Genomic DNA, 72,089 nt, shown 5'->3' with positions numbered 1-72,089 from the left:
AGGGTGCAAACCCTTGGAAATTAGGGTTTCATCAAACAGCGCAGACTCGCCGAGTCCCTAATATGGACTCGTCGAGTCGCCATCTTATCCGCGCCCCAGAGTCTCGTCTCTACTCGGCGAGTCGTCCCTCCAATTCGCCGAGTCCACGGCCAAAAACACAAATACTTAAGTCAAAACTCACGTACCAGGAACCAGGTGTTACAAATCTCACCCACTTATTTTAGACTTCGTCCTCGAAGTCTGCAACTCGATCCCGAAACAGCTCGGGGTAATGCTCCATCATCTCTTCTACCGGCTCCCAAGTCCACTCCGAACCCTTGCGGTGCTGCCATTGCACCTTCACTAGTTCCACCCTCTTGTTCCTCAAATCCTTCGACTTCCTATCGAGGATTGCGACTGGGCGCTCAATGTAATTCAGGCTGTCATCAACCTGAATATCCTCCAACGACACTACTGCTGAATCATCCACTAAGCACTTCCGCAGCTGAGAGACATGGAAAGTGCTGTGGATCTGGCTGAGCTCGACCGGCAGATCTAATCTGTACGCCACCTTGCCCACCCGGGCTACCACCCTGAACGGTCCGATAAATCTCGGGCCCAACTTGCCCCGCTTCCTGAATCGAATGACGCCTTTCCAAGGCGACACCTTCAGGAGAACCATATCCCCAACTTGGAACTCCAATTCGAATCGACGCTTGTTGGCGTAACTTTTCTACCGACTCTGAGCAGTCTAAAGCATGCTCCGAACTTGTTGGATCCTCTCGGTCGTCTCGAGCACCACCTCGGTGCTTCCCATGACCCTTTGGCCAACTTCACCCCAACATATCGGGGTCCTACACCTCCGTCCGTACAACATCTCGAATGGGGGACGGTCAATACTCGTGTGGTAGCTGTTGTTGTACGAGAGCTCAGCCAAGGGAAGATAGGTATCCCAGCTACCACCGAAATCTAACACACATGCCCGCAACATATCCTCCAAAGTCTGGATGGTCCGCACGCTCTGACCATCCGTCTGCGGGTGAAAGGCGGTGCTAAAATGCAAACGAGTGACCAACTAGTCATGAAACTTCTTCCAAAATTTGAAAGTGAATCGCACATCTCGGTCTGATATCACTAACACCGGCACCCCGTGCCGCGCTACTATCTCCCAGATGTAGATATCCTCCAACTTTTCGGCCGAGATGCTCTCCTGGATCGGAATAAAATGGTGCTCTTGGTCAATCGATCCACGATGACCCAAATCGAATCTACTTCGCGCGCAGTCCTAGGAAGCTTTGTGATAAAATCCATCGGGATGTCTTCCCATTTCCACAACGGGATGTCCGACGGCTGCATCTTCCCATGCGGTCTCTGATGTTCGACCTTGACCTTCCTGCAGGTCAAGCACCGCTCGACGTACCATGCCACATCTCGCTTCATGCAGGGCCACCAATAATCTAGACGAAGATCCCTATACATCTTCGTCGCCCCGGGATGAATAGAGAATCGGGACTTGTGCGCCTCCTCCATCATGATCTGGCGCACGCCTCTGTGATACGGCACCTACACCCTACGGTGTAGTGTCATTAGTCCTCGACTATCATAATCGAAGGAGGAAACCTGACCCACCACACGCTCTCTCTTCCGATGTTCCTCCTTGATAGCCTCCTGTTGAGCCTCCCGAATCTGCTCCAACAGGGGAGTCACCACAGTCATCCTCATGCAAATATCCCTGATCGGCGCCACCTTGCGGCTAAGCGCATCAGCCACCACGTTGGCCTTTCCCGGGTGGTAAAGGATCTCACAATCATAATCCTTCACCACGTCCAACCATCGATGTTGCGTCATGTTCAGATTCGGCTGATCCATGAGGTACCTCAAAATCTTGTGGTCCGTGTAAATGCTACACCGAACCCCGTAGAGGTAATGCCGCCAAATCTTGAGGGCGAAAACCACCGCCCCCAACTCCAAATCATGTGTCGGGTAGTTCGCCTCGTGAGGCTTGAGCTGCCTCGAAGCGTAGGCAATGACATGCCCCCTCTGCATCAATACCGTGCCCAACCCTGAAATAGACGTGTCACAATAAACCACAAAATCCTCTACGCCCTCTGGCAGGGCTAAGATCGGCGCCTCGCACAATCTCTGTCTCAGTGTCTCAAACGCTGCCTGCTGCTCGGGTCCCCACCAAAAGACCATGGTTTTCTTCGTCAATCGTGTCAGGGGTACAACTATCTTGGAGAAATCCTGAATGAACCTCCGATAATAGCCTGCCAATCCTAGGAAACTCCAAATCTCAGATGGAGACTTCGGAACCTCCCATCTCATCACGGCCTCGACCTTGGCCGGATCGACCAGAATCCCGTTCTGGTTGACAAGGTGTCTGAGAAATTGCACCTCGCGCAACCAAAACTCACACTTGGAGAACATGGCATACAAGCTCTCCTTCCTTAGGGTCTCCAATACCTCTCTCAGATGCTCCTCATGCTCTTCCTGTGTCTTGGAATAAACCAAGATGTCATCGATAAAGACTATCACAGACCGATCCAGCATCGGTCTGCATACGCGGTTCATGAGGTCCATGAACGCGGCAGGAGCATTGGTGAGCCCAAACGGCATCACCACGAACTAATAGTGGCCATAGCGCATCCGAAACGCGGTCTTCTGCGCATCCTCCTCCCTGACCCTCATATGATGATAACCCGAACGCAAATCAATCTTGGAGAACCAAGATGCTCCCTGAAGCTGGTCAAAGAGATCATCAATCCTCAGGAGTGGGTAACGGTTATTCACTGTTACCTTGTTCAACTCCCGATAATCTATACACATCCAGTGCGACCCGTCCTTCTTCTTCACAAACAGAATCGGAGCTCCCCAGGGTGAACTGCTCGGTCTAATGAATCCCTTGTCTAGCAGCTCCTACAGCTGCGTAGACAACTCCTGCATCTCAGGAGGAGCCAGCCGATATGTGCCTTGGCTATCGGAGCCGCACCAGGAAGGAGGTCAATCCTAAACTCCACCTGTCGTTCCGGAGGTATCCCAGGAAGCTCCTCTGGGAAAGCATCCGCGGAATCTCGCACCACTGGAACCACGCTCACTGACGCCTTACCCGCCTCCCAGGTATCCATCACGTACGCAACATAACCTGCGCATCCCTGCTGAAGGTATCGTCTAGCCCTCGCTGCTGAACAAATTGAGGGTCCACACTGTGGCCTCTCACCATGAATCACTAACTCTCCCCCACCTTGGGTCCGGACTGGCACTAGCTGTTGTGCGCAATCTATCACTGCCCCATTAGGGCTCAACCAATCCATGCCTATAATCACCTTGTTCCCACGCAACGGAATGGGAACCAAGTCTACCAAGTAGCGCTCCTCGAACAAACGCAAGACTCAGTCCCGAAACACCATCGATGCTCACACAGATTGATCATCAGCGATTTCTACCTCCAAAGGGCAATCCAACATACCTGAAGACTCAGGAAACTTCTTGCTAAGCGCAAGGGACACAAACGATCGGGATGCACCCGAGTCGAATAACACCTGAACTGGGATACCATTCACATGGAACGATCCTAACACATACACATATACCGAGCACATATCAATATCATAACATCATATAAATAAATGAGAGGGAAAGAATCATACTCGTCACCACATCGGGTGCTGCACGTGCCTCCTCGGTGGTCAGCTGAAATTCCCGGCTCCTCACCACTGGAGCCTCTGCCTTGCCCTGCCGGCCATCCGTGATCCGCAGGGTCGCTAGAGTTGGCGCCTTCACCGGTGCTGAAGCTGTCAACTGGGGACAATTGGCCTTCTTGTGGCCTCTCTGGTTGCAGAGGAAACACAGCAACTCTGATGTCTGAATAACTGCTGCCGGAGCAGTGCAATCCCTGCTATAGTGCCCAGTCTTGCCGCACTTGTAGCAGCCTGACGATCCCATCCTGCACGCCCCCTCGTGCAGCCTGCCGCATTTCCTGCAGCGGCTCAGTCTTGACTGGACCTTCGGCCAACCATCTGATCCCTTGGGCTTCTTCCCCGAAGCCCCTCCTGTCTGTCCCTCCTCTAACTTCCGTTTCCAGATGTGCTCCAAATCTATCTCCCTCTTCCTCGCCCTGGCAATCATGGAGTCCAGGGTGGGGTAGGCTGAAAAACTAACGTGCTCCTGGATATCAGCCCGGAGCATGTCATGGTAGCGGGTCCTCCTCATGTCCTCATCGCCCGTATACTGGGGCACCAACAGTGCCTTCTCCCGGAACTTGGCGGTGATCTCCGCCACAGTCTCAGTCGTCTGTCTCATGTCCAAAAAATCCCTGACCAACTGCTGAAGCTCGATAGCCGGTACAAACTCTGCCCTGAACCTGGTCACAAAGTCCGACCAGGTTATAGCCTCAATAGCTGAGGCTCCCAAAGAGTCACCCACTGACTCCCACCAATCTCGAGCTCGGTCTCGTAAACACCCTGCTGCAAACCTCACCTTCGACCCCTCGGGGCAGAAGCTAGTCAACTGTGCAGAGTCGATGTCTGCTATCCATCGCCTGACAACAATGGGGTCCATTACCCCGTGGAAATCCGGCGCACCACTGCCCCTGAAGTCCTTAAAGGATAGCGTGCGAGATCCCAACTGGCCAAATGCCATGTCACTCCTGAATTCCTGGAGGCGATCCTCCATCATCTCCAATATCCCCTCCTTGATCAACCCGAAGATAATGGGGGTCGACTCAAGGAAACCTCTGGTGATCTCTGACGCGATGAAGTCGCGTAGCCTCTCATCTACTGGCTCGGAACCTGATCTCAAACCCGATCCCTCTCCTGAACTGCCAACTGTTGGCCTCGGACGTAGTACCACCATTCTGAAATGCAAGAAAGAACAACTGTTAGCGATACTGATACCCCTGGAGGGATCCTACCCACTACAAGTTCCCTAGTCGTATCTTGGCCTTCCTCGGTTCGGGTACGGATCCTCTGCTTTCAGTAGTACGGGGCCATACTACCTTCCACATCTATCCGTACCTTCCCCAAGGACCGCCTTGACTCAACCAGGTCCCTTCCCCTACCGCTGATCACTGCTACTCTTTATCCTAGGCTTACCCTAGGAAACCTCTGACTCCACCCAACCCAGTCCTCAGCTGCTGAAGGCCTCTTGGTGATGCCAATTAACTATTACCTGAATACAATCACATGTGCTGAGGCTTGGATAATCCTTCAAGTAAGGGACTCATCTCTACAACGGTTAAGACTCAAACAAGAGCTACTCAATAGATTCAAATCCAACACTCTGAGATTATTCAATCCTGATCACATGTGACTTTAACGTATTCACCTAACAGTTAACTCCCATCACTTCAAGGCCCACATAGCACAAAGCAAACAACATTTGGACGTAAGAAAAACAATCTCAAGCAACTCTATCCTCGAAGAGAGAACTGAACAGCATACAATGCTAAACTCGTACTATCAGGAATAACCTAAACAGGCTACCCTACTGCTGTCTACTCAACTCTAGCATGCAATTTTTTTATATACTGAAGCACATAAAGCAGGCACATGAGGCATCACTCCTAGATCCTTAGTCCTATTCTAGTATGCTGTTCTACAAGAACAGATAAATATAAATAAACTTGTATGGGTACATTGGGGAATACTTACTTGAGCTTGGCCGGTCGCGCACATCACACACATTTTTCTTTCTTAAAACCCTTTACTTAACCTTTTAGAAAACATTTTCCTCTTTCCAAAATCTTTTAATCCCTCGATTTGAGTTCAAACACCCCCGAAGGTGTGTCCGAATCCCTCAAACCAGGGCTCTGATACCAACTTGTAACGACCCAATTTTCACATCCAAAATTTTTGTTTTTAAAACATTACTTTAGAAAACGTTAATAAATAAAAACATTGTTTAATCAAACTACATCACAACATAAACCATGTTCAAAAGTCAAGTCATACAACCAATCGAAACATCAGAGTATAAATCCCGGAGAAATCTAATGGATACAGAAAGCAGTGTGTGTGCATGATGTGCCGCTACCGTGCTAGCTCCTTCCCCTTCGATGAAGAGGTACCTGAAACCAAAATTGTAAACTATAAGCACAAAGCTTAGTGAGTTCCCCCATCATACCACATACCATACAATACATAACATACATACTGCCAGGCTATTATGGGGTGCCTAACTACCCGATACGACTATTCTAGGGTGCCGACTACCCGTACGGCCATTCTGGGGTGCCGTCCTACCCGTGTCAAGCCATTCTGGGGCGCTGACCTACCCATGTCGAGCTATTCTGGGGTGCTGACTACCCTTCAGACCTAACAACCGAACCTCGGGGACTATTTCACCCCCTACTACTACCATCACATATATCATAACACAAACATAATATTAGACGTATCTGGGGTGTTTGACTACCCCTTGGTCCTAACAACCGAACTTTACTACTATCACATACAACATATCATGCCAACATACAACATATCGGTAGTAGAAAACCTAGATGATATCAAAAAGACAATCATCTAACATACAACTCCTACTGGTGGGCCGACATTGTGGCCTTAGACCCACCGCTACTGAAACATAACTCACCTCAGAGTAGCTGCTAATCTGTGTGGGAATAGTCGGACTGCTGCTGCTGCTGCTCCGGAAATCCTCCGGCTCAAGGAAATCACTAAGATGCTTGGATTCCTTCCCTTCCTCTTGATCTACTCCACTTCCTTCACAAAATCTTCAAGAATACACCCTAAGATGCCTCAAACTCACAAGAACAAGAGCTAGGACGTATGGAGAGGTTCTGGGGGTGAATAGGGGCAGAGTTGGGGCGCAAATGGATGTTTAAATAGGGTGCAAACCCTTGGAAATTAGGGTTTCATCAAACAGCGCAGACTCGCCGAGTCCCTAATATGGACTCGTTGAGTCGCCATCTTATCCGTGCCCCAGAGTCTCGTCTCTACTCGACGAGTTGGGCCTCTAACTCGCCGAGTCCACGGCCAAAAACACAAATACTTAAGGCAAAACTCACGTACCAGGAACTAGGTGCTACATGTATGAATAGCAGGAGTAGGGCCCATACAATCCTTGCTGAAGTGCCCAGTCTTTCCACACTTTTAGCAGCTTGAGCCCCCTGCTCTACAAACTCCCTCATGTGACCTTCCACATTTCCCACATCGACTTCGGCCATGCTGGCCCTTCAACCTCATGTCGAATCCCTTGGGTTTCATTGCTGAAACCCCAACCACCAGACCAGGCTCTGCCTTCCTCTTCCCAATGTGCTCCATATCAATCTCTTGCTGTCGTTCCCTAGCAATCATATCATTTAGAGTCGGGCACGCTGAATAACTAACAAACTCCCTGATTTTTGCTCTTAACATGTCATGATACTGGGTTTTTCTCATCTCCTCATTATTTTCATACTAAGGCACCAAAAAGTCCCTCTCCCTGAACTTGGCTGTAATCTCCATCACAGTCTCTTTCATTTGTCTCATGTCCAAAAACTCTCTGGCCAGCTATTATATCTCTAATGCTGGTGCGAACTCTGCTCGGAACCTGGTCACAAAATCCAGCCAGGTCATGGCTTCAATGGCCAGACCTCCCAAAGCATAACCAACATCCTCCCACCATCCCCTACCCCACTCCCTCAAACAACCCACATCAAATATGACCTTCGACCCCTCAGGGCAGAAGCTAGTCAGCTGAGAAGACTTGATGTCTGCTTTCCACCGTCTAGCTGCAATGGGGTCCTTCACCCCGAAGAAGTCTAGTGCTCCACATCCCCTGAAATCCTTAAAGGAGAGTGTACGAGTCCCAGACTGGCTAGGTGCCATATCACTCCTAAAAGACCTAATGTGATCCTCTATCAACTCGATAATGCCTTCCTTGATTGACCTGAAAATCACCGGCGTCACATCTCGGACGTGTCTAGTAATCTAGGATGCAATGAACTCCTGCAAACCATCATCAATCGGCTCGGAACCCGTACCCAACCCAGACCTAGATCTAGAACCTCATGCTCCCTGATGTATCATCACCATTCTGAAACAAACCATACAACTATCAGGATCATAAATACAAATCATGAAATTTCACATTCTACAAGCCCCTTAGTTTCCTCGTGGCTCTCCCTGAATTGAGTACGAATCCTCTACTTTTAGTAATACGGGCCCATACTACCTTCCACATCTATCCGTACTTTCCATGAGGATTTCTTTGAATCTTCCAAGTCATTTTCTACCCAAACATACAATTGAAACTAAATAAGGCTACTGGCACTAATCTCTTCCTAGACATCCTTTAGGACACAACTCACCACACTCACTGCACTCATTTGCCGAAAGGACTTCCATGAACTTTTCTAACTAGCTCACGAATACTATTACATATTATTAAAACCAGATAATTCTTCGAATGTGAGGTCTTACTTTACAACGGTTGGACTCAAACAAGAGCTACATAGTAGAGCCAAACCTAACCTTTTAAAATTATTTGGTTCGCATAACATGTAACTTGGCGTATTCGCTCACTAGTTAACTGAAGTTAGTTAGAACTCTGAGAAGCACAAAGCAAGCAACAATCGGCCTTTGGGTAACAAGAAGCAAACATACCCTAATTAGGTCATCCTATCACTGAAAGATCGGTACTAGCATGCAAGTACACAAGCTCATACATTAGCCATTTAATACATCTCTCCTAGCACTCTATCATGCAAAATTTGAGCAGATCCCTAGCTCTAACTGTTGGAATAGTGTCTAAGACTGCAACTATATTAGGCAAGTATTTGATCCGGTTGTGCATGGTCCTTTTGGGTTGCCTTCACCATAGCAACTTGATGGATGATTTGTTAAGAGAGAGTAAATATTATAAGGAATAATATATGGTTATTTGATTAATATAAGTCATAGATTAATTGGAATTAATTTGGTGACTTAAAGAGATTAATTAAATAAGAGGGTATAAACTGTCAGTTGTTTGATAGTTACACTTTAGACTATAAATCCTTATTCAAGATAGGATGGACGATTTCTAGGGCTTGGATAAGCCAAAATCGTCCATAGGGTTATCAAGGAAAGGATATGGATCAACTTAAAGTCTAAGTTATCCAATTAGGGTTAAAGCTGTAATCCTTAAGGAGTCTACAAGTATAAATAGACCCTAGGGGTGAGGGAATTCGGCACATCATCTAAAGTAGAGATACTCTGGCTGAATTCCTCCCCTCTCCTCTCTCTTAAATCATCCTTCTTGCTATTGGTGTTTGTAAGCCATTAGAGGAGTGACATTTGTGACTCTAGAAGCTCCAAGACATCAAGATCAACAAGGAATCCAAAGGTATGGTTCTTGATCTATTTCAATGTTGTAATTTATTCTAATTAGCCATTAGAAGTCTTGGATTCAAAGCATGTTTAATTAGAAAGCCTAGATCTGAGCGTTAGGGTTTTGCATGCGCACATAGGAAAGTTCTTATGGCTAAAACCCATCAGTGGTATCAGAGCCTAGCTTGGTTTTCTTTAAATTGTTGCTTGATTAACTGAAACAAACCTGCAAAATTCGATTTTTGGGTTTCTGAGTCATGGACTCGACGACTTCCAAAGTGGACTCGGCAAGTAGGCCTGACTCGGCGAGTCCCTTTGCGTACTCGGCGAGTCCGGGCGTCAGGATTAGGCAAAACCGGGATTTTTTCATGTTTATCTTATGGAAACTTACCTTAATCATGTTAGATCAACCCTAATCCGATTTTTTGATATATATGACTATAATCTTGATCTACTTAAAGATATTTATCATCTAATAAAATATTTAATTTCCTTATATGATAAATGATTAATTATTTTGATAATTATCTTAAAAGAAATCTTGGATAAATCAAATAAAGATAATTAGGATATTGATTGTTAATTGGAATTATTTGTTATTTGATCCTCCATGTTTTAAATGTTTAAAACTTGCCCTCAAGTTTTGAAATTTATATTTGTGATTAAAAGGTTTTTAATTTAGACAACTTAAATTTCAAACCCTACGTTTTAAAAGGTTTAAAACACAACCTTATACTAATATGATATTACTAGAATAATATATATATGTATAACTAAATGCTAGTCTTACCGTTAGTAGGCCTCATTCACGAAGCCGATCTATAAGGTGGGTATAAGGTTGCGGCCTATAAAATGGCGCTTAATGGGTGTACACTCACACCCACCGCTTGCTTGATTGGTGGAGGGTCGTTAGCCGAACGGGTAGGATAGGGCAACCTCATCCTCTCATTAAAAGTATAATAAGAAATACAAAGTAACCACACGTTTTAAAAATTTCCCAATCTTAGTTACTTTAGGAAAAGTGAATTGATGCAATCCCATGAAATTACACTTTTCACCCTTTCTAAGAAGTTAGTGGAGCGTGTGTGGTTTACCGGCACACTAATTGGTTCTAAGCAAAGGTGGAAAAGGGTGATTCATTGTTTTTCATAGTTCGATGGAGCGTGTGTGGTTTACCGGCACATCAAATAGGTGATCGTTACAATGAAGGCACCATGTGAATTTGCATGGTAATTCACACCCGCTTTGTGATCCTCGGCATCCCAGTCACAAACAAGAGGGGCATATCGAGATTTAAACATGCCATTGAATAGTTCAATGAATCTCATCCGAACCTAGGAATTCTCAATACACCTAGGACTAATAGTCTAGGTTTTTGTGATGGAGAATTAGTGAATCGTCATTCACTTACCTTCAATTTATTTTCATGTTAGATTACGACATCCCTTTTCTAATATGTAAATGTTATTGTTGGATCCTAACCCTAATTTTTCTTATTGGGTGATAATTAGGGATTCTTATTCTAATCTATCTTTGTCCTTTCTATAGATGTCGAACACAAACAACACTGCTGCTAGTTCTTTCACGTTGATGAGCCTTTGCCAAAAGGTCACCTTCGATGGAACGAACTTTAGCGAATGGATAAGATACATTCGTACCATTGCTCGCTATGAGGATAAGGAGTATGTCCTCGATGAAAAGCTTGAGAAAATCAACCCCGAAATCGCTACTCCGGCTGAAATCACCGCTTTTGAGACTCATGAGCGAGATGCAACGAAGGTACACTGCATCATGATTGCCACCATGAACTCCGAATTCCAAAATTCCTACGAGGACATGTATCCATACGAGATGCATCAAGACTTGTTGGAGAGATGCCACCAAAACGCGAGACAAGAGCGTTATGAGATTTTCACTAACATGATCTCAGCTAAGATGGGTCATGGAGAATCTCTTACCGTGCACCTGCAAAAGATGCAAAGGTATGTCGATCGCCTTCGCAAGTTAAATGTTGACTTTGGGGAAGACTTGGCGATCAACATGGTGCTTCACTCTTTGCCTCCGATGTACAACCAATTTAGGATGACCTACCACATGAACAAAGAGGAGGTCACCCTAAGCAAACTCCAAGGTCTTTTGAGAGTCGCTGAGAGCAACTTCAAAGACAAGTCTGTTGCACCTACTCCCAATCCGTCTGCTGCTCCTGTCTTGGCAATTGGTCAACGAAAGGGAAAGAAGAGGAAGGCTTCATCAAAGAACTATCGCAAGGTTAAAGCCCGAGATGGTGCCTCTTCTAGTGGAACCAAAGTTGATCCCTCTAAGCCCTATCCTAACCCGAAGGAGGCAGAGTGCCACCACTGCCACAAGATAGGACATTGGAAGAGAAGCTGCCCAGAATACCTGCAAGCAATCAAAGAAGGAAAGATCAAGCCATCTTTCGCAGGTATATACACAATTAAATCTAACGATTCTAATCATGCTATTTATTGGGTTCTTGACACCGGGTGTGGTTATCACATTTGTTCAAATGTGCAGGAACTAAGAAGAAGTAGGGATGTGGAGCAAGGAAGGATCAATCTACTCATGGGGAACAGAAGAACGTCGCCTGTTACCAAGATTGGAGTGTATTCTTTAGTGCTTAGGAATAATTTATGTTTAGATTTGAACAATTGTTGCTATTCGCCAGAAATGGCTAGAAACATCATTTCATTTCATGGTTTATATAGACAAGGATTTAGATTTTCTTTTAATAATGAGAATGGTTCTATTTTGGCTTATCTAAATAGTGTCTTTTACTTTGAAGCTATACCATGTAATGGAATATATGAAACTGTTATGATTGTTGATAACTTAGGAAATGATGTTTTGAATATTGATTCTTCCACTAGTTTGGATAAAGCATCCTTGTGGCATTGCCGTCTTGGACATGTCAACAAGAAACGCATAGCCCAACTCCAAAAGGATGGAGTGTTGGAGTCATTCGACCTTAGGGAAGATGACACATGCGAGTCTTGTTTACTTGGAAAGATGACTAAGTCACCCTTCACGAATACTTGTGAAAGGGGTGAGGGGCTATTGGACCTAATACATACCGATGTATGTGGACCCTTTAGATCAACCATGAAGGATGGGAACCGCTTCTATGTGAATTTTACCGATGATTATAGTAGATATGGGTATATCTATTTAATCAAGCAAAAGTCAGAAACCTTTGAAAAGTTCAAAGAGTTCAAGAATGAAGTGGAGAATCAATTGGGAAGGAAAATCAAGATGCTTCGATTTGATCGAGGAGGAGAGTACCTAAGTCTTGAATTCCACGATTATCTCAAGGAGTGTGGAATAGTTTCGCAATTGACGCCTCCTAGGACACAGCAGTTGAATGGTGTGGCAGAAAGGCATAATCGAACCTTATTGGATATGGTTCGCTCTATGATGAGTCGTGCTTCACTACCTATCTTCTTTTGGGGGTATGCCTTAGAGACTGCCGCCCATATCCTTAACCGAGTCCCTAATAAGAAGGTTGCCAAAACACCTCACGAGATGTAGACGGGGAAAGCTCCCTCGTTGGCACATATCAAGGTTTGGGGTTGCGAGGCTTTCATAAGATGAGATACTCACAAAAAGCTTGAACCTCGAAGTGAGCGACGTATTTTCATCGGCTACCCGCAGACATCCTTTGGATATCTCTTCTATAGACCGAAGGACAATGTTGTCTTTGTTGCGAGGAGAGGTGTTTTCCGAGAGCGAGAACTCATAAGCCAAGGAGACAGTGGGAGGCAAATCGAACTTGAAGAGATTCAAGAGTCGATAGATGAAGGAACCTCTACCGCTGGCATTCAACCCGAGGAGGAAACTCTAGTTGAACCGATTGATGAATCCTTACCTCTTAGACGTTCCGATAGAGTTAGAGTTTATCCCCAGTTTTATGGTTTTCATATTACTACCGAAGGGGACACGTATATTAGTGATGGTACACTAGTAAATCTTGATGAACCTAATAGCTATAAGGAAGCCATGGCAGGCCCGGAGTCTGCGAAATGGAAAGAGGCAATGGATAGCGAAATCCAATCCATGTACGATAACCAAGTTTGGAATTTGGTTGATTATGTGCCCGGACGTAAGACCGTTGGGTGCAAGTGGATCTTCAAGAAGAAGACCGACGTAGATGGGAACGTACACACGTATAAAGCGCGATTGGTTGCGAAGGGCTTCACTTAAACTCCAGGGGTTGACTATGATGAAACCTTCTCACCAGTTGCGAAGATTAAATCTATTAGAGTGATGCTAGCAATTGCCGCATTTCATGATTATGAAATTTGGCAAATGGATGTCAAGACCGCCTTCCATAACGGAAAGTTGGCTGAGGATGTTTACATGGCTCAGCCAGAGGGGTTTGTGAATCCAAAGCATCCAAATAGAGTGTGTAATCTTGAGAAGTCGATTTATGGACTTAAGCAAGCGTCTCGCAGATGGAATCTTTGCTTTGATGAGAAAGTCAAAGAGTTTGGATTTGTACGAAGCGAAGACGAATCTTGTGTATATGTCAAAGCCAGTGGGAGTATAGTAAGCTTCCTCGTTCTATATGTCGATGACATATTACTCATAGGAAACAACGTCCCGACTCTGCAGGAAGTCAAGTCCTGGCTCGGGAAGTGTTTCGCTATGAAGGACCTCAGAGAGGCTTCTTACATTTTAGGAATAAGGATAGTAAGAGAAAGAAGTAAGAGACTAATTGGACTTAGTCAGAACACTTACTTAGAGAAGGTACTAAAACGTTTTAGTATGGAAAACTCAAAGAAGGGAAAACTACCGATACAAGGAAATGCCAAGTTGAGTAAGACTCAAAGTCCGAGTACTGAAGCTGAAATAGCAGAAATGAGCCGAATATCGTACGCTTCCGCAGTTGGCTCAATCATGTACGCTATGACTTGTACTCGCCCTGATGTAGCCTTCGCTTTGAGCATGGTTAGCAGATATCAAGGGAACCCTGGTAAAGCACATTGGATTGCGGTAAAGAACATCCTTAAGTACCTTCGGAGGACGAAAGAATGGTTCTTAGTCCTTGGAGGGAGTTTTGACTTGAAGGTGCGAGGGTATGATGATGCCAATTTTCAGACCGATAGGGACAACTACCGTTCGCAGTCGGGCTGGGTCTTTACCCTAAACGGAGGAGCAGTAACTTGGAAGAGTTCCAAGCAAGGAACCGTAGCTGATTCAACGTGCGAATCAGAGTACATCGCAGCGAGCGAAGCGTCGAAGGAGGCAATATGGCTAAAGAACTTCATTGGTGATCTTGGAGTTGTGCCTGCCATAAAGGAGCCCATGGAGATTTTCTATGATAACGAAGGTGCGGTTGCCTTGACCAAGGAACCGAGGGATCATGGTAGATCTCGACATATCGACAGAAAATATCACTTCATTAGACATCGTGTAGAAGAAGGACAACTCATAGTTAAGAGGATATCATCAGATGATAACCCAGCAGATCCGCTTACGAAGGGACTGAGTAGGGTTAAGCACTTGCAGCATGCTAGGAGTATTGGGCTGAAGGATGATATTAGTATAGATTAGATAGTATTAGAAACGTATAATAGATAAATGTAATTAACATTTGATGATTAAATAAAGGAGTTTTATTTATAAGTAAAGTTACTGTCATATGTTAATTGTTTAACTATTGTTTCACTTTGCATGTTTTGACTTCCAGAATAATTGAATTTATTAGGAATAATCGAATTATTCAAATTGTCCACAATCGTTCATATGTTGGAAGTAGATATGAATGAAGATTGTCATGAATTGGTGTGTAGATTGTCTAAATGGTGTTAGACATAGCAAGGGTTGTTGCAACGTTCATGAGTGCTTATAAACTGGTTTTGAGCATTGGAACAAACCTGCGCTTGCTAGAATCACTTTATGGAATACGATATAAAAGGTGATCGCAAGACGATAATATCATATAGTCTTAAAACCTAGATATATGGTTTATTATTTGTTAATTGATTGTACATTGATAATGCAAAAACGCATCAGTAACTTGGGGTTATAAAACGCCTTGTTGTGTATAGTTGGTTAATGAATAAGTAAATGCATATAAGTTGAAGTTTATCTGTAAATTTTATCCTAAGAGGGTAGAAGAGATATCTTGGCCACTCGATGATTTGATTTGACTTATGTGTCGGGCCCGGTCAGAACTGAATTGATGTGTTTGATTAAGTTCTATGTCGAATAAATCGGAGATCGAGAAATCTAATGCTAGACTAACCATTCCATAGGATTGTCAGCATGATATCTAACAGAGGACTGTACGATCCCTTATCTAAAGGACAAAATTGATTAGATCAGAGTTTGATAGTGTCTTTGAGAGCTACGATTGCAAACCGAATTGTACTTGTATAGTTACTAGACTTATCCAAGTGGGAGACTGTTGGAATAGTGTCTAAGGCTGCAACTATATTAGGCAAGTATTTGATCCGGTTGGGCATGGTCCTTTTGGGTTGCCTTCACCATAGCAATTTTATGGATGATTTGTTAAGAGAGAGTAAATATTATAAGGAATAATATATTGTTATTTGATTAATATAAGTCATAGATTAATTGGAATTAATTTGGTGACTTAAAGAGATTAATTAAATAAGAGGGTATAAACTGTCAATTGTTTGATAGTTACACTTTAGACTATAAATCCTTATCCAAGATAGGATGGACAATTTCTAGGGCTTGGATAAGCCAAAATTGTCCATAGGGTTATCAAGGAAAGGATATGGATCAACTTAAAGTCTAAGTTATCCAATTAGGATTAAAGTTGTAATCCTTAAGGAGTCTACAAGTATAAATAGACCCTAGGGGTGAGGGAATTCGACACATCATCTAAAGTAGAGATACTCTGGCTGAATTCCTCCCTTCTCCTCTCTCTTAAATCATCCTTCTTGGTATTGGTGTTTGTAAGCCATTAGAGGAGTGACATTTGTGACTCTAGAAGCTCCAAGACATCAAGATCAACAAGGAATCCAAAGGTATGGTTCTTGATCTATTTCAATGTTGTAATTTATTCTAATTAGCCATTAGAAGTCTTGGATTCAAAGCATGTTTAATTAGAAAGCCTAGATCCGAGCATTAGGGTTTTGCATGCGCACATAGGAAAGTTCTTATGGCTAAAACCCATCAATAATCTCTTAAAATAGGGTGCAAACCCTAAAAATTAGGGTTTGCTTCTGGACAAACTATGCCCAACGTACGCAGGGACTTCCCTCGATTCGTGCCTCACTTGTGTACGTCGTACATACACTGTGTACGACCAATGTATGACCTTTTCCTATAAAACAATATATATATATATATATATATATATATATATATATATATATTGAATAAGCTGCAAAAGAAAATACCTGACAACTTGGGCAACAGAAATATTAAATTCATTTAAATGCTTGTATAAGAACCTTATTGGATCATATTTACTTTTCAATGAGTTTGACCTACTGTACTCATTCTGTATGCTGAAACGGTGCTTCATAAAAGGATGCAAAAGTCTGTTCGGTGGCAAACAACAAAGATCCCGCTAGAGATCCCGTCTCCACTCGTGTCCGACATATATCAAGTTTTTTATTTTTAAAAAACTTGTGTTGTTGATTTGAACTATCATCATGTTCATGTGGGAAATGGCACAGTTTAGGTATAGCTTTCGGTCATGCTATTGCGGCATCACATAATACTCGAACATCCATGAATACCTGATATGGTTTAGATATATTACCAGGCTGATGTGTTTCGAAATGCCTACCAGACACAAACCATACACCCTCTTCCCCCCCCCCCCCCCCCCATCAGAATGGGAAATACAAGAACCCTTGATTCAAGTTTTATTGTCAATGTAATTACAATTAATTATGTTTGTAATTCATTTGCAGTGTGTAATAAAAAATATTATTATTTCCCTAATATTTGTTACAAATTACAAAGATACAAAAAACATAATTTACAAGTATGTCACACCCCCGAACCGGACGACGGAAACGTCCGAGGGCTATCGTGACTCATTGAATACCATCACAATGCATATACATGAAACATAACATTATACATCACCTACATTTGGAATGATACAACTGGTAGCGTTTACATTCATTACATTGTTCAAAACATTACATTCTCAAAAAAAATAACTGTTTGATACTACTTAAACCACAGCAAAATGTCATAGAGTACAAATCATCCTTCACCTTATCTGTTACCTGAGAATACAAGTATTTTGAAAAACGTCAACATATGAAATGTTGGTGAGTTCATAAGTAGTGTTTGAAATCCAATGTATTGCTTGAAAACCATCAGAAAATCCGATATTTTCTAAAAATAGAATAGTGTAAAAATATGCAAAGATCCATGAGTATGCTTGTTTGAATTCTATAGATGTAAGCGTAAGAGTTGTGAAATTCGACCGGTAATTCATAATTGTACTTGTTGAAAACCCTAGGAAAACCTGACGTTTTCCTATTACTTTGCTTTACTTAGTTTGTATACTGTTGTTTCGTTGCGTTAGAGGTAATCGTTGAGATCCGGAGGCATTGCGAGTACAGTGGGTGGTGAAGTGTTGTGACGTGCGTTAATGAAAACGTCCCATCGACAACCTTACAAGCGATCCCTTAGGCGTCACTCGTAATTATTCACACAACTCAATCCTCCCGGACTTGTGTAGTCCCACGACCGGAGGGAAGGAGAGAAGGTGCGAAACCCTCGGTATTTCCCCGCATCATTCAAGACTATTGCAATTGCAAAGGGCCTGAAGCCCAATCCCGCAATCGTGAGTTCCCGACTTTACTAGCAGCACTGAAGGACCCTTGGGGACCAGTAGCTTGTTTGCCATTGAAAGTCCTTTTACGTTATGTCGGATCGGTAAAACCCAACACTTCGTAAGAGAGAGAGGTCTTCAGGCCTTAAGATCAGGTCATTGGGCTAGCTAGGCTCAACAAACAAGATTTTACACTTTTGGGGCCCAAAGGTGGTGCGTAGACGTCTGTGCACACTCGCAGGTATAGTGACTTCCCAATCGTTATTAGTTATGAATCGTAATGTCGTAATGGCATAGTGTCGTCGTGTTAGTAGTTTCGGATTTTTATTGGTTCGAGACCGAACCAATTCGTTTGACAACGACTTTTGGTGTTGTAATGTATTGTATTTCGTCGATAGTCGTGGTACCATCATTTGATCAAATTGCATGTATTAAACTAGTCTTGAGAATTTTTCTGTTTTCAGCCCCACATTATTTGTAAAAATTTACTTTTTCAATCCTTTATTTAAAACTTTCCGGTTTGGTCCTTAAATCGATTTTCTTGACATTTTAATACCAAAAATTATTGAAATTAATATTTTTCAGCATATTTTTCATTGAAGACAGTTTGAGTCCTTGAAATTTCAGTTTTCTCGGTTGTAACCCATCTTTTCGCAAGTTTGACAATTTTGGCCCAATTTGAAATTTTTTTTGCAACTTTAGTCCCCTTTAAATTTAAAAAGCATTCTAAACCTTTGAAAAGGACTTGGATCACTTATAGTCCACTGTTTTACAGAAAAATGTAGTTTTGGCCCTCCAAAACAGAAAATTTCGCATATTGGGCCTCATTGGGCCGAAAATGTCATCTTTAGCCCATTAAGCTTGGAATTTATGTTTTTAACCCTCCAAATAGTATATTTTCAGAAAATACATTATGTAAACTATTTTGACTCATCTCACCCATCAGATTTCGAAATAATTCATTTTAGGCCCTTCAACTTTGTATTTTCAACATTTTATGTCAAAAAAATGAGTTTTTAGCCCAAATTAAGTGTTGTCAAGCCATTTGGCTATTTTTCTTAGTATACTTTGCATGTAGTAGTATATTTTATGCTATAATAAAATACATATCTCGGTTTTTAGCATTTCATAACTAGATCTAGCATCAAAATCATACAAAACATACATATAAGCATAGAAATCAACCACAACATACACATAATGATGGATCTACACCTTTGCTTGTATTCTCCCCCACAAAAACTTATGAAAACTGAAAATAAGGGGGTATGAAACTCACCTTGGGTGTTGATTCGGTTTTTGAAGAAAGAATGGAAGAAATGAAGTGATTTTTGGCCTTTGCACTCCTTGATGAAGTTTTCGAGTTTATGGAGTTTTCTAGAGTGCAAGATCACGATTTTTGCATGGATTAGGAAGGGATTTTGATAAAACAAGGAATACAAGTCATATATCCAAGCAAAACCTTACCTTAGATGATGATTTTTGTGGAAGAACTTCCTTGAATTCTCCCTAAATCTCGAGATTTTGGATGGAGAAGAAGAAAGAAGCCTTGAGTGATCTAGAGAGTGTTTGTGAGAGATGTGTGTGTGTGTGTGTGGGTGTTGCTCGGCTAAGAGTGAGAGAGAGAGAGGAAGAAGAAATGATGTTTGAGGTGAGGTTTGCATGGAGACATGAGTCTCTTGCATGGAAGTCCAAAAGATAAAAGTGATGTGGCATGAGAAAGTCAAACCCTTCTCTTGGGCTTGCTTTGGGCCGAGAACCTGGAAGGAGGAAGGAAAAATTTGGGCTTTTTGCTCCTAAGCCCAATATTAGAGTTAGTCTTAGGTATTTATTGGCCTTATAAAATAAAATTGTGATTTTTATGTTTTAATAAGCTAGATTGGGTTAATCATGGATCAAAGCTTTCAATTTATTTCATTTTAGGCCCAATATGGCCCATAATATTGAAATAAATGAATGTGGGTCCAATTAGAGCCCAATTAGGGTTCTAAACCCATGATAGTCCAATTGGAAGCTTATTGGTCCATTTGGATCCAATAAGGAAGTTCTAGTCCAAAATGGACTTAACAAGAACTTCTAGGGTTTTCCAATTGCTTGATGTAGTGAATTGGGGTTTAGTTTTCCATTGAGTAAGCATCATACATGCTTTTGAGTTTTTGATTTCAACATTTACTTGAGTATAGTGATTACAAGACATAAAATTTCTAGTTGTGACAAAGTACCATAGTAATACTAACAAACAAACAAACATTACATGTTAAAGAGATTAATTAGCATTACAGAAGGGAAACTTAGTTGATTTACAGATATGTATGTCGGGCGGGCCCCGTTATATTTATTGGCGGGGCCCGTTATGCGATTGTGGGTGGGGCCCGTTGATTTACAGATCTATATGTCAGGCGGGGCCCGATGGCAGGTGCGAACCAGTACGTGATTGTTTATGTATGATATGTGGTATGTCGGGGAACTCACTAAGCTTTGTGCTTACGATTTTTAGTCTATATTTCAAGTACTTCCGGTTTCAACATGAAGAGCTCGGGATGCTTGTAGGGCACACATAATCGATTCCGCATTGTGTGATTTACTTTGATAATGATGATGTAATGATAGGATTTGATTACCTTGGTTTTACAATAACGATATGTTTTACTGTTTTATCGATTTAAAGATGGAAATTTTCGGGTCTTAATATTGCGACGTTACATTCTGGAATGGCTCTTTCGGACACTTGTTCCAGACATTGCTTTTCGACCTTAAAATGCACCATGCATGAATCCTCAATATTTAATTGAAATTGGAATGATTTCATCTCACAATGATGTTTGGCATTGTGAAGAAGAAGATTGTATTGTTTGTTTAGAAAATAACCCTCCGATCCTACAACTCGGGTGGACCCTCTGGTCCTAACTCAGTAATCTCAGAATAATACACAGCATAAATCACAAAGACATAATGCAGGATATCACAATACTCAATAAAGCATACAAGACCCTCCTGTCACACAAAAATTACCACTCTAGGTAAGTATAGTGAGAAGACTCACCTCGTAAGTAAGTAAATAAATCTCGTACACGAATAACCAGTCTAGCCTCTACCTAACGGATACGATAATTACCTCTAATTAATAAACGACCCTCGAAGAAGCTAGGTTAAACCCTCTACATACTCACAGAAGGATAAAAGACCATTTTACCCTTCCATGGCCTCTATAGTCCATAATTTGACCAAACCCTAAAAGTCAACAAAAGTCAACTGAAGCGCGTATGATGGGCGTACAACCCCTTTATGTTGGGCGTAGTACCTCGCCAAGCATGCATCGGGGATCCTCTACCCTATGTTGTGCATAATGGGATTACGCTCGGCATATGTCTTAGATTTGTTCTTGCTACTCTCTCTGTCTTAATCCGTTAAGACCATAGCTCTAATCTCAGATCTGGACTCCCTAAAGGCTCCTACTCCACAAAGTTTGTGACTTTAAGCCTTTGCATGGCTGAGAAAGTCCCAAACCTAAAAACTATCACTCTTTTCTCCCATAAATGCTCATATCTCATGCATGGGGTGGTTTTGACGTCCAAGACTCCATTTTTATGAATCCACTCCATTAAAAACACTCAAAGGGACAGATATGAGGCTTTGTAGTTCAAAAACTCATAAAGCTTCAAGCATTGGGACCAAAAACCTAAAATAGACCATATTATGCACAAATCAAAAGGATGAGAAAGTTTTGAGCTTTGTACCTTCAACTGATGCTCCAACCATAGAAAAGCTCAGAACCAAAGCATGGACTGAAACTCTATTATCTTCAATGCTCCTTCTTCACTCCAAGGATACTTAAAGAACACTTAGAAGCTCACAAATAGAAACTAAAGCTTAAGGGGCGAAAATTAGGGTTTTGAGAGGGTTAAGGACTAGAAATGGTGGCCAGAAATGAGGCCATCATGTTCCTTAAATAGGGACATACCCCATAATTAGGGTTTTCACTCTGAGCCTAGTATGCCCAATGTACCCTCTGGTACGACTAGCATACTAGGTGGCTTCCGCGTCCAAATCACGCACATGAGTACGCTAAGCGTATACACGTGTACGCCCTGCGTACTCATTTTAGCACCTTTTTCTCAAATAAAGGGCCAAACTTGACAATTACAATAGAACAAGGGTTAATAAGGTATACTTGGTCTTGGGATGTTACGATTTTACAATTCACCCCCACTAGAATCAGACTTCGCCCTCGAAGTCATCTCCTGGAAATAACTCTAGGTACTGCTCGCGCATCTCGGACTATGGCTCCTAAGTCTACTCGGATCCCTTCCGATGTTGCCATTGGACTTGGACCAGGGACACCTCTTTATTCCTCAAGACCTTTAGCTTCCTATCCAAAATTTCTACCGACCTCTCAATATATTCCAGGCTTGTATCAACCTGAATGTCCTCTAATGGTATCACTGCCATCTTATCGGCTATACACTTCCTCAACCGGGACACGTGGAAGGTGTTATGAATCTGGCTCAATTCTATATGTAGCTCCAACTGGTAAGCTACCTTACCCACTTGGGTGATCACCTTGAATGGACCAATGTATCTAGGGCCCAACTTGCCCCGTTTCCTGAATCGAATCACCCCTTTCCACAGGGATACTTTCATGTGGACAAAATCTTCGACCTGGAACTCTAGCTTGGATCGTCGCCGGTCTGCGTAACTCTTCTGGTGACTTTGGGCCGTCAGTAACCTCTTTTTGAGCTACTAAATCTGCTAAGTTGTCTTGAGCACTATCTCAGTGCCACCCATCACTCTCGACCCTACTTCTCCCCAACATATGGGAGTGTGACACCTCCTCCCATATAATAGCTCAAAAGGAGGCATACCAATACTGGAATGGTGGCTGTTGTTGTACGAAAACTCAGCCAAGGGAAAATAAGAGTCCCAACTTCCACCGAAGTCCATAACACATGCACGTAGCATGTCCTTAAGCGTCTGAATCGTCCGTTCACTCTGCCCGTCTGTTTGTGGGTGGTATGCGGTACTGAAGTGCAATCGAGTACCCAACTCCTCATGAAACTTTTTCCAGAACCTGGAAGTAAAGCGCACATCTTGATCTGACACTATTGATGTTAGCACTGCATGTTGTGCCACCACCTATTGCTTGTAGATCTCGGCTAACCTTTCTATAGAATATCTCTCACTGATAGCAAGGAAGTGAGCACTCTTCGCCAATCGGTGTACAATCACCCATATTGCATCGACACCTCGCACAATCCTTGGTAATTTGGTGATAAAATCCATGGAAATCTGTTCCCACTTCCACTGGGGAATCTCTAGAGGCTGCAACAGGTCATGTGGATGCTGGTGCTCCGCCGTAACCTGGCTACACGGCAAGCACCTCTCAACTACCCATGCCATATCCCTCTTCATACACGACCACCATTAATCTCTCTTCAGATCAAAAGACATGTTAGTGCCCCCTGGGTGGATCAAGAATCCTGATCTATGTGTTTCCTCCAGCAGTATGCGCCAAGCTCCACCCGTATATGGCACCCATATCCACCCACAAAAAGTCATAATTCACCGACTATCTATCTCAAACTTAGAAACCTGTCCGATCACCTTCCTTTTACGGTTCTCCGGTCTCGCGGCCTCCACCTGGGCCTCTCGGATGGTATCTAAGACTGTAGTCATCACTTTCATCGTCATACCAACATATTGGATCGGAGCACTCGCTGCTCTACGGCTCAAGGCATCGGCTACCACATTAGGCTTGCCCAGATGATACAAGATCTCGCAGACATAGTCTTTCATTACATCCAACCACCTCATCTATCTCATATTCAGGTTGGGATGATCCATGAGGTACTTTAGGCTCTTATGGTCTGTATATATGGTACACCGGACTCCATACAGGTAATGGCGCCAGATCTTGAGAGCGAACACCACCGCCCCCAATTCCAAATCATGGGTGGGATACCTCGTCTCATGAGGCTTCAACTACCTCGACACATATGTTATCGTGTTCCTAATTTGCATCAATACCACACCCGTCCCTGATATAGATGCATCACACTAAACTACGAAGTCCTCCACTCCTTCAGGAAGGGATAACAATGGAGCTTTGCACAATCTCTGGCGAAGAGTCTCAAATGAGGTCTGCTGCTCAGCCCCCCAAGCAAAAGTAACACCCTTTGGGGTCAATCTGGTGAGAGGAACAACAATCTTGGGGAAATCTCTGATAAACCTCTGATAGTAGTCGACCAAACCTAGAAAACTCCTGATCTCAAATAGGGATCTCGACACCTCCCATCTCATAACTACCTTAACCTTGGCTGGGTCGACCAATATCCCATTATGATTAACGAGGTGTCCCAGGAACTGGACCTCTCGTAATGAGAAGTCTCACTTGGAGAATTTGGCGTAAAGCCTCTCTGCCCTCAAAACTCCAAGAATCTCCCAAAGATGCTCGTCGCGCTTCTCTCTGGACCTCGAATACACCATAATATCATCGATGAACACGATCACCAATCGATCCAACATGGGCCTGCACACCCGGTTCATGAGATCCATGAACACTGCCGGTGCGTTGGTGAGTCCGAAAGGCATCACCACAAACTCGTACTGCCCATAATGAGTTCTGAAGGTCGTCTTGTGGATATCCTCCTTTCAAACTCCCATCTGATGATATCCAGATCTCAAATAATATTGGAAAACCCAGATGCCCCCTGCAACTGATCGAATACATCGTCGATCCTCGGTAGTGGTTAACGGTTCTTGACAGTCAGCTTGTTTAACTCCTGGTAATAATACACATCTGGTGTGAACCATCCTTTTTCTTGACAAAAAGGATCTATGTTGCCCATGGTTAGCTACTCAGTCTAATAAAACCCTTCCCCAGTAGCTCCTAGAGCTGTGAGGATAACTTTTACATCTCAAGCAACGCAAGACGATAAACTGCCTTGGCAAAGGGGCCGCACCCAGAACCAAATCAATCCGGAACTCCACCTGCCTCTCGGCAGGCACACCTAGCAACTTGTAACAACGTAATTTTTCAAAACAAAATTTCATTTTCCATCACAATAAAACTCATATAATATTCTCAAATCTCATGTTATCAATGTCATCACAAATAAACATATCCCAGAATCTCAAAAAACATAATATTTTGCCAGTGTGTACAAATCATGTTGGCGCCTTACCGCTATCCTCGCTAGTACCTGAAACACATATCACATAACACGGTAAGCATAAATGCTTAGTGAGTTCCCTAAACTACCACATACAGCACATAAGCCACTTGAGGCTATAACTCGGTATGACCCTTCGGTCAATGTGTCTCAACGGGACCCTCTAGTCCCATAGCTCTTTGGACCCTTCGATCCGGTCTGTATCGTTGGACCCTCCGGTCCGGTCTATATCGTTGGACCCTCCGGTCCAGTCTATATCGTTGGACCCTTCGGTTCAGTCTATATAAGTCATAGTATATATATATATATATATATATATATATATATATATATATATATATATATATATATATATATATATATATATATATATATAACGCAATCCACATAAATCTCAAACATACATATACATATAAGACCCTCCGGTTTGCACATAGATACTACTCAAGGTAATGTATAGTGAGAAGACTCGCCTCGTATGATGTCGAGTATACTCTCATTCTCGATATCCCTGATCTAGCCTCCTCCTATCAAAATGTTAATATCTCTAATTAATACTCTCTTTATGTTCTCATCTCTTAAGAATGGGTAGAAGACCATTATACCACTCAATGGCCTCTCTTGAATCAGTTTGTCCCAAAACCCTAAGTTCAACGGAAGTCAACTCCAGTCAATAGTCCAACTTTGACCAGACTCATCGAGTGCACTCGGGTGACTCAGCAAGTCCATGTGTGTCCTCTGAATCCTCCTAAGGCCTCACTCGACTTGTCGAGTTAACCTTTCACACGACAGGGTACCAATAGTCATGAATCGCAGGGCAACCCGATCCGACTTGTCGAGTCCTCTCATGGACTCGGCGAGTTTCCTCCATGGAAAAACTCATTTGACCTTTTGAGGTCAGATCTTTTTCTCTAACTTATAGATCTGACGTTCTAGCACCCAAAAGTCATGTAAAGGTTCATTCTTTATGTCCATGCACCAAACATCTAGCTCTATTTGATGAAATAACCCTTATAATGGTGTCTTAGGCTCAATACTCTTATGTGACTGCATAAAGCTGGGATCATGGGACTCTTTGGACCTCTCAAGGTCTAGATCTGATGTCTATGACTCAAGAGGACTTCACTTTCATCATAACATAACTTAAAAGAGGGTAAAGAAACCGTAAATTCATAAGATCTACTAACTATACGAAAATAGATAGAGATTTATACCTTAACCAACAGCTTTGAATAGAATCATAGAAGATCTAAGCCCCTCTAACAATTTAGAATGCACAATCTCCTTCTTCCTTGCAAGAATGCACCCAAAATGATGAAAATTAGCTCACTCTTTCGCTCTATGCTCTCTGGATCAATTAAGGTCTCTTAAGGGAAGTGTGGCCGCAATTGAAGGCCATAAGGACCTTTAAATAGGTCACAAACCCGGGCAATTAGGGTTTTCCTCAGTAGCGCTGACTCGGCAAGTCAGATACCCCTCGTCGAGTCCATTCATTAAACACGTCACCAAAACATGACGAGTTAAGGCACCAACTCGTCGAGTCACTCTTCATATCTCGAAATGAATACTCAAAATATTATCCATGGAAATCCGGGTGTTACACAACTCCTCGGGGAAAACGTCTGGAAACTCGCACACTGCCAGAAACTCGAAGATAGAACGAGGCCTGTCTGTAGCAAGTCGTGTATCCATCACGTACGCCAAAAATCCTATACAACCCTGCTGTAGACTCTGTCTCGCCCTTGCATCGGAGCAGAAAGCTGATCCAGATCTGGTACCTTCACCATACATTGTAAGCACTCCCCCACTAGGGTCTCGTATGGTCACCATCTAATGCTCACAGTCGATCACAACTCCAAACCGACTCAACCAATCCATGCCCGCTATGACACAAACATCACCCATCATGATCGGTACCAGGTCTATCGGGAACTCAACACCAATTAATCCTTCACATCAATAACTATGTCATTTTCAATAGGAGGAGAAGGAGGAGGAAGAGGAGGAGGTTGAGCATAGACATCATCAGTATGGTTAGTTTTTAACTGTGATATGCTTTCTGTTGTTGCTTGTTTGTCATTGTGATTTAAGGATTTGATTGTGTTGGTTATCATTACTTACCTATTTTGTTGTTGAGATGGGATCTTCAACAGATTCCGAAATGAAATCAGAACGTGGGTGGTTATTTCAGTGAAAGATGGCCTGAGCATAGGGTTCGGTGTCCAACACAATCCTGCTCCATTAGTCTTCTCCATTCCCCATCATAATCCCTTGGAATAGAAGAGTTAATTTGTTTGTTTGTTTGGTATGATGGAATGAAAAAACTATTTAGTGTATTTAAATCATTCCTTATCAAGAATTTCATGATTTCTATTAAATTATATATTGTATTCTCTATAAGTAACTAACCACAAGTCTACTAGTATATGATTTTTAAATAGAAGAGTGTCAAAACTATACCTTGATTTTACATTCCATTCCTAAACATTAAACAACTAAACATGATCATGGGATGTAATGATTTGTTTCTTTCCATCCAACAATAGTAATAATCTATATATCTATCATATTTTAATACTAACTAACTAGATTCCTTTTAAATATAAAGTCCCAAATAAATCTCAAAATATTTGATAATCCCCACTTATTGTTGCACCATAGTGCATGTTTTCATAGGGCTCCTCACCAGCCAGGATCTCCGCTAACACACTTCCAAAAGAGAGCACATCAACCTGTTTGTTAAATGTTAATTGTTACTTTTTATGTTACCAAAAACACAAAATAGTATATGGTGATAGAATGAAACAATAATTGTTCTGATTGCCTTCTCAGATACTTTATTGCTGCTACCATTTAGCAGCTCAGGAGCCATCCATGGCAGGGTGCCCCTAACTCCACTTGAAACCAAAGTGTTGCGCTTCATCTTTGATAGTCCAAAATCACCTACCTGAAATATATATATATATATATATATATATATATATATATTTATTTATTTATTTATTTATTTATAATAAGAAAAAGAAAAACTACATAGATAGGTAAATAGATAAGGTTGTTTTACCTTGCATATAGGCCGTGATGGATTTTTCATATTGACAAGAAAGTTGTCACATTTGAGATCAAATGAACAATTTTATTGGAATGTAAATAGTCCATCCCAAAGGCTGCATCCATTGCAATTATAAGCTTCTTGCGATGCTCCAGATGCCTATACATAATGTTTTTAAAAATTAAAAAATGAAAAGGTATAATAGATTGATTGATTGAGTTGAAGACCTATCTTTGCTAAGTAAGACACGCCTTAAGGAACCCTCAACCATGAACTCTGTGACTGTAGCTAATGTCCCTACTGGACCATCTTCTACTATACCATAAAATGCCACAACATTTGGATGGTGAATCTTTGACAGAATCTCAACTTCTTGTCAGAACTCTATCATTGTTTATAATAATAATACTAATAATAATAATTGGTGATTTTGATTAGTAAATAAATACTAAATAAATAAATAAATAAATAGAGTGAGTACCAATCTTTCCTGTTGAGATGATGGGCCTGCTACAGTGGTAGAGGGTGACAACCACCACCTCACGAAGGTGGTGGTGGTTCACTTCCGCTTTTTGATCATGCATGACACATCCATTTGTTGCTCGGGAAATGAGCAAAATCACCCACCTTACAGCAGCAAATAGCGGCAGTGACTTGGAGTGGTTGCAGCGGCAACAATCGACAATATCAACTCATCATCAGTAGCAGCCTCCATGGTCGGCTGCCATGGTGGTTCTTCAGGACTCCCACTGGACAGAAAACCACACTCACACATGCAACCTCATCACAACCACAAACCACCACCGTCTCCATGGTTGTCGGTGTTTGGTCCCTTTGACTAAACACGATAGGTGGTGGCAGGATTCGTAGAAGAAGGCCACTGTAGCGGGGAAGGGAGAATGTGCCTTTACTTCGAAAACTACGTGAATGTATAGGCAACGTGGAAGACCTTACATTCATATATGATAGGGCTCCATCCATAGCGAGGCCAATTACAAATATATTTCCTCACACCTATCATGGAATATGTGGTATCCATTTGTATTTCAACATTTCAGCAAAACTTAGAAGCAGCGATACAATACATACATTATTTTGGGAGACATGCAAAGCCTATACTATTAAAAAATTCGATAATGGGATGAAAAAAATAAGAAAAGGTAGATGATCATGTATAGGAATACCTACAAAACATCAATCCAAAAAGATGGGTCATGTCACATTTTCCTGGGAATCGGTATTTTTTTATGACATCAAATAGTGTGGAGTCGATAAATTCAATGTCAAGATTTCCAAGAAAAATGCCAATATTGATGTTGATTGAGTATTTTCGTGCAACAATGCAACAATGGAGTTTTCAGAAACGTAATGTTGCAGGTACTAATATTTTACATATAATAGTATTTGAAATGTTATTTTACTACTCATAAGATATTATGATATTATGCCTATTTTTTTAGCTGAAGCAAAAAGAACACTCACCCCATGGGCTGAAACGATTATACAAGCAAATAAGAATGCTTGTAATAATTGGATGGTGTACCCTATCTCAAATAGTAGATTTGTAGTGAAAAGTTTTACTCATAAAAGTGTTGTTGTTGATTTCCAACAAAGAACCTGTACATGTAGCCGGTGGCAAATAGATGGCTTACCTTGTGGCCATGTCATAAAAGTGCTCACAATGAGCCGTTACAAAGACTGTTCGGAATTTGATTTCAAAGCATACTTTATAGAGACACTGAGGAAAAATTACGAGGAGTCTGTGAACCCTTTACCAAGTCCATTGGAGTCTAAGATCCCCGGTGATTTGATGATTGTGAAGCCACCCATGATGGAGATGCGTCAGCCGGGTAGGCCAAGAAACATTGACCGTATTCTGTCGCAAGGTGAGCGTCCCATATGGCAAGAATGTTCTACATGCGGTAAATTTAGACAAACGAGGAGCGATTGTACGAGTAGGGGATCGAGGAGCGGAATATCACAAGCTACCGTACACATTCAACGATAGCGTGCCCATCCATAACTCACCAAGTACCAAATGATGTAGGTTGATGCATATTGAAAAATAAACATGTTTTAACACACAACCGTTGCAATTAATTAGAACGTTTAATTAGTGTAATATGACAAATTAATTGAATATATATATAATATTTTTACTCACACAATCAACTTCTAGCCAAGATTTACATCCATCCAATGGGTCAATCGGATTTCCCATTGCACTTCCTCCCCACTAGAGCATCTCAATGCACCGAAATAACGATGACATGATTGTCCATCGATCATCGTTTGGTCTCCGCTCATTCAAAAGCCTTACCTATATGTCAACATGTTGTAGTTAAATTTAATTTAAACATAAGTAGATTATAAATTATTTAAAATTTATATATAAAGAAATGTTTTCATACCGATTCATCTAAAAATCCCAAGTCAGTTGCACAAAACAGCAGATCCCAAAGCTTTGCTTCCATTTTTTCATTGTATAACTGATGTTTCATAAAAACAGCCGGTTTGTTTTCCATGTATAGAGAAAGGGCGTTACAACCCTGCATCACATATGACTCCAATAAAAGTGTCGGGGGATCGCTAACAGATATGGGGGGAGTGGGGGGGGAGGGGGGGAGGTGGTTCGTTGCGTATTACCCCACCAGTACTATATCGGTGGACATTTTGAACCTACATTATATACGTAGTCAATAACTATCCATATAGTAATAAAATTTTAGTAAATATAGTTTTTAACATACTTACCGAAACGTATGGAGAGCTAAGGTATTGAGAATGTTTCAATACTCTACTCGGACGACTTGGTTTTACAATAGGAGGCTCGAGTATATGATTTTTCGCATCCACAATGTCGCTAGCAACAACCTTCTTTTTCTTCTTTTTCTACAAAAAACATATTAATTTTTTTAATATACTTTCAGAAAATAAAAAATTTAATATACAAAAAAATTATAACCTCCTTCACGATTTGTTTTTGTTTTCTACAATCAAACTCTGGTTGATTATCAACATCATCATCCTCATTTACTCGATTTGATTTCCGTGAATTACCGAATTGTTGGCCCACCTGGCTTAGCATCCAATAATTACCATCTACATTCTCACTTCTCTACATTTAAAGAAAAAATAATTAATAAAAAATCAAAGCAAATTTAACAATTAATTATTTTACCTCAAAAGCTTCGTTAAAAATTGATAGTAAATTTCTAAAATTAATTATTTTACCTCAAAAGTTTCGTTAAAAATTTCTTCCAATTCATCCTCTTCTCGAAATCCCCCTTTATTTTTCATTCATCGGATTTCTTACTCCAAAGATTGAAGTCTTGCTAGTATTTCTCGGACTGTTCTTTTGTTAATTCCCACCGTATGAGTTTGTTCGGTGGACTAGGTAGATTGGTTGTTTCCACATGATGGATCAGACGAAGATTCCCTGACATAAATTATTTGATATATCAATAATAGTTGAAAAATATTAATATACTAGATTATACTTTTACCATTTTACTTACATCTTTTCTAAAGTTATAACGTACGAAAGAAGGGTCCAAACCCTAAAAATTAGGGTTTGAGTTTTTGCCACGTACACCCAGCGTACTAAGCGTACGCCCAACATATGTGATAAATTCCGAATTTTCACTTAAATGTCATTTGTGACCAATTTGCAAACAATTTTCAAACTCAAGGTCAAAATGTAAACACCTAGAAATCGAGGTGTTACATGTTCATATGAAAATCCGAATTTTCACTTAGATGTCATTTGTGACCAATTTGCAAACAATTTTCATACTCATCGTCAAAATGTAAACACCTAGAAATCGAGGTGTTACATGTTCATATGAACCAAATGTGTTTGCTTTTCTTATTTTTTTCCTACTCATAACTATTGTTTTTTGTTAATATAATTTAAACTTCCTTTTTTTATTTCGAATTTTCACTTATATGTCATTTGTGACCAATTTGCAAACAATTTTCATACTCAGGGTCAAAATGTAAACACCTAGAAATCGAGGTGTTACATGTTCATATGAACCAAATGTGTTTGCTTTTCTTATTTTTTTCCTACTCATAACTATTGTTTTTTGTTAATATAATTTAAACTTCCTTTTGTTATTCTTGGGACGAACATTAGTAGTGATCTATATCGAAATGACCCATAATCCAACACATATGTTCTAACCAAGTAGTAATACACTAGCAACCAGAGCAAAGGTGCGATGGAGCCAAGACACACTTGAGTCCAAAGTTACATTGAGGCAAAGAAGGCATCCTGTCTTATTTGAATTAAGGATAACATACCACTCACGATCACCTACAAAAACATATATGACAAAAGTAACAATTCACCCCCAAATTCTTTCAACACTACAAATACCTCTTCCATATAAGTATCACCAAGTAAGAATTCACTCCCAAATTCTTTCTAATATTCTAATACAATCTCTCGAGTAATACACTTTAACTTTGACATTATAACATAATCCGAAGTTGCGGCCAGATTACGGCTGGCCATAGTTCTTCCTTTATGATCAATAAGTATCAGAGCATCCAAATGAAGTAAGAAGACTCTAGTTTATAATTAGTCTCACCTCAAGCCTTTACCTCGAGGACTTGGTTGTATAAACATTATGTTTTAACAAGGAAAATGATACATATAGTCGTGTAGGATGCGGTTAGAGTAGTGTTGTTTTGTGGCATCAATATTGAGGATGGTGATTTTTGGCTATCATACGTGTTTTTATGCGGATGATACCATATTTTTGGTGAGTGGAATCGAGATAACATCCTTAACTTAATTGATACTCGCTCCGTCCCACAATTATGGTCCATCTTTCCTTTTTGGTTTGTCCCAAAATAATAGTCCACTTCTAAAAATAAATAATATTTTTACCAAAATACCCCTTCATTATTACTTAACTAACTAAACATTTAATTGAACATTAAATGCAAAGTAAGGAAAAAACTATCATTTTGTTGTATAAGGTTAGTAATAATTAATGTTTTTTTTTTTTTTTTTTTTTTTTTTTTTTTTTTTTGAATGTCGCAAAATTTTATTAAGTCGATTGAGAAGTTGAGATAAGGTTTTTTCTAAGGAGGAGGGGTTTGAAAGAAAACTTTATTAGGTCAAATGGGATGCATATGTTATATCAAAAACTAATTTAAATCAACCGGTATTTAAATGAATCTAGGTTATTTTTTGTTACTTAATTTTTGGTTTTGTGCTTATTTAGTCATTTAACTCTTTTTAAGTTTTAAAAAGTCATCAAACTTTTGGCTTTGTGCTTATTTTAATCACTTAACTTTTTGATTGGTCACATTTAGTCACCTAACTTTTAAAATTATGCTAATTTAGTTACTAAACTTTTAATTTTTTTTTAAAGGTTTAGTGATTAAATAAGCATAATTTTAAAAGTTAGGTGATTAAATGAGTACAAATCTAAAAGTTAAATGATCAAAACAAAAGTTTAGTAATTAAATTAATACAAAGTCAAAAGTTTGATGATATTTCAAAACTTAAAAAAAGTTAAGTGATCAAATTAGTACAAAACCAAAAATTGAATAACAAAAAATGACCTAAACCCTATTTAAATTGTATGTTTTCAAATATAGAACCAATATAATGTTTCTTTAGTAACGTACTAACACAATGTTGTAATTTTAGTTTTAAAATTATTCATAACATAAATTATTTTACAAAATTAATTAATTAACTTTAATATTATTTATTTAGACATTATACAATTAAATTGCAAGGTGTAATATATTGATAAATTTATTATAATATTAAAATATATTTTCAATGTTAACCGTAAACTTTTATTGTTGGAAAAAAAAGTGTAAAATTTACTTCGAATATTGATTTAAGTGTTAAGGCTTATTGGTCTTTTTTTTTATATCATAAAAAAAAAATAAAGAAAAAACCAAAGTTTTAGTAAAAAGAATCGCCTCCATTTATCATATATTAGTTTATATAATCTGTGGTAACCACGGTTACAAAATTAATTAAAATTTTATAGTAAAAACTATAAATTATTCATTAATTATTTTAAATAAATTATTAATTAAGATTTTTTTTAACTATATAAATTTTAATTTTAAAAAAATATATAAAATTATAGCATTTTAAAATTTATATTAATTTTATTTTAATTTTTATTCTAATGTTATTAATTTAATGTAATTAGAATGAAAAATTTGAAATTTAAAATTTGAAATGGAGTTAACAAATAACACTTTTAATTAGGAGAAATAATAAAATGACACATGACAAAATGAGAAATAATAAAATGACACATGACAAAATGAGATCTCCCTATACTAATAAAAGAATAATTATTTTGTCATGTGTCACTATATTAGATCTTTTAATTAATGTGTTGTCACTTGTCAATCTATTAGTTCTCTATTTTAAATTTATTAGATCCTCTCATTAATGTGATGTTATTTTCAATGTATTTATTCTCTATTTTAAATTAAATTTTAAATTTTATATTATTGTTTTCATTAATTCACAAAAAAAATCTAATATATATTAAAATTATTTTTATATATTTATTTGAATCAATAATTATAATTTCACATAACTAATAAAAATATCTCTTAACTAGTAATTTATTTAAAATAATTGATTAATAATTTTAATTTTTTTATTATAAAAATTTAATTATTTTTATAACCGTGATTCCCATAAATTATAAACTAGTTAAAATCATTAGGAGTCCATATAAATTTTATATGAGAATAAAACTATTTTCTTTTAATTAGAATAGAGAATTCGCCCGATTCGCCTTATTAGCAGCTGAAGCCCAAACGCACAGTCGATTGGATTCACAGCTTATGTTTAATTCAGCCCAACAACCGCCGATCGCCCTCCCGCACCCTCCGGAGCTCCGACTCCGTGGCCATATTTTGGTCCACGAAAGATGTTCTCACTTTAGCATTTGTTCCAAGGTTTATACCAGACGACGAAGCAGAAATTCCTCAATCGATTCTAATCGCTCTTTTAAGGTTTGGCTTCTCTTTGTTCTCTATTATCTAATTGACGTATTTACTCCTGTTGCCTTTTGATTTTCAATCTTTGCTGAATTTGCACAAGAACAACCTCCATTTTTTGTTTTCGCCTCCTTGTTTCCTTTAAAATCCGACATTTAGCGGATTATGTAGGTGTATAATCGAGCTTTTGGATGCTGAAGATCTAACTAATTTCAATTTCTTTTTGGTGTTTGAGTTTAAACTCGAATTAGTAATCCCAAATGTATTTGTATATATGTATATGTATCATTCCCAATGCGCCAAAAAACTTGGTATAAAAACATCAGATTTAGGGTATATAGAGTTCCTTCAAAGAAAATCGATTGCTAATATAAACCTAAAACTGCTAAATTGTGATTTGTGCTTCTCAATTCACTTTGTAATTGGAGATCCAAACACCCCCATGAACTGTTATGCTTGTTAATGGAGATTCATTAGCTGCAAGTTGATCTTAACAAATCTTTACTCATTTTACACAATCCAATGATGTCTATTTTATTGGTATACAGGGAACATTTCAAAAAAAGGTGAAAGTATTGATTATTAAAGAGAAGATGCAATGGGAAGTTCAAGGGCACAAAAGTTATCTGGTATTCAGAAGCAAGTTCTTTCCCTATACAGATGTTTTCTCAGAACAACACGTTCTAAACCAATTGAAAATCGGGCCCACATGGAATCGATTATATCAGGTGAATTTCGTAAGAATTCAAAACTTATAGATCGCAAAGATTTCCTACATATTGAGTACTTGCTTCGTAGGGGTAAAAAGCAACTTGATCAGCTTAAAACTGTTGATTCTGTTACCTTATCTTCATCTAATCTAGACTCTACAAAATCATAATCACTTCCACCTCTTCTTTGTATCTGAAATAAATTTAAAGAAAGTATAGCATACAGTTATGTTTCTGATTGGGTTAAGCTTGATTTTCTATTGAATGAGTATGTATAAGACATGGGTTCATGTGTTACATTGAGTTTAGAGCTTATTATGAGGTTTTAACATTTATCACTTATCAGTTATCAAACTACTTAATTTGGTTTAAGGGTGTAACTGTTATTAAAATGTATTTGAGGCTTCTTATTCCTCCATTTTTGTTTCTGTGTGATTTGTCTAAAGTGGATTTCTGTAGCATTCAATAAGCATTATCTGTGAAAATTTACAAGAGTTTTATATATAGTTAAGTTGTTATTTTGGTAGGGAACATTAGGTGTTTGATAAAATGCCAAAACAAAGCAATGCTACCAGTTGGAAAGATGGTTTGTTTTTAGTGTTTTCTGTGTAGCATTCACCAGAAAAAAAATGTGAATTTCTTAGAATCTTCGAATTTAACAAATGTATGTGAACTTGTTTAATAATATGTTTAGTTATTATGCTCATTTAAACTATTAATCGTGATGTGGTCAAATACATTTCGGATTTGTTTTGGACTAGTGTTATGTTATATCAAAATACTTTTTTCTGACCAAAAAATTCATTTTGGATTTTGGACCAAGTATTTCGGATAGGAAAAGAAAAGTATTCCAAAATTTCAAGAACATGTTTGAAATCCGAAAAACAAGTGTGATATGTTGAGAAAATGCTTAGTTTTTGCTATTGATTTCTAAAAAAAGTGAAAGAAATATAGCGAAAACGAGTAGATTACGATACAAATAAATAAACAATGCCATTTAGTTGAAAAAAGTCACAAACGGTGAAATCAGAGAAATTTTTTGAAAAGTGTTTGGTGGAAATGAGAAAAAAAAATGAATGTTATATAGGTCATTTACTTACATCTTTCATCTTGTTATATTCCATAACAAGAAGTCGTTTTTGTTATTATCCTAAATACAATTCTAGTTTAAGAAAATTATTTGGGGTATACCTGACCATTTAGTATTTTATTTATATTATATATAGAACCGAATTAAAAAAAAGAAAATAAAAAAGAAACGTTTCTTTAGTAATGTTTGGGTTACCTGTTACGGTATATATAAACACGGGTGAAGATTGTGTATCCATCTTTAGAAACGAATACACAATCTTTAGCTTTGAACAATCGATTTTTATTAAAGATTGTTAAATCTTAGATGCTCCTTTAATGCTTAACGAGATTCTCGAATGGCATGAATTGCGTCATTTTGGTAAATTGATTTTAGTTTTTGACAGATTTTGCTTATACGTTTAAAATGACAAAAAAATAAACATCTTACATAATATTGACTTTGTAGTTTCTTTAAATCAAGGGTAAAAGTGTAATTTAGTTTCTATCCCTAATAGAAGACTCTAATACGTTAAAACAACACAATTGGTAAAAAATGCTTATTATGAAAATCAACTTTTTTTTTTTTTTTTTTTTTTTTTAACCCAAACACTTAAAACGTTTTGTGCATATTGTTGATGCCAAACCATAATACACTAATAAACACTTTAAATAAACAGTCTCAAACACCCTATAATGCATGTCTCATATGTGATGAGACAACTTATCGGTAAAACATGTTTATTAATTAATAAATGTGGGCTTATTAAGCCGAGTATTTAGGCCACGCGGAGTGGGCTTGACATTGCATCAGTAGGAGCTGTGTCAGCTTGGCAAACATCGTAGCCTCAGCTCGGCATGCCGAGGTCGATAGTCCAACTCGGTAACAGTCTATCATGTCTTTGTCCTCTCTTGCTACACTGTATATCTTCCCATTCTCTCTTCTTCCGCAACACTGCAAAACTCACCATTTCCTTACTGAGTTAAGGTGGAGTCCGACATGTCCGACACCATTCCTCTCAGCCTTATAGACATCTAAGCCTAAAGTGTAAAAGAAAAGTGATAAACTAATAATAACGCTATACAAACACTAACACCAAGGGAAGTAATACAAAAGAAAGTATTGTATACCAATATTGCCTTATTATACATGTAACGACCACCTATATAAAATGAAAAACACAAGCAAACAAAAGTTAATCAATTTTTTTGCAATCCTTTGGAATAATGCCCAAAAATATGACTAGTGATTTAAAAGCTTGTGTTGAATAACACGTAATTGGGTCAAAAAACGACGTAGCATCAACATCTTGTAAAAGAGTCATCAACTAGACAACCACAACTTCATGGTGGACCAAGATTTTGGCTCTTGGCTGGGGTGAAGCTTCTATTCTTGTACTACATGTACTTAAAATTTACAAGCTTTTGTACTACGACTTATTTCCCTTCACCAACCCAAATATTCTCTCTTTAAAGATATTTGTTAATTATTAATCATTATTGTCATTAATGGTATGAAGTAATTATAAAAACATGTTTGTGACTTACAATTAATATTATATCTTTGAATATGTGGTTAGAAGTAACAAGATATAGTGACAATTTATGAAGTCTGCCCATCTTAGTAGAAGTAGTATTTCGTTGTCTAGCACATGTGATGGAAATTAATATCTTTCCACTAAACATGGCTCAAATTTCGCTGACAATTGAGTTCATATATAATGTTAATTTACCAAGTTTGATTCATTCATAGTCATGTAATTATTATTTTATGAAATACAAATTGTTATAACAATAGTAATTTATATAGGAATTTTTGTTATGTAATTACACGGCTGCATCCACTACTAGAGAAATATATTTCGTGTTATAAAGGGTACATATGACATACAAATATCTGTCATTAAAGTCTCAGTTGTAAATAAAGGATAATGCGCCCCCATTGACATAGATGCACAAGTATTTCATGTCGGGAGAACGATTTGTCTTTTATAAAAATATTCTTAAACATGTTTGTTTTGTGTAATTTCATGTGACATAATCAAATAATTAATGATAGGTTTAAACTGATGTGACATAAGCAAATTATTAATGATAGGTTTAAACTGATTCGTACGGTATCCATCAAATCTTTTGTGAAAAAAGCGTAAGGTATTTTTGACATATTGACATTTTGGCATAGAAAACACGTTTAATTTACATGTCACAAAGAATATAATACATTTTCATGCATGCATGGAAAGTAACTTAACCCGATACCTAAACATCTAAGTCCATCGATAGCACACGATTTCAAAAATGGCCTCCTAATGATTTCTTTTAACGAGTTATTAATTAATTTGTTGTCCATTTCATAATTTAACAAGACTTGTAGTATCGGTAAGAATAGGTCGAATATTATTTCAATCTAAGTATATGATGTGAACATGTATTTTGTAATGATATTTACAAAAGTATATAAAAAATGTAACATTTTTAAGTGACCAAGAATCTACATAGAGAAACAAGCACTGCTGGCGGCGGTGATGGTGGTGGGGGAAGCTTTAACCGGTGGAGCAACTCTTGACAGATCGTCACCAATTTCCTCCCATCTCCGCCTGTGATATGGCCGTGGAAGATCTTCCGGCACAATTGTCTCCAATGAATTCAACTGCCATGCCGGACATATTCTCTTACCACTCCACCGCTTCTCTTTTATCTTGGACGCCACCACCTTTGGCTCAATGGCAACCGCGTAGTCATGGTTATTTACAACTATGCCCTCCACTTGTAATCCAATTATCACACATGCCATTCCGACTACGCATTGATTCCTCCAAGAAACCTCCTTCTTTGGTCTACACAAACACAACCCAAAAAAGTCAACACAAAAACAACTTTAAGTCTAGCAGGCGTATGTTAGAAGAGATGCGTGTCGTGTGCTAACGTGCACAGATTTGGGAGGGTGGGTTTTATAAAGACACGTGTTCTTATAGTTGGATCAACGGCGGCTGATGCGTCGACGGAGGTAGGTTAATTTGACATACCTGACGGATGACGGTGGTTGACTGATGGATGTGGTGGCCGGAGGAACTGTGGGTGGCCGTGGGTTGATACAGCAGCTGGTTGTCATCATCACCATCTTTCTCTCCAAAAGTTTAATGGAGATGTGATCATGTCTATAAAGCCTTTTATTAGGATTTTTTAGGAGTATGTGATCTCATAGTTCGCCCAGGTGGGTTGGACCCACTTAACGATTGACCCACAAATGTGAAAATGTTTTTTGTAACAAGTTTAAACTCTAAACAATTAGATATTTATTTTTCTTAATCATAAAAACATATTATATTTTTGTAGTTTAAATTAAATTAATTAATATAAATAATCAGTTTAATATAAAAGAAGAAGTAAGTACTGCAATATTGATAAAAGAAAATAATAATAGTAATATTTAAACCTATAGTCGTAACAAAAAACGTTACTTGCGGTATTTCAACACTTTTATTTTCCATGGCGTGTGGGTTTATTCGATGGTGACCACGGGAACAGGCTTGCACGTATCCTTTTAAAATGGAGCAATGATGTGTATAAAAAATATATAGACGAATCAATATATCTATTTTTTACGATGGTTACTTATCTTCCATAAAAATGACAAAAGATTATGAGTATTTATATTAAAGTTATTGTGATCGTGATTGCTGGGTTTTGTTCATATTTTTTTATTTATCTTTTTTGGAATTTGGTGGGTTTTCATCTACTCTTGATGACTTTGGGATCTTTTATTGATCGATGGATATTTTAAATATTTTGATTTCATAGATATAATAATAAATCTAGTTTATTCCTTAAAGTTTTCTAATCTTCGATTAATGGAAGTTGATTGTTGCAAAGTAGCCAAAAACAATACTGGAATTGTAAAAATAAATCTTGGAAAAACAAAATATGTCATTTAACAAATAGTTCAGGGACTAGTTTCGGAAAAACTAAATTCAGCCTTATAAACCCCATCTCAGTCTCACTAATATCTCCGCCGATCTGAACCTTCCGGTGGGAGGCGATCGGAGAATTCGTGAATAGCCTGCCGGCGTCAGTCCACGCCATACCATATTCTTCCGATCTTCGCCTCCATTACTGCTGTAGCCAATGATTTTTGCGTAATTTTTTTTTTTTATCTCGTTTCATTGTAACTTTTACACGATAATTGGTACAAATTTCCAAAATATTACGCAAAAATCGTTTGCTATCAGAAGATATCGGAGCAAAGATTAGATGGGTTTTTTGGGTTTGGCTTGGGTTGACTCCGTCAGATTTCATCTGTAGAACACAAAGATTATCTGTAGAGGTCTAGCCGTTTCCCCCGATCTAAACAGACCAAGGTATATTTATCTGGAAAATTGATTTATCGTAGTGTGTTTTGTTGAATAAAAATAGCCTGAATGTAATTGATATACTATTTAATTTCTTCATGTTTGTGTATGGTTATGCATCTCCTTGATTGGTTCTGCATCTGATATTATCTATTCCAGTTTTTTAACCCATGAAAATGATTTGCATTTCTGTAGGATTTTCTTATTGGGGATAGAATCCATAGAATCTTATGTTCTTCTACTGATTGTTGAAAAATGATATCTCCAACTTCCTCAGATAAGATTACATGAACACATATAGTTATATGAATCGAAAATCGTTTATTTTCTGGAACATAATGATTGCCTTGTATTATATGTTACATGGAAATCATGAGTATAAAGTGTATAACTATATCCAGGCTTAAACATCACCTAAATGCTTACTTTTTTTTTTTTTTTGTTTGTGTTCCATACATGCTAAACAAATTATTATACAACAAGTTGATCTATGAATAAAGGCTCAATGCGATCTTGATAGTATAGCACATGTGACATGTTGAGGAGAAGAACTTGATTCATAAATCCAAACTATTCTGTTCATTTTTGCTTCATCTTCCCTGATTACAACTTCTATGAGAGTAATCATTCCACCTCCTTGAATCATATCACCTCATTCACATTCACATTCTCCAATTTTGATTATTGATTTTAATGTCACCCGAGCATTTGGTCTCTTACGATTTTAAATATTACATATACAAATTGTTAGATATGAGTGTAGAGTTCACTTTCCTTAATTGATAATTCGACCCTATGCAAGTGTTTCCCAAACTTCAATGCTACAAGATGGAACTTTGAGTTCTCAAGCACAAAGACTTCAATAATAAAAATTGAGTTTACTCATTTGTCTTCACTATTAAAAATTAAAAATTTGCCTCTATAGTAGAATATTTTTTTAGCTACTATTTAAGCACTTATAAAAAGTAGGTCCTCTCCTAGGAAAATTCCTGGAAACTCACAATTGATACAAACAAACAAAAACAACAAAAAGTAAGCATCAGTGAATGATAAAATATTTGTACACGGATTGTGACTTGTCCTCTTTGATTTAGTATAAAACATGAACACACAAACACACACACTCATACACACAGTTAAGGCAAAATGGGAGGCAGGGTGACCGTGTTTGAAAACAGGGCAGCAGTAGATATGGAAATTCGAGTGTTTGTTCCACCTGCCCGGCCTGACCGATACCGGATGATCATTAGGGTCAAACCAGGTGAGGTCAGAAAAGTGTTGACCAAAAGGTTATGCAACTGTAATCCTTTCCCTACTGAAAAAACTGATAATCATATCTTTCTTATGGTTTTCATGGATGGGACTTACACGGGTGTCACTTTGCTTCCATGGGAAGTAAAGAAATACGCAAAAATCGTTGGCTATTACATGGATGACTGCCACGTCATCCTAAAAGGTGTTAGATGCACCTTCACTACCTTCTTCAGACTCAAGTAAAGACTACTTCTGATGTTTTTCAGAAGAAAATTAAGACGAATTTTACGCTTGAAGCTATGTATCATTTCAATAAAGTGTGTTTGTGAACTTGGCATACCATGTTTCTTTTGTTGTCTCATATATAAGTTGATGTGTTTTATGTTGAAAACGTTTTGTGTTTAAATGGGTATGGAATGCATATTTCAAGCTTTATGCATGATACTTATTAATTCATAATAGAGGCCAATGTTACGTTAAGTAATTTTTTGTAAACCATTTGGTGTTGAACTTGTAAAAAGTGTTCAACCATATTCACTTTTAGGATTGGTTATATTGGTTGCATATGTAAATTTGATTGTGTTGTATCCACTTTTAGTATGTTTGACAACACGTACGTGTGACTATACTTTCGAAACTCATAAAATAGCAATTTAATAATCACTATATATCTATTCTATGCAACTGAAACAAGAAGAAAATTAGATTTTAATAAACAAATTACTAAACTAGCTAGATATTGTGCATGGGAGGAATAAAAATTACACGATAGAAACAATTCTAAACTACGTATATCCAATATCCCTCAAGTACACATGTATCAAACTATGTAAATCGAAGCTCAAATTAAAACAATCACAAAAGTTACAATCTCGGATTCTCATATGAAAAAAGTCGTCTCTGTGGTTTAAAGAGATGTCTTGAACTAATGGTTGAGTGAAACGAATCCATCAAAAGATGATAATGTAGTGTAGCATATGAAATGATAGGTATAAAAGCAAAAACGCTAATTGGAATTGCAACCGTGATTAACTTCTCTTCATATAACAAGAAGAAGCTGATGCTAAAAGCCACCATCATGGTCATTATTGATAGGAAAAGTGTTCCTAAACCTATCAATAATTTTTTGGGTAACGATTTCAAGAAATCTTGTTGAGCATAGCGAGATGTGAGGATTGATAAGAACACAAGAATTGAAGTCGAAGATAAGATTAAAGAAATGGCATCCACTATGACAAACGCTATGAAGACCCCATTTTTGCGAAACATAGGAAAGCCATCACTTTGGTTGTAACCACCTGGAATTGTAAAAGCAACTGCAAACACGATGGTAGCTATAAGTGCAGCAACCACCATGCATTGACTAGCTGTTCCTTTCATCCATTTCTCACCTTTCGACACTAAATCTTTATGGCTTTTGGTGAATAATTCAAGTGGTGTTAACCCATCATTGTTCTTCTCTTTTCTATAAAAAGGAGGAATCATAGACTCTACCTCCTGCGACACAATGTACAAAAGATTATAAATGTCATCCACCCTTACTTTAACATGCTAATTAACGAAATATGGATGGAAGATATACAATGTGTACTACCTTGAACCATTGTAATTCACGTTGCATTTGAAAAGCTACTCCTGAGACATCCTCAAGTCGATTTTTCACTCTATTCTTACCAACTAAATGCAACATATTATTGCGATCTGTGTCTGTGAGACGAGTTATAATATCCTTCATTGATCCAATCTCATATAATAGTTTGTAGATACCCTCATTACGATGAGACACAGCAATGTGAAATATACTTTGTTTATTTTCGTTCTTCTTCCATATAAGATCAGGATATTTACTAATGAGCTCAAGTACAAAGTCAGTGTTACCCATTTCTGCTGCAACAAACAATATATGAGACGAATACGTCACCCTTCCATTAATCACAGTCCCCGGACCTCTGAGTATATTATCTACTTCAGACTTTGGCCTTTCAACAACTCTCGTCCAAATCATTCTTAGTACTTGCAAAGCCTGGCTTTCCCCTACATCAGCTCCTACCTTTAAACAAATGCCTGAAATCACATAATAAAACTTGTAGCTAGACGAAATACAATTACAAAAATTTGAAGACCATTTATAACAAAATAGATAACTTTAATGCACCGATGTGATCGATATATATACCTAGCTAAATGAGTGATACTTACTTGACTTGATGATTCTCCAAATGTTATGTGTTTGTGGTTCGTAAAAAGCATAAGGCTTTTGAGCCAAAACTCCGAGTATAGTCCCATTTTGAGCGAGGTCTGAATGGTTTTCCAATATTTTAAGTGCAGCATCTGTAAAAGATTCCAACATCTCTTATTCAAACATGTTTTTATTGTGTGTATGGTGTGTGTGTGTTTGTGTGTATATATATATATATATATATATATATATATATATATATATATATATATATATATATATATATATATATATATATATATATATATATATATATATATATATATATATTACCAAAGAGATCAAACTCAACGCACTTTAACAAAAGCCATTGCTTTGTCGAGGCTTTCCATTCAGACCCTTCCATTCTGTTGGACTTTTTGTAGAGATAACGAACCATATCAGCGTTTCCATAAAATGCAGCGACACAAAGTGGCACTAATCCTTCACTACCACGGATTGTGAGAAGGTTTTTGTTCTTAGCCACCATGATTTTTGCCATTTTCACGTTTCCAGCTGCAGCTGCTAAGCAGAGGGCAGTGTCGCCGGTTTTGGTTTGAAGTAGCAAGTGTTCGACTTCCATCATGTTCACAAGATTGTTTACGAAAGTGGTGCTTTCGCCTAATGCTGCAACATGAAGCGCTGTTTCACATCTTTCTGTGATACTAGAGTATAAAAGTTCTGGTGTCAATTGAATGATGATTTCCGCAGTTTTCCAATCCCCTTTAATCGATGCTTTGCACAGACGAACACAAATTTCATTGAAGTCGATTCTTCTGTCATCTAAGTATTAATTTCCGATATTATATTAAATATTAAACAAAAATCCAATGCAAGGGTTTTGTTTGGTAGGATTTGTTGTATGAATGATACGGAGAACTTACCAGAAAGAAACTCTGGACTAGGAAGCTTTTTATGCAACTGTGATTGTGGTGGTGGTGGTGGTGGTGTTGGTGGTGCAGGATGCTGCCGGATTTTTGCATTCAGCTCAACCATTGGAACAACGCGTTATTGCCCTGCACAGCTGTAGTATTTATCATTACAATTATATTTGTCTTAAATGATAATCATAATTAAAAACAAGTTAGTAAGATATCTCATGTAAAAGTAAAACATACATTTATTTCAATAACTTTCAAGTTCTTGTTATAACTGTGACAAGAGATAGTTAAACTAATTAGTAGTTTAATTAATACCTAATCGGATTTGATTTTAGAAGCTAAATGAATTCATGACATACTAATTGAGCCAGAAAGTCGTTTAGCCCCATCGTAGGAAGCAACTTTTAGCATGGACAAGATAAAATAAACCACTAATTAGCAATTGCAAATTTGGCAAACTTTTGTGCGTGATGTTTACATAAATAAGGATATATAGTAGCTCAACACACCAGATTTGGCTTCTTTTAAAAACAATTTGTGGTTGCTTTTCTAACAAAGGCCATATACAGGAGCCTATAAAATCCAATCCAGTTTCTCTTACGTACCTTCACTTCTCTTGGTTAAATAAAGGAAAATTTCTAAACTTTGTACATATAGATATATATACCCACTTTTCAACCCAACACCTTCAGTAATGGACAATACAAGTATTGATGTATATGTATGGGACTCGTAAAGAAAATCATTCATAACAAGAAGTCAAACTTGCCAGAAAAAAAAATAAATAAATAAAAAAATTCAGAGCAACGTTATGGCAAATGCAACAACAGCAAAAGATACCTTGTGAAATCCGGTAGTGGTACTCTGGCTTGTCTCTACAAAATAACAAGTACTTATCCAATAATGAAAAGAGGTTTTGAGAAAACAAGAGAAAGAAGTTTCGACAGAAAATGGTGCACGAAATCTTGCATTCTATGAGTCATGAAAAATGTGAGAAATATGAAGTGGTTGTTGAGCTCCATCAGTATTGATTACTGCATTTATGAGTTTGAACTGCATGCTGAAGTTGTCCATTAAATCGGATCTGATTTGATGACTATAGTCCAAAGTCCAAACTTTAATTTTTTTAAAGAGTTATCCATTAAAATAATTTTTTTTGGTGCAAATATCACTCACCAACCTCCATTTAGGGAAAACAAATGACATTGACCATCGTGAGTTAGCCATATTTTGACAAAATACTTGCGATATTTGCGAGTAATACATGTGCCATTAATCATTATTATATCTTCCAAAGAATATCCGTAGAAAGGAAATATTTGTAATCCTGAAAATAGAGCTATTATATATATATATATATATATATATATATATATATATATATATATATATATATATATATATATATATATATATATATATATATACACACACACACACACACACACACACATATACACACACTAGCCGTTCATCCGCGCAAATCGGCGGGCGACAAATAGTTTGTTTTGACAATTAATTTCTTTTCCATGGAGAATGATTATTTTCAATTCAATCATTAGTTTGTTTTAGGAAGTATGTCATATTAAAAATAAAGAAAATTCATGAAACGACCAATTTATAGGGTGTTGAGTATTTATTTGGATGAAAAAAGATTTGATCAAAACCTTGGAATAGAAGATTTATAGGATTTTGTTTAAATTTTAATATTATTTTATTAGTGATTAGTTGTACAATTAGCTTAATGATTTGGACGTCTTAAAAAATATTATTATTTTATTCAATCTATTTTTAGAAATAGTGGGATTTGTTTTATAAGATAGTAAATATATATATATATATATATATATATATATATATATATATATATATATATATATATATATATATATATATATATATATAGGTTCCGTTGAGATTAAAAATAAAATAGAGATCTCGAGATTCAACCTCAGCCACGTATTTCACATCTGCCGCTCTGACCCTTCGGCGTACCGGCGCGACAGGTCTGACGTAATCATAAATGATTACACAGTATCACTAGTTCATTTCTCCTCCGCCACCATCCCCACCACCGTAACTACCACCGCCACCACCACCTCTGACAACAGTCGACCCCACCATTGTCACATCCATTACTTATACCACCGCCACCTCTGTCGCCACCACCTCTTCTGTGACTAACTATAATAATCATTTATGATTACTCGATCTGTGAACAGACATATATGTATAATCATTTATGATTATGTATATACGTATAAACATGTATAATCATGTATGATTATACCTCTATGCCATATAATCATTTATGATTAGACATACACCGTTGTTGCTGGTACGCTGGAGCATTAGAGCGGCAAATGCGAAATATGTGGCTGAGGTTTAATCTCAAAATCTTTACTTTTTTTTTTTTTTTTTTTTATTCTCAAGTGAACCATCCCCTATATATATATATATATATATATATATAATTTCAAAAATAATTTTGTGAGACTGTAAGACCAAATATAAAAATAATTTTAAAATGCAAAATAAATGGAAAAATCCAAAAATTCTTTTTCTAAATATTATTTTCGGAACTTGAATTAACTAAAAATAAAAATAAAAAAAATAAAAAATATAAAAAAATCCCGTTTTTTTTGAAAATCACGTGAAATATTCTAATAGAATATTACACTGACATATTCTAAAAAATAATTTTAAAACGCAAAATAAATGGAAAAATCTAAAAATACTTTTTTTTAAATATTATTTTCAGAACTTCAATTAACTAAAAAAATAAAAAAATAAAAAAAATCCCATTTTTTTTGGAAAATACGTGAAATATTCTAATAGAATATTACACTGTACATATTCTAAAAAATTATTTTAAAATGCAAAATAAATAGAAAAATCCAAAAATTCATTTTTTTAAATATTATTTTTGGAACTTGAATTAACAAAAAAAAAATAAAAAAATGCGTCTCACGGTCTCACAAAATTAGGCCGTCTCATATGAACCTAACCCTATATATATATATATATATATATATATATATATATATATATATATATATATATATAGAGAGAGAGAGAGAGAGAGAGAGAGAGAGAGAGAAAGAGAGAGGTAAGTTCAATTGAGAAAATAAAAAATGTTGAGAATGGAGAAATCATTCTTAGCCAATCATTTATCTAATATGTTCAAATTAATAAAAAATGCGTGTGTCCATTTTCATTAAGGGTATCTTTGTAAATTAGCAACTTTTTTACATAGAACTTACGTGTTCGTTGTTATTAGTTTCTAATTTGATGATATCTTTAGCTCGTTTGAATCGGATATGAGGAATTCATTATCAAGATTATTTTCTTTATACAACTCGTTAACAATTATACGTATTCATTCCATTAATCGTGAAGTTTCGCATCTATGTTTCAGTTTTCTACTTCATATTCAGTTTCCGATTTGATCAGGTATGTATATCGTTTGAATCGGATAGATCGGAGTTCATTATCAAGATTATTGTTTTTTATAATTTGTTTGGAATTACGCTTATTATCTTCGTTTTGGAGTTGTTTCATTGGATTTCATTATCAAGATTATCAAGTTTCGAATATGTATTGGAGTTATTTCATCAGATTTTTGTTAAGTAGTTTGAGATATTTATTTCAAATCGGAGATGATTTAATTTTTAATTGGATATATCATTGTAGTTTTTACGCTCTGAACTGAGAGAGATTTCTTAATTACATCATCTGATCATATATGATTTAAGTTTCTTTCAGATATTTTGTACGTTGAGGTGAGATATATTCGAAATTAACCAGGTTTTCATCTTTACGACTTTTTTGTGAGATATATTCGATATTAAGATTGTTTTTGTTTATTTATATAGATCATTTGGTGTATTATGTTGAATTCTAGTGTTATTGATGGTGATTTGTATTCTTCTATGAGTGAGAGTGAAGAAGAAGATGTTGAGTACTCATTTTTTGAAGGTATCAGTTATTGAATTATTTTGTTGTTTTTAATTTTGTTGATTATCATTTATTTATATATGAATATGTTAATATGAATAAATTGTTGTCTTATTTATATATGAATAAACGTGTGATAATTGTAATTTCGAATTTACTATTTTTTTTTCGTTTTATTCATATATGAATAAGTTTAGTTTTATTTTATTTATTTTGAATACTTATGAATTTTATGTATTCATATATGAATGTTTTTTGTTTTATTTATATGAGTTTCATGTATTCATATATATTATTGTTTTATTCATGTATTATTATTTTAGGTGGTGAATCTTCAAGTTCAGTACATGATGCATAATATTGTGATGATATAATTGGAGAACATGTCTATAAGCCAGATGTACCTGTTCAACTTATTCCATTTATGGGTTTAATCTTCAAATCATTAAAGTTGGATATCAAAATGTATTCTGAGTATGTTGAAATTGGTGGTTTTGATGTTAGACTGAGCACACAATCAAGGTTTGATAACAAGATTATAAAGAAGAAACATGTTATATGTAATCGTGGTGGTAAACAGAAAAATAAATCTTGTGACACATTAGGTACAAGTGGTGTTAGGAGGAAACGAAATTCAAATTCAAGAGCTATTGGTTGTCAAGCAAAGATTATATTTGAATCTGTGTATGGAACTCCAGATTATAAAGTTTTTCAGTTTGATGAACTTCACAACCATCCACTTCAGATGAGAAGCGATTTAAAAAAAGTGAGACAAATGTCATATTCAAAAAAAGAGTTTATTGTGCGTGCTTCCACATCAAAAATAGGTCCAACTATGGCTCATAAGTTGAGGGCAAGTCTGAGAGGTGGGTATGAGTTTGTAAAGCCCAAAGTAGTTGACTATAAAAATTTAAAGAGAAATATTAATAGGGTTATTGGTTATAAAGATACCCAAATGATAGTAAACACAATGAATGACCGTCCAACTCACTATCCAAATTACTCATTTGAGTTTAATTGTAAAGATGATGTTTTGTGCTGATGAACTGGAGAAGGCATATTATGCTGAATTTGGTGATGTTATCTCGTTTGATGCGACTTTCCGAACAAACAAGTAAGTTATTCTATCTACTTTTGTTTATAACTTATTCATATATGAATATTTTTATATTCACTTATTAATACACCAAAGTGTTTTCCACGCATTAGGATGTTTATACTTGTCTAATTAATGTTATAATCACTAGTTATATACATACATATGTCTTCATATGTTATTAGGATCATTGTGTGTGTTCAAGACTTTACTTGACACCTAGCACTTGTCCGACACTTCCATACGATCCACTCACTACAGGTGAGTTCATAACCCTTAATTAACCTTTTAAATGTTTTTCAATGTTTATAAATGATTTTATGGGGGGGGGGGGGGGGGAATACAAGTTGAATCATGCTAGTTATTATATCAATCACATGTGATTAGTAACTAGCATACAAATGGATTTACTACACTTTTAGCTGTTTTACCAAACATATTACTTCAAATGACTTTCTCAAACGTTTTTACATGTTAAAACTCTTTATCAAACTGTCTTACATACTGTATGTTTCCTTTCAAACTCTGTTACAATTGTGTTTCAAACAAAGATTTTTCTTATACTTAAAACTATCTTATCAAACAAACTACTTTCAAATTGTTTTATAAACTAACATCAAGTCATCAATTCTTATTTATTAAACTTTTCAATGGTTTTACAAAACTTCTTTTATACTTTTATATTGTCAAATGAATGCCTATATATGTATAGATATATAAGTAATGTTTAAAGGAATTAGGACTGCTAGCTCGCTTTAATTCCTTTTCCTTGTTTGGATGTGGCCTTAGGGTATCGGTTATTTGTCTGAATGTCGTCTAAATATTAGTTATATATCATGTATACATATATAGACATAAAAGTTATATCAGTGAATTTAGTACCTTTGGGTAGCAAAGGCATAATTTCGGTTACACACATACATTACTAGTAACTATAATAAGTATAGTTAGGTGATACTACTTACTATTCCAAGTACAAGGTATCACACTAGAGTCAGTTTATTCATGAGTCTATACTAATACATTACATACTATATGAAGAGATACTATTACATACTATTACAGAAGTACAATTATAGATATACTATTACATACTATATGAAGAGATACTATTACATACTATATGAAGAGATACTATTACATACACTTACAGAGATACGATTACAGAGACACAATTACATAGATACTATTACATAGATACAATTACATAGATATTATTACATACGATACGTGACTGACCATTCTACACCCAAGGTTGTTAGCTACAGTAGGGAAAATGCACATCAACGGATGTCTATGGTTGTACTGTTCGGCGAGTTACCACGCCGTGAATATCCTAGTGCAAAAGGATACAATTACAATTATTATATGATTTTCCTTATTACCTTTACTTTGTGACACATTCACATAAACAATGAGGTAGATTATATTTGATATAAATATACTATTTTCCTTATTACCTTTATTTTGTGACACATTCACATAAACGATGAGTTAGACTGCATTTTTTATAATAATAGTTATACAGGGGAAAAACCGTCACATTTACAGTGATGCATACTTTCAAAACAGTTGGGTCTTGGTAGAAGACTACATTTTGTACTAGTAGGAAATAGGGGATTTTCTAGGATTTTTCATAGTTATACAAACTTTTCTTCAAACATTTACAAGTCTTTTCCTTACAGTTTTACAAATCAAAGACACATAAATACTTATGAATTCACCAGCTTTGTTGCTGATACTCGCTTTCAAAATAACTTGTATTCTCAGGTCACAAATAGACAGGTATGACGACTAGGTTTTGTGAAGACGGAGCAGTCAAGACTCGTTTTTATTTTGATTATTCATTACGTTGAATTATACTATGAAAGAACACACATGTATTTAAAATTATACTATTAATGCAATGGATGATGTTGTTGCTTGTTTACTACTTTGCATTGTTGTGATACTTTACATGACGTCCTCCGCCCCAGAACGTTTCCACTGTTCTCGGTTTTGAGGTGTGACAGATTTGTAGCAAGAGGTTTGACTACCTCTTTTAATTAGACTATGTTAAATCGTCAATAAGAAAATGGGAAGAGACAGAAATAGAATACGTATGATATGAGAGGCTAGGGTTAAATAGTTGGTCAAACAGATTTTTATGGTAATTTCCATGAATTAAGAGATTTTATTTTAATTATCATGCTAAAGTTACATAATTACCCGTATTACAATTTTTAATTATTTAATTATTCGTGAATTCCTATTGGTGCATTCATGCACACAATAGTTGCTAGAAACATTTGAACCTATCTCTCTCTCTCTCTCTCTCTCTATATCTATATCTATATATATATATATATATATATATATATATATATATATATATATATATATATATATAAGTATGTTCATTCGAGAACATTTCTTATTGCGAGAAAATTTGAGAATAAATAATGACTACTAATTTTTAAATGTTGAAATTTTAATGACATGTTAAAAAATATTTTAATTTTATTAAAATAGAACTTTATTTTTATTTTTATAGACATTCCCTCTGTTATTTCTCTCTCTACGTATTTCTCTCTCATCTTTCTCTCTCTATGTATCTCTCTCATATTTCTCTCTCTACATATCTTTCACTCTCTACATCTCTCTTTCCCATTCCTCTCTTTACACATCTTTCTCTCTCTACACATCTTTCTGGGTAATTTGAACCAACATCACCATTGACGGAGCTCATCGTTAACTATCTCTCCCGTAAGTCCCAATCGACAGTGAAGTTGATCTCTACAAAGACGGTCTATGAGAGCTTCTAGGTAGTAATTTTTCAAAAACCTTTTATTTTCTGGAACATATATACTGCCTTGTATTATATTTTACATGGAAATCATGAATTTTTTTGTATAGTATGATCTTGATATTCAAGTTCATTTTGTGGTATTAAATCATGCAAAGAAAATTATTATAAAAAAGTTCAAGTGAATATATTACTAAAGATTCAATTTGATATTGATAATAGCACATGGGACATGTTGAGGAGAAGAAGACGAGTTTGTATTCAATTACTTGCTTTATATATGCAAACTTTTTTTCCATTTATTCTGTTGATTTTTTCTTCATCTCCCCTGATTACTTGTATGATTACTTGTATGAGAGTAGTGATTCCACCTCCTTGAATTATATCACTTCAATCACAATCACAATTCACATTCTTCAATTTTTGTTGGTGATTTTAGTGTCATTTAAACATTTGGTGTAATTTGAATTTATACACATTAGATGATGCACACTTTTTTTTAACTCTTTTGTAAATATTTGTAATGAATAACAAGCTTATGTTTTTAAATATTCCATAGTCAAATTAAGTTTGTTGCTTCTGAGAACTCGAAGTGTCATCTTGTAACATTGAAGTTTGGGAAACCCATGTATAGGATCGAGTTATCAGTTAAAGAAAGTGAACTCTACACTTTAGATGTCATCCACGTCTTTTTATCCCACTATCTCTAACAATTTTAAAGCCATATATAAAAAGAGAGTGTTTTTATTTCTAGTTGCTTAATTCGTTCATCTACGTTAGACTCAGAAAGTTAGCGAGAAGTTAAAATGGTCATAGTTGGTTAACTTTTGTATAGATATTTGACTTTTCTCACTTATATTCATTATTTAAAATATTTTCTCAGTAAGTTTTCTCTATCGAGATATTATAGAATATTTATTTAGTTACTATTTAACCACTTGTAAAAAGTAGGTCCTCTCCTAGGAAAATTCCTAGAAACTCACAATACAAACAAACAAAAGAAACAAAAAGTAAGCATCATTAAATGATAAAATATTTATACATGGATTGTAATTTACATTATACAAATGTAAGCATGGATGAATGATAAATTATTTTTACAAGGATTGTGACTTGTCCTCCTTCATTTTCTGATGTAACAATATGAATTTGCCTAGTAGTATCAGGAATTAACGAATAGGTTCCCCTCATGTGACATCCCCAATTTTCGCGGCCAAATAAAACTTTTTATGTATTCTTATTTAAAATAGAGTATCATTTTGAAGAATATAATAGTGCAAAATTTGTCCCAAAATATTTTTCTTTTAAGATAAATTGGAGCCAAAACATTTTTAAAGAAAATGTTTTAATATTAAAAAAATTCGGATGTCAATAATGATTTAGAAACATAAGCATAAACCGGTTATTACAGTCACTATAACTGTTTGTTACACTAATGACCTTAAATCTTTAAATCCTTAACATATTCAAACATCACTATCTCTATACCTTCTTACCGCTATATGTGATACCAAGAAATTGAGTGGGTTAGGTGTGGGAGCCTGGTGAGCATATAAGATTTTAAACCCATAATAATATAATTAAATCTTATATATATATATATATATATATATATATATATATATATATATATATATATATATCACAAAATAATTAACCTGATTACTCAAGCCTACTATTTTCACTCTCTGATCCTAAAATGATGATCACAAGGGACCTATCCTAGATGATCAGTGTAAGCAATGTGTAGACAATATTGCTTCGGGGATTCCATAACAATATATTGATGGGTTTTACATGTAATAATGAGGACAAATCCTTATACTCTTAAGGGTACATGCAACCTACTTTGATTTATATCATAACACTATTGAAGCCACATACTATTGAACAACAAAACTTCTAAAGCCTAGTAGAAATCGAAAGTCACAAAGAATTATATATCTCTGATTTGTTATTGTAAGCAAAACCTTTGATTCCAAAAAGATCAATCCAAAAGTCTCTTTGAAAACAAGCTCTAATTGTGTGCAAGCCTCTAATGGTTCACACCCACAATACAAGAACCCTTTACAGATTAGGAGAGAGGATCAATTTTTGGATATGGTATGGAGGAATAGAGTGGCCAAAAATTCCATGGTTTAAGACCCTATTTATAGCTGAGTAGGAAACATTTAGAAACCCTAATTTAAACATAAAAGAACATTATCTCAAATAAGGCAGTTATATAGTTCCTTGATTATCTAATGGAGGCTTCTAGAAACTCTAGGGGGATTCTTAAAACCCGTCAATAGGAGGAAGTATCTATAACCTCTCCTTTGGTCAACTTTTAAACAATTATAACTTTAGTCCTTTAACCTTTAATTAATTCCCAATTAGATCTGATTAATTCTAAATTAGTTATAACTATTTATATTTAATATATTTTTCATATAATATATTAATAAACCATTTATCTATTTCATATAATCAATCTAAGAAATTTTTTGGTTATAAGGGTAACCTAAAAATGACTTTACTTTTATTTATCATATTATACTGATTTAGTTACGACCATAGACAACTTAATCCAACAATCTCTCACTTGGATAAGTCGCTAACTATAATTGAAAGTACAACTCGAAATAACTAGTAAATAGTGTTTTTAAACACACTACCAAACTCTGTTGGTCCTAAGATAAGTGATCAATTATTCCTTTATTCTTACCAATATCGTATGAACGTGAGACATGGATTAGAATAAATCTCTTGTACAAGATTCTTTTTCCTGATAATCTCGTTTTTGTCATGACGTCATTAGACTACAAATTGCACACATCAAAATAGTCCTGGTTGGGCTCAACACTACAATGTCAACATCAAAACACTGAGGGGCCCAAAGATATCATTTTTCCTATTATGGAAAAAAGAACGAATACACTTTGACTATATAATCATACATTTTTAGTTATCAAGTCATACATATAATTACACTTTATATCACCCAGTTACGAGATGCATTGGAGTAAACCAATGCACAACCGATTCATAAAACATGACTTATATATCTCTATTTTATGAATAAAATATATATTATCGTCTTAGAATTATCCGTGACTAAATGCATGAAGTAATCTCTAAGCGCGACTGCCATGTGGACGATTGCCATGTCATAAAACATGACTTATATATCTCCATCCCCCCCCCCCCCCCTCAACGCCCCTATGTGGACGACTGCCATGTCATCCTAAAAGGTGTTAGATGCACCTTCACTACCTTCTTCAGACTCAAGTAGGGACTACTTCTGGTGTTTGCAGAAGAAAATTAAGAGGAATTTGTAGCTTTAAACCATGTATTATTTCTATAAAGTGTGTTTGTAACTCGACGTACCACATTTAGTTATTTTACTTGTTTCTGTTGTTGTCTATATATAAGTTGATTTCTTTACATTGTAAACGTTTTGTGTTTAAAATGGCTATGTGATGTATATTTCAAGCTTTACCTTATTCATGATACTTCTCAATTCATAATAAGGGTAACGTTATGTTTAGAATCTTTTTATATACCATATGTGGTTGAACTTGAACTTGTAAAACGTGTTCAACCATATTCATTTGTAGGATTGGTTCTAATGGTTGCATATGTAGAAGTGATTATGCTTTTTCCACTTTTAGTATGTTTGAAAAAACTTACGAGTTAAGTTGGACTGTATATTTAAAACTCATAAAACAACAATATAGTTTTCTGTTTCTCACTCACGTGTTGGTGATTTTAGGGTTATCAACATATTTTAGTATAGTTGTTATAATTAATATTGAGATAGGCCGAGCTCCATTTATTAACCGAGACAGGAACGGGGTGCACACTCGGAGTGATAAATGTGAACTCGGGAATACGAAGGTCTAAGGGGGCAGAGCCCCTCAATGCAGGATTCCGAGGGGCTGTACCCCTGCATCGGGTCTAAGGGCAGCGCCCCTTGCGGGGTCCAAGGGGCAGATCCCCTAACAGTGGAAAAGGTCCAGCCATGCAAATTCCTGCCAAAACTAGTAGTGATATCATGATGACGTCATAAGGTAGTTATGTCTTGTAACTAAATCTTTTTGGCACCAAAATACATGTAACCAACTTACAACCGATTTCTATAATCCATTTAAGGATGATTGAAGCTCCAAAATTCGGTTAGAACATAGATACTCTCAAGAATCATACTTCTGATTCTATTTATCTTCTCAAGAACACAAAACATCAAAGCTTTTTTTTTCTCTGTGTTTCAGATTTAGAAGTGACATGACTTTTAAATTTTCATTCTTTAGATTATCTCAAATCTGGTTTTGTGATACCCTATGTTATAGACTTATAGGTTATAAGGTAGTTAGAGACATTGGAAAGTAATTGTAATCATGATCCTAGTAATATCCAAATAAAGTGATATTCTTAAGACTCCAAAATTGTAACACCCTGAGTTCAGAAGTGCAAGTTCAGGGTGCATGGTGTAATTAAGGAGGATCGACTCGGCGAGTCAATGGATAGACTCGATGAGTTGAGTCACGATTGCGGTCACGTGTTTAGTGACCAACTCGGCGAGTCGGCAAGATGGACTCGGCGAGTCCATGCTGGAATGAGAAACCCTAATTCCTAGGGTTTGCACCCTATTTAAGGAGCCTTAAGCCCCCATTTCGGCCCATTATCATCACTCTGAGGACCAGAAGCCCTAAAATCATAAGAGAAGAGCCTTGGGAGCATTTTGGAGCTTGGATAAGTGATTTAAGAAGGAAATCTTCAAGACTAAGGAGCTTGGATCAAGGAGGCTTGAGGAGATTTGGTTTACTCTTCAGTTGGAGGTTGTTTTGAGGTAAAGATTCGCCATCTTGGCTTTATTCCTTCTAGATCCACCTTTTTAGAGTTTTAGGGTTTGTTTGGAAGAATTTATGTTGAGATCTTGATGCATGAGTTAGATCTGGAGTTGAAACTCTAGATCCGAGTTCCATATGGATTCTATGTGAAGAAAGCCCTTTGATTAACCATGCAAAAGCCAGCCCTAATGAGTTAAGTTCCATTTTAGCTTGGTTTTTGACGAATGGGTCATGGAAGCACGTAAAGGTAGCAAATTTATGTTGCTAATGACCCATAGGGACCCATGATCTAGTGTTTGGAGTAAGGGAGTGACTCCGTGACTCGAGATTATGGAACATCAAGTTTGGACTCGGCGAATCTAGGAGATGACTCGGCGAGTGTGGGAGATGACTCGGCGAGTCGGACTAGAGATTAGGCATGAGTCGCGTAGTAACTCGACGAGTCACATGGGTGTACTTGACGAGTTGCATGAAGATAGGCAGGAACTCGACGAGTTGGAAGAACAACTCAGCGAGTCTGTTGAAGATTGCCTTGGACTCGGTGAGTCTGTTCTTGGACTCGGCGAGCCTGGTCATGGAGTCCTAACAATTTCTGGGTGAACGGTGAATCAGTGAGTCGAGGGATGACTCCGTGAGTTGAGCGAGAAGGGACTCAAAATTATGGGACTCGGCGAATCGACGGGGAGACTCGGCGAGTAGGGTCACACAGGAAGGAGGACTTTGAATTTGACCAAGAGTTGACCAATTGACTTCCAAGGGTATTTTGGTAATTATTGGTATTTATTGAGTTCAGTCTTTTGGCATTGATCAGTGGTGGAGTTCGTGTCGGAAGTTGGAGCAGCGTGATCTTACTTCTGCAGATCGGCTTTGCGATGTGAGTTATCCTCACTATATCGACAGGGTCTAAGGCACCAAGGCCGACCCTTTATCGGATGGAAATCCGGATAGTGTTATGTTATTGCTTTGCTATATGTTTGCATCCTGGTAGTTAGTATGTTATATGTTAGAGACCTGGTTAAGGTCAGAATCCTGGTATAAAGGATGATGCTATGTTAGTGACCGGTTAGGTCAGTGTCCTGGTTAGGGTGTGCTATGTATGTGATCTGCTAGATCGGTTGATTAGTGATGAATTGCTATATGATTATATGTTTTTGTGCACATGGTTGATTGAATGGGGTTGGGTTGAGTCGGGTCCTGCTTTGTGCTGTAGGCCAACATACACAGGGCGGACCGGATATCCCGAAGGCCCATCGAGCGGACCGGATAGGCTGTAGGCCCCATGAGGGCGGACCAGACGTTCCGAGGCTCAGAGAGTGGACCAGGCCGAATGAAGGCCTGGTGCGGGCAGACCAGTCATACTGTAGACTCAGAAAGTGGACCAGGTGGGTTGAAGGCCCAGTACGGGTGGACCAACCACACTGCATACTCGATGTATATGGCTAGACTCGGAGGGTGGAGCAGGTGGACTGAAGGCCCGGTGCGGCGGACCAGTCACGCAGTAGACCCGAAGTGCATGGTTTTTCTGTTTATGATATGATATATTATGAGTATGGTATACGTGGTTGGTATTTTGGGGGTAACTCACTAAGCTTTTGGGCTTATAGTTTTCATTGTATTGTTTCAGGTACTTCAGGAGATCGTGGCAAGGTGAAGGCGTGATCGTACAGCTCCTCATGTTTTATGTACTTATGTTGTGGTTCTGGGAAATACTCTGATAATAAATGAATTGAAAACCTTTTTATAATGAATTAATGAATAGGGGTTATTTTTGAAAAGTTTAAATTGGTTGAAAATTTTTGGATGTTACAAGTTGGTATCAGAGCCTTGGTTTGAGTGAATTGGAGGAACATTCGTGTGAATCCAATCTCAAATCAAGGAGCGTTTTTAAAGCAAAATTAAAAATGGTTTTCAAAAATAAGTAAAAGAGGATGCAGAGGGTACGATCAGCAGGAGCTAGTAAGTTACCCCAAAATTACCATACAAGTTGTTTGTTTATGTGATATGTTAGAACAACATGCTAGTGTTAGGCTAGGGATCTTCAGGAAGTGCATGATAGAGTTACCTGATTGTGATGCCTGGTAGCCTAGGGTATCCTTTTATGAGAGTTTCAGTGTTCCTCTAGGAGTGAGGATAGAGTGCTTGCTATGTTCGTTAGTGCTTGGGGCGTTGTGATGATACTTGAGACAAATATGGGTAGGTGTGGAAGGTAGTATGGGCCCGTACTACTGAAAGCACATAACCCATATGCTTATCAAGGAAGTCACAACCCCTGGATGGTTGATTAGAGAGTCATTCTCGGTGGTTATGCGAGGTTTCTGAGGATCTCTTGTTGTATTACAGGATGGAGATTACGAGACATTTCGAGGCAGGATCCGGTTCAGGATCAGGAGTGGGAGAGGGTGGTCAGGAGGGGTCAGCACCTCCCGAGGTCATTGGCCAGATGAGTACAGACGAGTTGGATGCAAGGATTCGTGAGATCTTGCACTATGAGGTTGCTGCTATGTTCTGAGCTGAGTTGTCGGAACTATTTGGGTCGATCAAGACCTCCATGGTTGAGTACTTTGATGAGCGCTATGCAGCTCTTACGGAGACGGCTGCTGCAGTGGCTACAGCGACTGTAGCAGCAGTAGGAGGAGGAGCCGGTAGAGGTTTTCAATATCGGGATTTCGATAATACAAAGCCCCCTACTTTCGATGGAGTTCAGGATCCGATCGTTACGATGTGAGGGTTGTCGGATGTGGAGGGATGTTTCTTCACATGTTAATGCCCTGCTTATCAGAGGGTGAGGTGTGCTCTGAACCTGTTGAGGCTCGGGGTGATGGATTGGTGGAGGTTGACTACGGGGTCTTATTCTGATGCGCAACGGGCTGCGGTTACATGGGATCAGTTCCGGGAGATGTTCAGCACTCGTTATGTTCCACGAGTTGAGAAAGAGAGAGGTTGGCTCACGAGTTCCTAGAGCTGAAGCAGGATACAAAGTCAGTGACGGAGATCAACAGGATGTTTACTGAGAGGGCGATGTTTTGCCCTGAGTTTTCTTCGGAGCAAGCTCAGATGTCACGATACCTGAGTATGCTTAAGAGGGACATCAGGCAGTTTGTGTCCACGCAGAGATGTGATACCTTGTTAGAGTTGCAGGAGGCCGCTCTGCGGCGTGAGTTCAAGATTGAGTTGTAGTTGAGAGAGCAGAGGCAGGCCCCGATGCAGTCGCAGCCGGCACCGAGACGGTCCAAGACCGTTGATTCTAGGTTGGGAGATCAGGGCAGCCGCACTTGTGGGAAGTGCGGGAAGGGTCACACCGGATTTTGTAGGTCCGGTGGTGCGTGCCGCAAGTGTGGGAGAGAGGGGCATTATGTGAGGGATTACCGTCAGTCAGCCCCAATTTAGGATATGAAGATTTGTTATCAGTGTCATCAGGTTGGTCACATGAGGGTCAATTGTCCTCAACTTACTGCCGGACCAGTGCAGGCTCTAGCACCGGCCACTTTGAGGATTACGGGTGGAGGTCAGGGTGGAGCAGAGCCCTCGAGGGCTCAGGGACGTGCTTTTCAGCTTATAGTAGAGGAGGTCAGGGCAGAGCCGAATACAGCTGCGGGTATGTTTCCTTCTTGATATCTTGTTATATTATGGTTGTTATGGAGTATTTTATATCTGCTAGTCTCGTTCGCACGATTCATGCTATGGTATGCGTTCGTCTTTTCGTCGGGTTTATCGTATGATCGAGGGTTTTCATATTGGGAGTCTTAGTTGGTTATCATCCATGGGAATTGTTGGTGGGGGATTAGGCTTTTTGGTCCGTGTGTCGTGTATAGGATTTGTAATTTAAGAAATACTCAGCTTAGGGTTGATCTCCCTTAGAGTTTGAGATGTACGAGGTCAGAACGTGATTTTGTGGAAGTTTCTTGTTTCAGGATCAATTCATGGGTAAGAGGAGTATGTTGAGTTGGAATGATTGATTATGCCGGTTTAGTCACCGGTGGTTTGTAGTCAGTGCTCTAAGTGGGGAGAATTGGAAAATTCTCAGGAGGATCGACAACATGAGAGGTCAATTAGCTGTGTGGGTTTCAGCAGTGTTTCAGTCAGCCAAGAGCGTGGGATGGTATGAGTAAGTGGCAGACGAGTGGGGTGGGATACAGACCAGGGTTGGGCCGAGATTTGAGTATAAAGAATGGAGTTAGAGTTCGGAACCCCAAGAGGGCTAGAACAGTATGTACGGGAGAGATTCCTTGAAGGAATGGTTCAGGGTGACATAAGACAGTTTGAGCGGTCCGGATAGACTGGAGGCCTATGGGTGTACCAGTCAGGTCGAAGGCTTGGGGGAACGGTCCAGACAGGCTGAAGGCCTAGGAGGGCGGTCCAGATATGTTGAAGGTTCCGAGAGTGGTCCAGATAGGCTGAAGGCCTGGTAAGGCGGTCCAGTCATGCTGAAGACTCTGTATGTGTTAGTGGATCGGTACGAGGAGAATAAGGAAAAGTGTCACCAAGGGATGATAATTGATATGGTCTGGCCCCAAGTAGTGATCATGTTAATGGAAAGCAGTGCATGGACCCGAGAGTCCTTGCGAGCAGATTCGGGGTATATGGAAGTTCGAGAATAGCAGTTGCTCTCCATGGATAATGTAGAGTGAAGTGTAGCTCAGTGGCATGTGCAGGTGCAATAAGGGTTGTTGAGTGGATTTCCTGGAAAGGAAAGGCATATAGCTCCGGAAGGAGCGTGGGTACTCCAAAATAGAAGGAAGTGTAGTAAGTGGATTATCGACAGTGCTTCAGCTATGGGTAGTGAGTACTGGGATTGTACCAGTGGTATGGAAACACATCCGGGTTGGGTGTCTGTTGAGGTTGCGGAAGGATTTCCAGTAGTGTAGAACCAGAGGAGTTCGGAGGGGATGCAAGGAGGGAGCCTTGGATTTTCCAGTATGGTTGTGATCAGGAAGTTATATATGTAGCGGTAATTCATCATGGGGATGTTTGAAGGTATCGTCAGTATGTCGTGTTTTCCAGCCCGAGGATGTTAGAGCAGGTTCAACATGCATATGTGACTATTGGGGAGAGCTCATGAGAGTTGTTTAGGGGCTGAAGGATGTGCCATCCTGTTAGCTCGGAAAGAAACGAGTTTGTTTTGGACAGGAAAGCGGGATGAGTCCCAGAAGTGAATTCGATAAAGGATATGCCAGTCAAGGAAAGGGGTAGCAGCTTGGTACCGGGTCAGGACCCGGTGGTTCAGGGTGATATCTAGCTTGGTAAGGGTAAAGTGATTGTTGTGAATTGGAGTGATGAAAGTATCATCGGGTGATCATTGGTTAATAAGGGTTATTATCAGAGAAAGAAGCTGGTGGCCGGCTTGAATCAGTTTTCGTAACTCTGGGAGGGAAGAGTTGGACTTTATAGAGGTCCGATAGTAGTGTTCGGAGGAACCTGGGTTGGATGAGACCAGGAGCTGTATTGAGGGAGTGTCATTTGGGATGTGTTTCTGCAGGCTTCAAGGACGAAGCCTAATTTAAGTGGGGGAGAATTGCAACACCCTGAGTTCAGAAGTGCAAGTTCAGGGTGCTTGGTGTAATTAAGGAGGATCGAATCGGCGAGTCAATGGATAGACTCGACGAGTCGAGTCGAAATTGCGGTCACGTGTCTAGTGACCAACTCGACGAGTCGGCAGGATGGACTCGGCGAGTCCATGCTGGAATGAGAAACCCTAATTCCTAGGGGTTGCACCATATTTAAGGACCCTTAAGCCCCCATTTCGGCCCCTTATCACCCCTCTGAGAACCAGAAGCCCTAAAATCATAAGAGATGAGCCTTGGGAGCATTTTGGAGCTTGGATAAGTGATTTAAGAAGGAAATCTTCAAGACTAAGGAGCTTGGATCAAGGAGGCTTGAGGAGATTTGGTTTACTCTTCAGTTGGAGGTTGTTTTGAGGTAAAGATTCGTCATCTTGGCTTTATTCCTTCTAGATCCACCTTTTTAGAGTTTTAGGGTTTGTTTGGAAGAATTTATGTTGAGATCTTGATGCATGGGTTAGATCTGGAGTTGAAACTCCAGATCTGAGTTCCATATGGATTCTATGTGAAGAAAGCCCTTTGATTAACCATGCAAAAGCCAACCCTAATGAGTTAAGTTCCATTTTAACTTGGTTTTTGATGAATTGGTCATGGAAGCACGTAAAGGTAGCAACTTTATGTTGCTAATGAACCATAGGGACCATGATCTAGTGTTTGGAGTAAGGGAGTGACTTTATGACTCGAGATTATGGAACTTCACGTTTGGACTTGGCAAGTCTGGGAGATGACTCGGCGAGTCGGACTAGAGATTAGGCATGAGTCGCGTAGTAACTCGGCGAGTCACATGGGTGTACTCGACGAGTTGCATGAAGATAGGCAGGGACTCGACGAGTTGGAAGAACAACTCGGCGAGTCTGTTGAAGATTGCCTTGGACTCGGCGAGTCTGGTCGTGGAGTCCTAACCATTTCTGGTTGAACGGTGAATCGGTGAATCGAGGGATGACTCGGTGAGCTGAGCGAGAAGGGACTCATAATTGTGGGACTCAGCGAGTCGATAGGGCGACTCGGCGAGTAGGGTCACACAGGAAGGAGGACTTTGACTTTGACCAAGAGTTGACCAGTTGACTTCCAAGGGTATTTTGGTAATTATTGGTATTTATTGAGTTTAGTCTTTTGGCATTGATCGGTGGTGGAGTTCGTGTCGGAGGTTGGAGCAGCGTGATCTTACTTCTGCAGATCGGCTTTGCGAGGTGAGTTATGCTCACTATATCGACAGGGTCTAAGGCACCAAGGCCGGCCCTTTATTGGATGGAAATCCAGATAATTCTTATGTTATTGCTTTGCTATATGTTTGCATCCTGGTAGTTAGGATAATATATGTTAGCGACCTGGTTAAGGTCGGAATCCTGGTATATAGGATGATGCTATGTTGGTGACCGGTTAGGTCGGTGTCCTGGTTAGGGTGTGCTATGTATGTGATCTGCTAGATCGGTTGATTAGTGATGAATTACTATATGATTACATGTTTATGTGCACATGGTTGATTGAATGAGGTTGGGTTGAGGCGGGTCCTGCTTTGTGCTATAAGCCAACATACCAAGGGCGGACCAGATATCCCGAAGGCCCAACGAGCGGACCGGATAGGCTGTAGGCCCCACGAGGGCGGACAAGACGTGCCGAGGCTCGGAGAGTGGACCAGGCTGATTGAAGGCCTGGTGCGGGCGGACCAGTCATACTGTAGACTCAGAGAGTGGATCAGGTGGGTTGAAGGCCCGGTGCGGGCAGACCAACCACACTGCAGACTCAATATATATGGCTAGACTCGGAGGGTGGACCAGGTGGACTGAAGGCCCGGTGCGGCAGACCAGTCACGCAGTAGACCCGAAGTGAATGGCTGTTCTGTTTATGATATGATATGTTATGAGTATGGTATATGTGGTTGGTATTTTGGGGGTAACTCACTAAGCTTTCAGGCTTACAGTTTTCAGTGTATTATTTCAGGTACTTCAGGAGATCGTGGCAAGGCGATAGCGTGATCATACCGCTCCTCATGTTTTATGTACTTATGTTGTGGTTTTGAGAAATACTCTGATAATAAATGAATTGAGAACCTTTTTGTAATGAATTAATAAATAGGGGTTGTTGTTGAAAAGTTTAAATTGGTTGAAAAATTTTGGATGTTACAAATATCTAGCATTACTAAGTTCTTTTTTCGTACTACTAAATAGTTTTAAACTACACATTAAATGCATCTTTCCAATACACATAATCAAAGTTAGTAAATGGAAGCTCAAATTCAAACAATCGTAATAATTACAATCTGGGATTTTCATAGAAAAACAGTCGTCTCCGCGGTTTAAAGAGATATCTTGAACTACGCGTCGAGTGAAACGAATCCATCAGAAGAGGATAATGAAGTTTAGCATATGAAATGATAGGTATAACAGCAAATATGCTAATTGGAATTGCTACCGTGATTAACTTTTCTTCATATAGCAAGAAGAAGCTGATGCTGAAAGCAATCATCATAGTCATTATTGAGAGGAAAAGTGTTCCTAGACCTATCAATAACTTTTTGGGTAATGCTTTTAAGAAATCCTGTTGAGCATAACGAGATGTAAGGATGGATAAGAACACAAGGATTGAAGTCGAGGATAAAACTAAAGAAATTGCATCCACTATGACAAATGCTATGAAGAGTCCTTTTGGGAGGAACACAGGAAGTCCATTTTGGTTGTAACCACCTGGAATTGTAAAAGCAACTGCAAACACGATGGTGGCTATAAGTGCAGCAACCACCATGCATTGACTAGCTGTTCCTTTCATCCATTCCTCACCTTTCGACACTAAATCTTTATGGCTTTCGGTGAATAATTCAAGTGGTGTTAACCCATCATTGTTCTTCTCTTTTCTATAAAAAGGAGGAATCATAGATTCTACCTCCTGCACCACAATGTAAGTTATTATATATCCATATTTTGTCACAAATCACGTAGCTTGAAGAGAATGATCGACGATGTACCTTGAACCATATTAATTCACGCTGCATTTGAAAAGCTACTCCCGAGACATCCTCAAGTCGGTTTTTCACTGCATTCTTACCAACTAAATGCAACATATTATTGCGATCTGTGTCTGTGAGACGAGTTATCATATCCTTCATTGATCCTATCTCATATAATAGTTTATAGATACCCTCATTACGATGAGACACAGCAATGTGAAATATACTTTGTTTATTTTCATTGTTCTTCCATATAAGATCAGGATATTTACTAATAAGCTCAAGTACAAACTCTGTGTTCCCCATTTCGGCTGCAACAAACAGTATATGACAGGAGTATATTACCCTTCCATTAATCACAGTCCCTGGACCTCTGAGTATATTATCTACTTCAGCCTTTGGCCTTTGAACAATTCTTGTCCAAACTTTTCTTAGAACTTGCATGGCCTGGCTTTCCCTTGCATCAGGTCCTACCTTCAAACAAATGGCTGCAAAAAACAGATCAACAATACTTACACTTGAAGATCATTAATTTATGAAAAAATATGGATAATAGCTACTTACTTGACTTGATGATTCTCCAAATGATATGTGGTTGTGGTTCGTTAAATGCATAAGGCTTTTGAGCCAAAACTCCGAGTATAGTCCCACTTTGAGCGAGGTCTGGGTGGTCTTCGAGTATATTTAGTGCAGCATCTGCGAATAATTTCAAAATCACTTACCAATCACCAAAAATCCAAGCACATGACAAATCTTACCAAAGAGGTCAAACTCAATGCATTTTAACAAAAGCCATTGCTTAGTTGAAGCTTTCCAATCAAGCCCTGTCATTTTGTTAGACTTTTCATAAAGATAATCCACCATATCACGGTTTCCATAAAATGCAGCAACACAGAGTGGTTCTAATCCTTCACTACCACGGATGTTCAGTAGGCTGTCGTTCTTAGCCACCATGATCTTTGCCATCCTGACATTTCCAGCTGCAGCTGCTAAACAGAGGGCAGTGTCGCCAGTTTTCGTTTGAAGTAGCAAGTCCTTGGGTTCCATGATTTCCACAAGATTATTCACGAAACTGGTGCTTTCGGCTAATGCTGCAACATGAAGTGCTGTTTCATGTTTTTCGGTGATGCTACAACGGATGAGTTCTTTGTTCTTTTGAAGAATGGCTTTTGCAGTTTTCCAATCTCCTTTGATTGATGCTTTGCATAGACGAACACAAATGTCATTGAATTCTCCTCTTCTGTCATCTAAGTATTACCAATATCAAGTTAATGACAAAACCTATTCTGTAAATTAAGGTTGAGCACCAATTATAATGATAAGATTCATTGTATGATATACAAAACTTACCAGCAAGAAAATCTTGACAAGGAAGATTCTGTTGCAACGGTGATGGTGGTGGTGGTGGTGGTGGCGTTGGTGGTGCAGGATTCTGCCGGATTATTGCATTGAGCTCAACCATTGGAACTAATTAAGATTTAAGCCTGCTCTCCTACTGTACCTATTGCACTACATATCGATAGCAATAACCACTGGAATCGTATTTTATATACGTAGCATATATGATATCAAACTTTTCAAAGGCAAATTTATTATAATTTTAGTAAGATATCATTTCTTTCTTCACGATTGCATGTGAAACGTTTATTCGTACAAATTAAACATACTTTTGTCATTTTAATTTGCGATCATGAGGAGAGTTAGTATTAATACCTAATCGGATCTGAATTTAGAAGATATAGATTAAACTTATGGCAGATGCATTGCCACCAAAGTATACCTTGTTGAAATCCAGTAGTGGTGGCTTGCCTAGTCTCTTGAAAATAACAACTAATAAAAAAAATGAGGTTTTGAGAAGGTAAGAGAAAGATATATAAATATATAAAAATGATGCAGGGGATTATTAAACTCTTCCGGCAAGGAGTCATGAAAAACGTGGGAATGATGGTATTGCTTGTTGAGGTCCTCTATTATTGATTACGAAAAACATGAATGTTGAAACGGATTTAATTTGGTGACGAGAGTCCAAACTAGTGCCAGCCGCTTTAATCTTAACTTATAACTTTATTGATTGTTCCAATATTTTATCCTCTTTTTCAAAATTGTTCAACTTAGAGCAAACATTAAAACTTCAAATAATTTCGTACATATATTTTTTTTCTTTGAAAAGGGAGGGACAACAATTCACCAGCTAGGCCAAAATCCTTTTGTTCATACATACTATATATAACACAACTAAAAACATCCAAATTGACATGTTAGAATTATAAACTTATTTAAAGTGTTTACATTTATAATTTTTTTTTTTATACATGTAGGCAACGAATTTGTTGGAAATGTTCATATATAACTCTTATGACCAACTATAACAAGTTACAATTTACGTGACATATACAACGTAGCAAAGATAATTACCCAGGAGGGTGATGAACTATTGGTATTGTTCACATGTAGATAATTTTTTTTTGTTCATATTTGACCGTCCAACTTGTTAAAGTTGTTCGTTTAATATCATTGTTTCAGAAATTTAAATCGGTAGTTGAAGTCTGGAACATTCGCTCCACTCTCGTTACCTCAAACTACTATTGGCCTATCTATCAAGTAAGAAAATACAATCAACTAGCCAACACATAGTAGCATATAAATCAACCGTCTAAAGTATGCTAGTGCACCTTTTAAGTTCTAACTATGTAAGCATACGGCATAATGAGTTTGTGGTTTTATGTGAAATACCTTAGTGTACTAACACCCTTAAGGTGTATTTAAGGGAAATATCTTAGTGTATTTAGGTCATGTTAAAAGTTCACCTTGATGATGTCGATAAGTTAGGTGTATTTGAAAATAAGATTAAAAATGAACTCCAATTACTTTACTATTATAATTTGGTCGCACACAAGAAAATAAATATACAACCATTTGATTTGTGTGAGAAGCTCTCAATATCAACAAAATCAAATTCTTGTATATTTATTTTCTTTTGTGCGGCCGAATTACATGAGTAAACTGATTAGAGTTCATTTTCAATCTTCTTGTCGAACACACCTAACTTCTCGACGTCACCAAGGTGAAATTTAAACATGGTCTAAGTACACAAACTTATTTCCATTAAACACACCTTAAGGGTATAAGTTGTTGTAATAGTGTCTAAGGCTGCAACTATATTAGGCAAGTATTTGATCCAGTTGTGCATGGTCCTTTTGGGTTGCCTTCACCATAGCAATTTGATGGATGATTTGTTAAGAGAGAGTAAATATTATAAGGAATAATATATAGTTATTTGATTAATATAAGTCATAGATTAATTGGAATTAATTTGGTGACTTAAAGAGATTAATTAAATAAGAGGGTATAAACTATCAATTGTTTGATAGTTACACTTTAGACTATAAATCCTTATCCATGATAGGATGGACGATTTCTAGGGCTTGGATAAGCCAAAATCGTCCATAGGGTTATCAAGGAAAGGATATGGATCAACTTAAAGTCTAAGTTATCCAATTAGGGTTAAAGCTGTAATCCTTAAGGAGTCTACAAGTATAAATAGACCCTAGGGGTGAGGGAATTAGATACACCATCTAAAGTAGAGATACTCTGGCCGAATTCCTCTCCTCTCCTCTCTCCTAAATCATCTTACTTGCTATTGCCATTAGAGGAGTGATATTTGTGACTCTAGAAGCTCCAAGACAACAAGATCAACAAGGAATCCAAAGGTATGATTCTAGATCTATTTCAATGTTGTTATTTAACCTAATTAGCCATTAGAAGTCTTGGATTCAAAGCATGTTTAATTAGAAAGCCTAGATCCGAGCATTAGGGTTTTGCATGCGCACATAGGAAAGTTCTTATGGCTAAAACCCAACAGTGGTATCAGAGACTAGCTTGGTTTTCTTTAAATTGTTGCTTGATTAACTGAAACAAACTTGCAAAATTTGATTTTTGGGTTTCTGAGTCATGGACTCGGCGAGTAGGCCTAACTCGGCGAGTCCCTTTGTGTACTCGGCGAGTCCGGGCGTCAGGATTTGGAAAACCGGGATTTTTTCATAATTATCTTATGGAAACTTACCTTAATCATATTAGATCAATCTAAATCCGATGTTTTGATAAATATGACTATTATCTTGATCTAATTAAATATATTTATCATCTAATAAAATATTTAATTTCCTTATATGATAACGATTAATTATTTTGATAATTATCTTGAAAGAAATCTTAGATAAATCAAATAAAGATAATTAGGATATTAATTGTTAATTGGAATTATTTGTTATTTGATCCTCCATGTTTTAAATGTTTATTACCTACCCTAAAGTTTTGAAATTTATATTTGTGATTAAAAGTTTTAATTTAGACAACTTAAATTTCAAACCCTAGATTTTAAAAGGTTTTAAAATACAACCCTATACTTATATGATATTACTAGAATAATATATATATATATATATATATATATATATATATATATATATATATATATATATATATATATATATATATATGTATAACTAAATGCTAGTCTTACTGCTAGTAGGCCTCATTCACGAAGTCGATCTATAAGGTGGGTATAAGGTTGCGGCCTATAAAATGGCGCTTAATGGGTGTACACTCACACCCACCGCTTGCTTGATTGGTGGAGGGTCGTTAGCCGAACGGGTAGGATAGGGCAACTTCATCCTCTCATTAAAAGTATAATAAGAAACACAAAGTAACTACACGTTTTAAAAAATTTCCCAATCTTAGTTACTTTAGGAAAAGTGAATTGATGCAATCCCATGAAATTACACTTTGCACCTTGCTAAGAAGTTAGTGGAGCGTGTGTGGTTTACCGGCACACTAATTGGTTCTAAGCGAAGGTGGCAAAGGGTGATTCATTGTTTATCATAGTTCGATGGAGCGTGTGTGGTTTACCGGCACATCGAATAGGTGATCGTTACAATGAAGGCACCATGTGAATTTGCATGGTAATTCACACCCGCTTTGTGATCCTCGACATCCCAATCACAAACAAGAGGGGAATATCGAGATTTAAACATGCCATTGAATAGTTCAATGAATCTCATCCGAACCTAGGAATTCTCAAAAACACTTAGGACTAATAGTATAAGTTTTGTAATGGAGAATTAGTGAATCATCATTCACTTACCT

The 72,089-nt window shown here is 37.8% G+C and overlaps 5 protein-coding genes, 1 long non-coding RNA gene and 1 pseudogene across 7 annotated transcripts; 3 read left to right on the top strand and 4 right to left on the bottom strand.

Moving 5' to 3' along the window:
• Positions 1 to 27,361: 27,361 nt before the first annotated feature.
• Positions 27,362 to 28,880, bottom strand: LOC145004873 (RAF-like serine/threonine-protein kinase 20; annotated as a pseudogene).
• Positions 28,881 to 29,597: 717 nt separating this feature from the next.
• LOC145004869 (uncharacterized) lies at positions 29,598 to 30,304 on the top strand. Its single transcript, XM_078963884.1, has 2 exons — positions 29,598 to 29,673; positions 29,757 to 30,304. The coding sequence occupies exons 1-2, from the start codon at positions 29,598 to 29,600 to the stop codon at positions 30,302 to 30,304; spliced, it is 624 nt and encodes a 207-aa protein (XP_078820010.1).
• Positions 30,305 to 35,134: 4,830 nt separating this feature from the next.
• LOC145032820 (LYR family of Fe/S cluster biogenesis protein) lies at positions 35,135 to 36,423 on the top strand. Its single transcript, XM_078981768.1, has 2 exons — positions 35,135 to 35,310; positions 35,844 to 36,423. Exon 2 carries the CDS (start codon positions 35,894 to 35,896, stop codon positions 36,173 to 36,175), a length of 282 nt encoding a protein of 93 aa, XP_078837894.1. The 5' UTR covers positions 35,135 to 35,310; positions 35,844 to 35,893; the 3' UTR covers positions 36,176 to 36,423.
• Positions 36,424 to 39,447: 3,024 nt separating this feature from the next.
• LOC144997264 (histone deacetylase-like protein) lies at positions 39,448 to 40,251 on the bottom strand. Its single transcript, XM_078957131.1, has 2 exons — positions 40,100 to 40,251; positions 39,448 to 39,910 (listed from the first exon to the last, which is right to left on the bottom strand). Exons 1-2 carry the CDS (start codon positions 40,192 to 40,194, stop codon positions 39,565 to 39,567), a joined length of 441 nt encoding a protein of 146 aa, XP_078813257.1. The 5' UTR covers positions 40,195 to 40,251; the 3' UTR covers positions 39,448 to 39,564.
• A 230-nt stretch (positions 40,252 to 40,481) lies between these two features.
• Positions 40,482 to 43,067, top strand: LOC145032814 (uncharacterized). The gene is made up of 2 exons (XR_013677214.1): positions 40,482 to 41,431; positions 41,618 to 43,067. It is a non-coding gene; the product is annotated as an uncharacterized LOC145032814 (long non-coding RNA).
• Positions 43,068 to 43,426: 359 nt separating this feature from the next.
• LOC144997248 (uncharacterized) lies at positions 43,427 to 46,743 on the bottom strand. 2 transcript variants are annotated; one of them, XM_078957113.1, is made up of 6 exons: positions 46,616 to 46,743; positions 45,779 to 45,918; positions 45,189 to 45,677; positions 44,876 to 45,007; positions 44,271 to 44,740; positions 43,427 to 44,173 (listed from the first exon to the last, which is right to left on the bottom strand). In XM_078957113.1, exons 2-6 carry the CDS (start codon positions 45,888 to 45,890, stop codon positions 43,541 to 43,543), a joined length of 1,836 nt encoding a protein of 611 aa, XP_078813239.1. In that variant the 5' UTR covers positions 45,891 to 45,918; positions 46,616 to 46,743; the 3' UTR covers positions 43,427 to 43,540. The 2 variants fall into 2 exon arrangements, with proteins under 2 accessions (XP_078813239.1, XP_078813248.1); XM_078957122.1 differs by having other exon boundaries at positions 45,779 to 45,910.
• A 19,472-nt stretch (positions 46,744 to 66,215) lies between these two features.
• On the bottom strand, positions 66,216 to 68,767 carry LOC145032809 (uncharacterized). The gene is made up of 6 exons (XM_078981750.1): positions 68,658 to 68,767; positions 68,295 to 68,453; positions 67,703 to 68,191; positions 67,509 to 67,640; positions 66,963 to 67,432; positions 66,216 to 66,883 (listed from the first exon to the last, which is right to left on the bottom strand). The coding sequence occupies exons 2-6, from the start codon at positions 68,404 to 68,406 to the stop codon at positions 66,254 to 66,256; spliced, it is 1,833 nt and encodes a 610-aa protein (XP_078837876.1). The 5' UTR covers positions 68,407 to 68,453; positions 68,658 to 68,767; the 3' UTR covers positions 66,216 to 66,253.
• Between the last annotated feature and the right edge of the window lie 3,322 nt (positions 68,768 to 72,089).

This window comes from Lactuca saligna, chromosome 1 (genome assembly GCF_052625555.1).
Source record: "Lactuca saligna cultivar CGN05327 chromosome 1, ASM5262555v1, whole genome shotgun sequence".
Lineage (NCBI taxonomy): Eukaryota > Viridiplantae > Streptophyta > Magnoliopsida > Asterales > Asteraceae > Lactuca > Lactuca saligna.
This window is presented reverse-complemented; position numbering and strand designations above follow the sequence as displayed.

What these genes read in the sequence shown, in the direction of transcription:
- LOC144997264 (XM_078957131.1), bottom strand. Translation starts at nt 40,194, where the DNA reads ATGGTGATGATGACAACCAGCTGCTGTATCAACCCACGGCCACCCACA. An exon ending in CAACCACCGTCATCCGTCAG is followed by an intron (nt 39,911 to 40,099) that starts GTATGTCAAATT and finishes GTGTTTGTGTAG; the next exon opens with ACCAAAGAAGGAGGTTTCTT.
- LOC145032820 (XM_078981768.1), top strand. Translation starts at nt 35,894, where the DNA reads ATGGGAAGTTCAAGGGCACAAAAGTTATCTGGTATTCAGAAGCAAGTT.
- LOC145004869 (XM_078963884.1), top strand. Translation starts at nt 29,598, where the DNA reads ATGCCAATATTGATGTTGATTGAGTATTTTCGTGCAACAATGCAACAA. An exon ending in TCAGAAACGTAATGTTGCAG is followed by an intron (nt 29,674 to 29,756) that starts GTACTAATATTT and finishes CTATTTTTTTAG; the next exon opens with CTGAAGCAAAAAGAACACTC.
- LOC145032809 (XM_078981750.1), bottom strand. Translation starts at nt 68,406, where the DNA reads ATGGTTGAGCTCAATGCAATAATCCGGCAGAATCCTGCACCACCAACG. An exon ending in TTGTCAAGATTTTCTTGCTG is followed by an intron (nt 68,192 to 68,294) that starts GTAAGTTTTGTA and finishes GGTAATACTTAG; the next exon opens with ATGACAGAAGAGGAGAATTC. An exon ending in TTGGAGAATCATCAAGTCAA is followed by an intron (nt 67,433 to 67,508) that starts GTAAGTAGCTAT and finishes TGTTTTTTGCAG; the next exon opens with CCATTTGTTTGAAGGTAGGA.
- LOC144997248 (XM_078957113.1), bottom strand. Translation starts at nt 45,890, where the DNA reads ATGGTTGAGCTGAATGCAAAAATCCGGCAGCATCCTGCACCACCAACA. An exon ending in CGTTGAGTTTGATCTCTTTG is followed by an intron (nt 45,008 to 45,188) that starts GTAATATATATA and finishes AATCTTTTACAG; the next exon opens with ATGCTGCACTTAAAATATTG. An exon ending in TTGGAGAATCATCAAGTCAA is followed by an intron (nt 44,741 to 44,875) that starts GTAAGTATCACT and finishes ATGTGATTTCAG; the next exon opens with GCATTTGTTTAAAGGTAGGA.